Source organism: Excalfactoria chinensis, chromosome 9, assembly GCF_039878825.1.
Source record: "Excalfactoria chinensis isolate bCotChi1 chromosome 9, bCotChi1.hap2, whole genome shotgun sequence".
Classification (NCBI taxonomy): Eukaryota; Metazoa; Chordata; class Aves; order Galliformes; family Phasianidae; genus Excalfactoria; species Excalfactoria chinensis.
In genome coordinates, this window is record NC_092833.1 from 16,802,696 (window position 1) to 16,874,784 (window position 72,089).

A 72,089-nucleotide genomic window follows, 5' to 3' on the forward strand; every position below is an offset into this window, starting at 1 on the left:
ACTGGGAGCTGATAGTGAGGGCAATGAAATGACATCATGTATCTGTCTTGCAAAGAAACACATCAACAATAGCTTGAAGCTTTCATTGGGATTTCTCCTACATTTCCATAAGCACAGCAAGTTAACTTTTTCCTGGGCAGAAATTATGGTTCAAGCTAAATGAAGAGGCTATCTGAATGCTTTCATCAATATATATATATATATATATATTGATGAAAGCATATATATATAGTTTCCCAAGAAAGGGATATGATCAATCTGAAAAAAAAGGAATAAACATACATTATTAGTAACTGCATCTTTAAGGCTATGCAATGCAAATGAGCTAAAGGAAGTTTAAGAGTCTGTCTGATGTCTCGATTAGCATCTCAAGCTTTCATAAATTTTAAAACCAGAAAGGATTTTAAAGCCAGGGAGAATAGGATAACATTTTGCAGTGATCACATTGTCTGTATATCATTCTGATTCTCACAGACTTGACATCCGAATATATGAGACTTCTAAAATATCAGAGCACTGCTGTCCTTTATTCAAACAGTAAATCCACTGAAAGTCAAACATTTGTACATAGAACTTGATAGAACAGTCTTTCATCATCTTTCTTTCTTTTTCTTAATATTTCGGTTTCCATCTGTGAACACTCAGCAAAGTGTTTCTTAGGGTCTTATTTCCCTTTTCATAGACAGAATATCTGCATTCATATTTTATGACTTTTTATTGCAAAAGTGATTCTGTCTTGAATTCATCAAGTGACAGTTTGAAAGTATCAAGTCTATTTTTAAGAAAACAACTGCTTGGATTTAATGAGGAAAACCTTTTTATTAAGTAATTGAAATAGCCTATTAATTTACCCAAAAGGAATCCAGTCTTCATTCAGCTTAGAAGTCTTCACTGTTTACTAACAAAACAGTACATTCTGTTGCCTTTATCATTATAATTGATTGTGATGATGCTTTTTTCTTGTTTTTGAAACTGTAGCTATTCTCTATATATAAAGAACTCAGAAATCTTTTGCTCACGTAGCCAAACTGCATCTCAGTGTTAGATGGACTGGTTTCCTCTCTCTCCCACATTTATCGGTATCCATGATCTAATGGAGCCCACAGTTGCTCTAAATGGAAGCAGCATGAAAGTGAGACACAATGAAGTATAAATTCCTTCTCTTGAATGGACCAATACGTGTCATGTTTGCTCATCAGGTAGATGTATCTATTAAGGACAAAATTCTAACAAAGCAAATGTTTTTTGCTTAGGCAAAATTAAAGCATATCACAGATCCTCTATGCTAAAGAAACAATATTCTTCACAAGCAATGTTTATAAATTTAGCATATGTGTATGCAAAGATAGATATATATTTTTTTTTTAATTTAAAAAGCAAACAAACAAAAACTTATTAAAAAAAAATCAAGTCACTGGACATACAGTATCGGTGTTTTGTGCCAAAATATAAAAACATAATATCATCCATTAATCTGCTTAGTGTGAGAAACTGAGACTCACTTTAAAGTACCTTTACACAGTCAGACCAGTATAAAGGGATCTAAACAGCTGAAAGTAGGGCTTTGATCTCAGTAAGTCCATACTTTCCTAATAAGAAATTGTTCTTTATATAATTAAAAAAAAAAATGAAGAGTGAAGCAAAGAAGAAACCTCCATGTATGTTATGAAAGTCAGAAAGAATCAATATTTCACTCTAGAGATGAACTGAAAGTGATTCATATTGTGCAAAAGCATTAAAAAATGTTTTAATGAGATATCAAAGGAAAAGTCTTCATAAGTTTATGTAATCATAGAATAGCCTGGGTTGAAAAGGACAACAGTGATCATGCAATTCCAACCCCCCTGCCACGGGCCGGGTCACCAACCACCAGATCAGGTTGCCCAGAGACACATCCATCCTGGCAATGAATGCCTCCAGGGATGGGGCATCCAAAACATGTTTAGAAAAGAGGGAAAGGTATTTTAGAAATTGTGTTTCAGACCCAAGCATTAAGGAGAGTTTTTTGAGAAGGATTCTTATTGTGATTCACTATTTAAAAGCCCAGTGTTCCATGATATATGTTTAAAAAGTAGGACTGTTGAAATGGCCAGGTAATCAGTCCCCAAAACTGCATCTAATTCATGAGAATAGAGTGAACCTCTGCCATATGTAATAATCAGAAATAAACAGCACTGTTGATATTTGTGCAGTAAAAATTATCAAGTTCCCAAAAGAACAAGAGAATCTAAAAGTTACAATGCTAAGAAAGTTGTTGCAGCCAAAGTGACAATAAGTAAATCAAATGAAATTTAAGCTGTGAACAAACATTGCTGCACTTGAAACTGGGATAGTTCTGTGCCATATTATAATGAAAAAGGCAATTAGCAGAATCACACTAAGAACCCCCCATTCTCTTTCAGTAGTTCTTGGTATTGCTGCTAGGCAAGTGCTGTATAAAGCTCTTCTGGCTTTAGTGGCTGTGTTCTTGTGGAAGAAGGTTCTTTTTTCTTGCTTCCCCCACTGGAGGGGAAAGTGCAGTTTTTATGAAGCCTTGTCATCTTCCTCCCACATATTTCAAGCTGCTGTTTAGAGTAGTGAATCAATCACAAGCTGTTTCTTCCCATGCATTTCCAAAATACTTTGGAAAATAATAGGTCTGTGTTATATCATAATAATAATCACTTAGGATTTAAGCTCATGAGAATAGTCTAAACAAACAGTGCAAGATTTGGCCTAATTACCCAATTATCTCTCTCCTGTAGTCAGCAAAATCTTTTTCTCTGACTTTAATTGGAATGAAGTTCAACTTGTAAGTCTTGTGGAAGACATGGATTTCACTTTGCAGATAGAATGCATCTGGTTTAGGTTTTCTATTCAATTGAAAGCTGAAGAGATTTCTTCCCTTAAAATTAGTTTTATAGATCAGGAAATTTAGGTTAACTTTTAGTTTTGTAATTTGGTGGTTTTGAATAAATGAAACATGGAAGAAAAATTATGCTGATTTCACGCTCACCTTTCTTGCTCTTATTCATAATATTAAAAACAATTTGCAACTGTTGGCACAATAGAGTAATGGCATCAGTTTTCATTTGTGGAAAAAGCTTCCAATTTTTCTGCATTGTTTAATGTAATTTTAGTTACTGTTTGATTCTCTCCCTTTTGGCTCATGTTTGAATGGCTGAATTTCATAGAGTATTGTGTCCTCGTTACAAGTTAGAGGAATGGTCACCAACAGCATGCCGGTGTATTTCCAGAAGTGGCTGAGTTTGGAAGCAGTTAATAAATTTTATTTCTTTCAGTGACATTAGACTTAGCTTCTAAGACTTCGAACATTTCTCAAAGCAAGGTGGTTTAAAGTCAATATAAATCAAACAATAGTCTGAAATGTTAATATGCTACTTATGTCACTGGTTGCACTTCTGTCAGAAATTCAGTTATCAAAGAACACAGATTTGTTCTTGAGTGCATTTTGGGTGAAATGCATAAACTTGATTCAAGCTGGAAGGTTCCTCTATCAGCATAATTCACATAATTGTAAAATTGAAACAGAAGTTTGGTATTGGAGTTATAAATACTCAAAGTGGATCTATCTCTCTATTGCTTTATTTTGAAAAAAGACAACAGTCAACTGCTGTGGATTTCTACAAATGTATCTCTTACTATCTTACATTGCAGATAAATGGAACGATTCTATTTGGAGCTTATCTTTGTAAGGAAGGCATGCTGTTCCTTCAGTGACATATTGGTCCAAAAAAGAAAAAAAAGGGAAAAATCTGCCACAGCACTTTCAACATCTGTAGGAATGTTTTTCAGCTGTGCAAATCTAGGGGCAAAAAAATCACTGTGCATTCTGAATGAGTAAGTTTTTAGAGATGCATGGTTTTGGAGAGCAATACTGTGGCAAGGCATTGGAAATTCATTGGAATTCCCATCACTCAGATGCCACAGGCTAAGTAGAGTTGAGTAGATAACTTCTCTGTGAGGTATCTGGTTTACTAAAAAGCCTCCAGAGTTCTCTATTTCTGGTCTTGTGACTGAGTTGCTAACTGAATTTGTGCATAGATCTTAGTTTTATTGCAATTGTTTCTCTAGCTATCCAATATAAAAAATAAATACCTACTGTATGGCAATACAGAAGAGGTTAATTCATTAATATTTATGTAGCTTTAAACAATTTTATAGAAGAGACCATAAAAATGCTTATACAGATGAAGCTATAAAAATTAAAAATTATATTTCTGCTAGTTCTAAATTTCTTGGCAGCAGTGACATGCACTTTGTTTTCATTATGGGCTCAGTTCATTTATGTAAAGCCCTAATTTAGAATGGGATAAATGTAAGAATATAATCTCTTGGCCAAATCTCTTTCTGAAGAGTTAAAGCGAAATTTTGCATTGCCTTGCTAGCTATCCAGAATTCACTGTAAAAACCACGAATCTGCAATGTTTGGCAGGCTGAGGACCAAAATCAGCAAGCCTATATTCTAAGAAAGAAAACTGGCAGATGAAATCAATTCTATGCAGACTTTTAGCATCACCAAGATTTTCTACTATTCTGTCTTTAAGTTCTTTTCACATTGTATGCTGAGAACAAATATTTCAGATATATAATGAACACTTTTTTCTTGATATCTAATCCTAAGGACTAGTGCTTATCCACAGGAAAATTACCCATATTGGGTAGTTTGTCACCATTATCTTTAACACTAAAATAATGTTTCATTGTGGATTGTTATTAAATTCTTTACACGAAAGATTCATGAAGGTGATATTCTAAAAGCTTAGTGAAAGAAATATTGAGAGCAAATATGTTTCGATCATCAAATTTGATCATCAATAATGATTTGATCATGGTCAGTTCATGAGCTGTAGTTGTAGTATTTCAGGTAGTCATGAAATACGTTATCCCTTTAAATGATTTGCCTCTCACTACAAATAATGATTTTTCACCTTTTCTAAAATTATGAAGTATATTGCTGAGAAATAATGAGCACATCAGTTATGTACTGAGAGGAGACCCCATAGCTATATGAGTCTCTCTCTCTCATTACTGATTGCAACTATTCAAATGCCCCAAGCATCCACAGAAGCTGCCAAGAGTACTTGAATTAGTCTTTGGTATTGATAAACATTGCAAAACAGCCTCTTGCCTTTCTGAATGTTCACCAGGTGGCACAGCAGATTTGCTCATATTAACATAAAACTTCAGTAATTTACTAATAGTTTGTGGTTAATTCTGTGGTACTCTGCTCACCACTGCCATACAGAGGTAACGGATGATTATGTTATGAAATTTTCCTTTGGTGCTGAGGTTAACATTTAGAAACCCAGTGACTTTTTAAAAATTATTATTGTTTCATCCCTCTTTTGCATTCTGGGCACTGATGTATTTTTTGAAATGTTCTGACCTACAAAATCAGAAGGAGATCTCGAGCTCCAATGAGCAATAGGCTGTGATTCACAGCTTGGTGTTTTGAAATATTGAGTCATCTTTTCCTCTGTTTATTTATTTTGAGAGTCTTTTACATTCAGTAAACTTCCCTATTGCTTGCGTAGACGTATAAACATAAACACACCTTATGTACATGAAAGTTCAGTCAGATCAGTAGAACTGCACTTAAAATAACTAAGCTAGGCTTGTGACAGTTTATGTTTTCAGGAGCAGGCCCATCCTTGTTGCCACACTATTATGGTGCTCTTGCCAGTGGCATTTAGCGCTTTTTAGCAACCGTGTAAACCACCTGCCCTGTTTTGGAGGTGTACTTTAGATGAAAAGGACATTAATTTTTGTGGCAATTCAAAGGAAAGCTGGCAGGCTGCCACCAGGACTTGAATTTGCTTTTCAGAGTAAATTCAAACTAAGAACCTGCAACTCTCATAACATAATTAACTTATTATTATTGCAGTCTTAGAATATTCAGGTGCTTATATTATGCGAACTGCTGAGAATCCAAAGTATCTTGTTACAGAGAATCCAGAAGCAAGATTAAATTAGTTATAAGGTTTTGCACTGAAGTGTTGTTTGACAATCCATTTTGTGTCTAAGGGCTCAGTATAACTCTGGATGACTTTGGTAGTTAGGAAGTCATTATAAATCTCTGAAGAACTTCATCAGGTGCTGTATTTCATGTGATGTAGGTAGATTTATCAGCAAAGCGATAGAACCTATAAAAAAAACCCTGTATGTTAGTAGTCTGTGTTCTCTGAATTATGGAGTAGTGTTTTTTCCATCCTGCCACATAATAGATAGCATTCTGCCCATGTAACATACAAACTTGCATGTTATGAACATATTGTGCATATATAACTGCATATGTATATATCTAAATGTCATTAGCATTCATAGTGTAACACTGATCTTTCCCAGATAAGATATATAACCTACACATTTCACTTATTTATTCTCAAAGCTCCTCTCCTCTCCAGAAGGCGAGTTCATAGGCTCAGGGAAAGTGTCGATCAGTGTTCTATTACTTTAGCTTCTTAATCCCCTCTATATAACATATGCAATGATGGTTACAAATATCGAGGATAGAGGTGACCAGAGCTGGGGATCATTTAGTTTGGCTTTGTATCAGCTGCCATATATCAGCAATACAGTATCTGGAAATTATTATCTGAAATGTTTCAAATGATGGTTTTGTTTTTTTTCCTTGGAAATAAGCATCTGCAACTTTCAGGAGTTCTCTCAGCTTTTGTGTGCGGGATTCTGTCCTGTTTATTGCTTCTGTAATTTAAGCGGCAATTTTGCAGTGAAGAAAGCCTCATATCTTATGATTGTTTTTAATTAATCTCACCAATTTGCTGAGCTAGTTACTATTCCTCCAACTAATGGAGAATCCATAACAGGTAATAGTACAGCATGGCCTAGATTCAATTTTTTTTTTTTTTTTTTTTTTTTTTTTTTTTTGCTACAGGAGCAGCAGGAAAGGATTACAAATGTCACTAGCAAGGGTAACATTTGTTTGGGTGGATGTCAAAATGAAATTTTTATTGACACCACAACTCTGAATTTAATAGTTCTCAGGACATGTTATGTATGTTACTCAGCTCGGCTTACAAGCACATAAACTGCCTTCTGCATCACAGTGGGTGTTTTTCTCTTCGAGGTCTCTTCTGTGTTATTCCTACTGTCTAATAAATATTTATGAACTACCCCAGACTTGTATGTGAATAACCATAACAAAAATGAATAGAAAATAGTAGAAAAAAAGAAAAAGAAACTAAGAACAGCACCCTTTCAGCTAACAACAAATAGTTCTTTAGTTTAACCAATCTGTAAACCAACCTTCCCTCAGGTTGTACTGTACTGTTAAGGTAGTCATTCTCTAATATATCGTGAGCTGAAATGTTAACATGATAGCATAATAGTTTTAAAATGGAAGAGGGTAGATTTAGGCTAGGTATTAGGAAGAAATTAATTACTGTGAGGATGGTGAGGCACTGGAACAGGTTTCTGTGTGAGGTTATGGATGTCCCCTCCCTGGAAGCATTCAAGACCAGGTTGGGTGGGACTTTGAGCAACCTGGTTTAGTGGTTTGCCAACTGTAGCAGAGGTGATCTTAAAGGTCTTTTCCAACCCAAACCATTCTGTGCTTCTATAAGATATACGGCTTAGGAAATGTGCTTAAAACTATTTTCTTCTAAAGAGTTTCAAAAATGCTTAAAGAATAGAATGAATTGCAGCAGAAATGTAAATTGCCCTCTTGCTGGGAGCAGCTATGTGTGAAATGAGTGAGAGCTCTCTTTGCATTCCTGGTTTTCAGATGTTTTGGACAGGGGCGGTGGGGGTTGGTGGGGCTGGGAAATAGTTCAGAAGGCTAAAGTGTGCTGAGCTGGCATTCTGAAGTGATAAATAGCAGCTAACAGTTATGAACAGCTGAGGACGGGCATAGAGCCAGCAGTGTTTGAAGTGGTATTTCTGGATTCTGGATAGCATACAGTGTATTTTGTGTGAGGGAAGGACAAATTGTTCAACACCTGTATACTGCAGAGTGTTTTGTACATCTGCCTGATGTGCCAGACTGGTCATTCTGATTAAAAAACAATAATGGCAAGAACAAAACAACAACAAAACCCGTAACAAACAAACAGTTCATCTCACGTGGTTGGCTTTCCATCTGTTCATTCAGAACAACTCTACATATCTTATTAAATCATTTCTTATTTAAATGCAAATATGACGTAGCAGGAGATGCCAAGAGTTTTTGCTTTTGAACAGTATCAGTCCTTTTTCTAGTCATGTGTACTGGGCACAAAAACACATGAGCTCTAAGGCTACAATTAAACCTTTAAAGACTGACATTCAAATTTAGTAGCCTGCTTCTATTGCTTGATGCTACTCAATACCAGTTTATTATGAGCTTTATATTACCTTCCCTTATGCATAGATGATTTGTTCTTCAAAAGAAGAAAGAATAAAGAGGTTATTTATTGATATCATCTTATTGGAGATTGCAGATAGAAGATTTAATCACTGTTTGATGCTGATTTCTGGATCTGTCTACATTAAGATTGTATCAATGGCTTCAAAGTAGTAAAAGTAAAATAAGTATCAGCTATTAATGATCTTGAATGACCGGTAATAATTTTCTCCATTTAGGGTTTCATAACATAGATGCATGCCACTACACCTAACTTATCCTGAGTGAAAAGCTGGCCACCAGGTGGGAACAGATGTAGCTGAGACCTTACCTGTGGATCCATCCTCAAATCTGAAAAGTTTAGTTGCTGGCTGCGTATTTGTTCTTAGATAAACCAGTGAGGTTCTGTTCTATCCTATACTGTTGTGTGTCTATGAGAAGTACCTGAAAGGCATCTGCTGATAATTCTCTGAAAAAAGATATTTTTTCCTCTATACAGTTTTACACGCTTTCTGAAATTAGATTTCACTTCTCATTTTCTTACTAGCTCTTCAAAGGACTTTTTGAATTAACACCTCAGTCAAGAGTATGTGTTTGAAAGTAAATGTTCCATAGAAATGTGAAAAAAATAATATCTGCTAACCTTGCATAACAAGTGAATTGTCTTAGATCTGGGGGCTTGTATTGTAGCCATTACAGTATAATAGAGAACAGTCTTAGCTGTGGGGAAAAGACATAGACATCTGCAGTCTAAAACAAGTAACAGAATTAAACACAATGGGAACATAGCGAAACTGGTAAAAATTATGCTGCTGTATGCCTCAGTGGAGCTAAATGTTGCATAACATGTTTTTTGTTTTTATTTTCTCAGTGCTTCAGCATTCAAATTAATTAAAGAATCTTCCAGAATGAGCTGTGGTGTTGCTTTGGAAAATATTGATTCAAAGGCTGTTAATAGAAAACTCAGCATACTTCTGCAAAATAAATCTGTAAACTTTTGCCAATTATAGTTGTTATGCTATAAATTAATTTTTTAAGTTCCTTGTTTCTAAAAGCCATTTTAAATTCCCCTAATCATTAATGCTTTTATGCGCAGTTATACTGACACATCACTGACTTATGTTTTATCTTGTTATTAAAGGCTGTGAAGAAAAAGATGGTGAAATTTCACACTAATCTTCAACAGACAATGGAAAGAAGCTAGCTTATATTACTCCAGCCTCAGGAGAAGCCATCGTGACTTTTGTCATGCAACATTACACCTGTGTCTAATGTAAACTTCTCTATTTTTGTTGAAGCTACAGCTTCAACAAAGTTCTGTCTTTAAATTTTGAGGTGAGCTGATTTATTACCGTTAGAAATGTTGTATATTTGCCTAAAGTGGCTGTGGTACAAGCTAAGGTACTTGCACTCAAGCAAGTAGATGATGAATATACTGCTTCAAAATGAGTTTATCATGAACTGTGATAATAAATGTAGTATTTTAGCATCTGATAATTTTGTTTCAATGAAGAAGTAAAGTGTAGCCTTCAAGAGAGGAAGATTCTTTGGTAATTTAGATTGTCACTGAACCTTTCAATTCAGTGAAACAGGGTTGACTTACACCAACTGAACATCTGCTGTCAAATTCTTACTAGCATCTTTACCTCATTCAAGGTGCACATTGGGGAAAAAGTAATGAAAAAATTAAAAGCTCCAATCTGTGGAGTGGATTCACAGATGTCTACTTACACTAGACAATTAATATCTGAGCAAATAGAGACTTGCACTATAAATAATCAAGGGAAAAAAAGATGTTAGTAGATATTTTAGCAAGATTTTTTGAAGCATTAAGTGACTACCCACAAATATTGTGTAAAGAGGCAGTAATAGAGGAAAGGATGCTTGGTCTGAAATATGCTCAGAGAAGCATATGTAAGCATGAATGATTTGCAGAATTAAAGGAATTTATTACCTACTCTAAAAACTGCACTTTCTTGAGGTGTGGGTAAGGGATTTTACAGTACATTTTGAATAGTTGATTTCTTCTGTGATGGGAACACTAAGGACACATCAGAAGCCTGGAGGGGGCAGGAGGAAGTTTTTGTACAATACCATTCCCTGTTTCCACTTGATGATTTGATTGATCTTTATCAAAGCCATTGAGAAGAATGGATGAGGACTAGTACAAAATATCTTAATACTTTGGATTATTGCTAGTTCTTATGATACTATATCAGGTAAATCCTAGTGAAAGAAAAGTCTTTTGAACTTCTGAGTGGTGTCAGCATAAAATATAGACCTCTCAATTCTCCTGAGTGGTAGAACCACTTGAATGACTTTTCCCCTCCATGTCTTTCAATAGCAGTGAATTTAAGATTGGAGAGAGATGCACTTCTGGTCCCATCTCTGTGGCAGCCAATAGCTGCCTGCAATTTGTATCGCTTTTATCTCATTTTATGAAATATTTTTTCAGTGTTTTCTTGATAAAATTGATTGTGACTGCTATTTAGATGTGTTAGAGTTCTATGTCACAGCACTGCAGGCCTGTGTCTATGTAGAGAGATTAGCTTCTCTTTCTGTATTATTCCTACTGCTCTCTCTGCTGTCCTCTGCGCTAAACAAAGAATTTACATCTGAAGTGACTAGAAATTTGTATGCTTTGTATTTAATTACACTGCTTGTTTAGGAATCAGGGCAATGGAGTTATTCAATTAGCACAAGGCTTGCTCCTTCTGAATTGTAATTCCCATTTGATCAACAGTTATTGAATTTGTGATTGCGAGATTTATTGAGTTTCTCTAAGATCTTCCTAAACTCCCTGACACTGATGTGTAATGCTCGGCAAAGCTATGATATATGAAACAGCTTCTCAAAGCTGATGTGCAAGGGTAAGTTAATGTATATCAAAGCAAACATGCATTTTTTATGAATGATTTGTCTGTAATCTGTCATTTGCAAACAGTCCAGCTACAGACCTTATCAGGATTCCCTTTCTATCATAAAAAATTGGCTTGCCATGCTTTTCTTGGGCAACATTTCAGCAAACATCACTATCAAAGATTCAGTTAAATACGGCCTAGATGTGATCTGCTGTTGTTTGTGTTCCACAGCTGTTCATCTTATAGTAGATATTATTAGCTTTTATGGGTACTATTTCTACATAATGCCCACTACTAGATCCTGAAAGTACCGAATAACTCCCTTATTGCAAAGTTTGCTCATAAGGAACTCAACTTACAGAATCTACAAGGATACCACAGAGTTCTTCCCTTGTTATTGAACTAGAATTACAAGTCTTCAGGGGTAGAGAACTAGAGCAAAATGTCTTGGAAGTAGATGTCATTTGAATAAGACTGAAAATTATCTACATGAATGTTTATCATATTCTGTTGTATAATCCTGGAATTGCCCATGAAAAGCATGGCAAGCTAACCTTTTTATGATAGAAAGGGAATCCCAGAGAAGTTCTTAGCTGGATTGTTTTGCAAATGAATCATCTCTGTAAAACAAAGGCTAAATGACCTCTATCTCTCTAAGGTTTCTCTCAGAATGAAGTTGATAAAAAGTCTCTAAGTCTTAAGTGATCTAGCTTAACAATTTTGTGTCTTTAAACACTGGGAAATAGTGACAATTACCTTGCTGTAACTTCACTCTGAAATAGAAAGTGTTTTGGTAGATTTGATGTGGATGAAAACAGAACACTGAGACATCTATTGCTGAGCAGATTACAAGGGTTTTCCTTTTAAAAGATGACATATGATAATTTGTTTGAGCTTTATTATGTGTTTGAGCATTGTTATTTGCCACAAAATAATACGTGTGTCATGTTGTACTGCCTGTACAACTTTTGGCATCTTTTTTTTTTTTTTTTTTTTTTTTTTTTTTTTAGTATCCTAGAAATTTAGGTCAAAATTTCATCTTCAGAAATAAAAGGACTTTTCTGAAAGTTTTCTGTATACTGTTTACCTGCTGCTGACTTTGTATTTTACACCTAAGTCTAAACCTAAATTGGAAGAGCCGAAAATAATAAGTAGACTTGATTTCTTTTCAAATGTTTGCTGCTGTCTCTGATTTACTGTTAACAGTAACCTATCGTTCAAGTTATTGGTGAGTTCTGAAACAAATTCTGAACAATTTATAGACTGCGTAGAAAATTTCAGACAACACAACCTATTTTTAAAAGAAGAAAAATTGAAGTTTTATGAAAATCTCCATACACAAATGCTTACAAATCTTTTTAGCAAGTCTCTAATATTAGAGATATGAAGTTTTACTAAAAGTCTGAATACACATTTGCCTTCTAATGTAAAGCACTCTGATTTAATCCGGGGTATACAGTTATTTGTTTGAAGAAATAGTGCGCTGATTTTAGACCTCAATTTTGTGAAAGTATATTCATTCTAAGGTGGGCATTACATCTCTGAGTCTTTCTGTAGTTTCCACCAGAATTGAAGTCCTTGACTTCATTTGTTGTAAACGTGCTGGAAGATTCTCTGTACTTACATAACGAAGAAAACTGTATGTGGAAAAAAGAGCGAACACCTTTATTTGCAGCAGAAAATGTCAGAAAATGATCAATAGTTGAACAGAATTTCACAGATTATCTTTGGAGTTCATTAATCAGTAAGTTAGCTTTCTTGACAGATGCAGTCATACGAGATACAAAAAGGAAGAAGTTACGTTGGTTGATATTTTACGTCCTTTACACGAGAAAGTGCATGAAAGGTTAGTGAATAACAAATACCACAGTGTTCGCACTGTGCAGTGTCAGGAACTCTGGGCTCATCACAAAATAAGATTTGGTCTTTCATAGTCTTATCCACATCCACCTCACTTTACAAACATTTTCTACAGCAAAGGTTAAGTGCATAGCTGTGAATGGCTCAAGGTCATCCTAGGTTCTGAATCAAGGTTGGCTGAGTTTTCTGATCTTACAAATCTTTTGAAGTAGGATTGTTTGGAATATCCATAGATTCCCTTTGGTGAATTATGATGGCAACGTATTAATGATGTACGTATATACCCAATTAAGTAGGTAAAATAGACTGTTTCAAAAAGAAGCTGTGTTTTCACTCAACAGTTTCTCATAAGACAGCAAATTAGAAATGTGTTTCACACTTGTGCTGATTTCAGTGTCTTGGACTGCACTCCCAGCAACTTACAATGTTTTCTTATCCTGTATAGGCAGTGACCTCCTCCCAGGACTCCACTGTGCACAACTGTCACACAGCTGAACACAGCTGTCCCTGGATTACCTCGCTGCTTTGATCTGCCACTTTAGGTAAGTGCGTAATATGCTTGGTACTCTATCTAATGATATTCACAGTCTCTCAAGGCAAGACAAAATGTATCTTAATTCAGCAGAAACAAAAGTAGGTCATCGTGCTGGTTTTACTTTAATGTCACTTTAACTATATCCCTTCACTAACGCACTTCACATTTCCTTGTAATAAACATCCTTCAAGTATGAACGGTGGCAACTGTTGGAAAGAATTCTTTTCTTCGCTTTGGTCTCATTTTTGTTGGAGTGGAAATTGCTGATGTGCAGATCAGACCATCTCCTTGTTTAAATCATTTGGTGTGCTGATTGCAGATATGCTGAGTGCTACAATGGGCCCTACAATCTCTGTTAATTTGATTATAGCTCAAGCACCAGAAAACTGCACTACAGTGGCGGCTTCTGCTGACAACCCTTAGATACTGCCAGTGAAGAATAATGTAAAAATATTGTGAATGTAGGACAAATAAATGAATAACACAAAGCACGTCACTTGTCCAAGCCTGGATATTTGTAACCAGGAGGCATTTATTTCATATGCAATAGAAACTTCAAAGAAGAATGATGTAATGCAATATAATTTATGATGGCTCTGAAAGATATGTATATATATACACACACACAGACTTATATACAATTGAACCCATATAGTTGTCCTTACGCTAGCACTTTACTGAAGTGAAAAGAAGAATGGGTCTAGAGGTGAGCCCACATTCAAGAGCCGGTGATGACTTTCCTGTTCCTTTCAGAGGCCTTGAATTACACCTCACTAAAGAAACCTTGCTAAGAAAATTTCAAATGTTAATTTTTCAAAAGCAGATACACTAGTAGACAAACAATATGAGGCTATTTAAGGAAATGATGGCCATGTTCCTCTTAACTTTGTCTAGGGCTGTTATTTCTCTATTATTTTAATAATTCTTTACCTTAGTTCTTTTTATTGAAGACTCATTTTTATTTATTTATTTTTGTTTTTACTTCTACAGTGATTACATGACTATGTAAACTTATTGCCATAGTGAATATTGTCTGATATCAAGGGGATGAGAATCAGGTGTTGTGAAACTTAAATGATGTGCCACTCACAGTATACATCAAAAAGCATTTTACAAGAGAATCATGATGATGAGTTCTGGAAGTTTCACTGTGAAATGAAAATAATTCTGTCTTAAACTAGAAATGGTTTTGCCTTATGTGTGTATATGTATGTGTGTGTATATACATATGCAATGTACATATATATTGTCTAGAAAGCCAGATTTTTTAATATCGCTTTTACAGTATTCTGATTGTTCTCCTAAACATGTTCATGCTGTCACACTTCTCCAGTTAAATGATAGTCTAATTAGTGGATGTCACTGTGCCACTTATGTCAATTGACATTCATTAGCTGAGGGAAGGCGAGAGAGATAGAGAAGGCTTTCAGCTCACTGAGGGAATCAGCTAGCATTGTCCATCTCTTATATAGACACATTAGGATAGAACAGAGTGAAAAAGAGGAATTAGTCATCGTACTCAGTTTCAAATATCTTAACTGAAATGTTCAAACTAACTACAGATAGAATATCAAAGCCCAAGGGGACTTGCTTTCCTCCCTCGTGTTTAAGGATAGAAAAGAAAGAAGCTTACATGCTCATCTTGTGAAAGCAAAGACAGGGAGAAATCCCAAGATCTGAGCTCCCTGGGAATCTGGAAAGGGAAAAACTCTTCATTTTTATTCAGGGTTTCAACTTACTGTACCCTTCCAGAAAATAACATATGCAGTATTTGGGAAGGGTTATACTTACCTGTTTCAGTAAACAAACCTTAGTCTCACTTCTCATCATGTATGATTCAGCAAATAAAATAAACCAACTTGCATGGTCTTGCATTGCTATTAGCCACTCATTTAGAAGGAAGGCAAAGAATGGGGAAAAATAAGCCTGCAAACTTCAGTCTTTTAAGTCTGTATTTTTTCTGGTGTTTCTACAGACAGTCTGCTGCCATGTTACTCAGGGTCCATATGATTACAAAGATAAGTAGGGCAGGCTCCATTCTCTTCCTGAGTTAATGATTAGATGTTAAATTTCATTTAAAAGGAAATTATTAACTTCTGATGTTAACAGATATTAGTCCTACATTTGACTATGCATACAGTAAAATTTTCTTTCACTGTATTTGATCTGTTCACATTAGTGCCTTAAAACAATCAATATCACACTGTGTTTAGAATTATCTTTTAAGGGACACAAAGTATTCAGGTGGAAAAAAATCTCAAGAGGCCAGCATGAAACTAATAAGATTTGCTAATAGCTTTTACTTTCTTAATTTAAAGGGAATCCAAAGCGTAGACTCTGAATACCCAGACCCTTAATTGGATATTGATCTAAATAAATATAATCACTTATTGCTATTTGTTAGGACACATTGTATTTATTTATTTTTTCTGTCGAAGTGATACTGCTATTCTAAGTTATATAAAGATGCATTAACAGTACACTTTTAATAGACCTATTAGATTCACTTTGATTTATTCAGCTTTTGAGCGTAGGTTGAGTATTTTATACAATGCCTGAAAAAGGAACACTGAAAGTAATGTAATTATCATCATTTATACTGCTGTTTATTTGTATTTTTTTAATTTGCATGGGGCAATGATTTATGAAGCATTTGTGCTGCATCCAGTTTTAAACATGCCATATGTGTGGCTTAATACAATCTATTCTTCATTTTCATTGCAAGATCCCACTTTCATTGACATTTTTCTGTTACTGCCTATATTTGCTTCTTTATTTCACTACTATGGTGATTCAATACACTATTAGCCCAGAAGATTTTGGTGTAAAATGATGTAGGATTGTGGTAGCTGTTTATAAATAGGCAAACTCTATACAGGCCATATCAGCTATAGAGAAAGGTAGCACCAAAACAGTAGTTTCCTCTTTAGAAAGAAATCTTGTGACTATGTGTCATTTGGGGACATTGTAACAAATACATTCTCGGAGAGGAGAGCAGTGCTACCTTCTGAATTTGTTACAAGTTTTTTCTACAATATATTATTCCATTTGTGATGAGGAATCATCTCAGAAATGTAATTCTGTATTCTTCTGGTTCAATCATTGACTTTATACATATACATATATGTACATCCCTATTTATTAAAATGTATGTGCAAAAATACTAAAGAATATATAGAAAGATACACACAATATGTTTCCTACTTGAATACTAGCTGTAAATCATAAACATGGGAAATAACTAACCTGTTGGCAAAATAAGTAAATAAAAGTGTAGTGCCATGAAGTTTAGAGACAGAACTTGCAAAACAGAACAGGTGAAACAAGACTGTACAGATTAATTGTTGGGCTTTTATATTTAATTGGATTTCTGGTCTTTAGTTGCTATAAAACTAACCTTCTGCAGATGATGTATCTTAAATATGCCAAGGGCATGATACTTCATCATGCCAAGAGGCTTAAGTAATGAATGTCTTTGATAAAATGTTTGGATACCTGAAGTTACATTTATGAATTAGTATTATTAATTAGTATTATTAGTATTATTAATTAGTATTATGAATTAGTTTCTGGAAGATCCCAGCACCCCAAACACCATTGATATCAATGAAAAATCAATGTGCATGTATAATTAGAGAATCAGTTCATATGGTTATTATAGCAGTCTTAAATTGCAGCTAGTAGAAGTCTCTTGCTTTGTTTCATAAAAGAAGAGTAAACTAAATACTCATGTCATTGTTAGGAAGTATTAAATGTGCTCTTTGGTTTAATTCCTTCTAGTGCAGCATTAAAATTTATGAACATCAATGTAAACAGAAAGCTTCCTTTCATCATTCATTAAAAATGACAAAATGCACCCAAACAGCTGAAGAGCTCGTATTACATTAAACATTTTAATGCATATATACATACATATGTTTAGAGATGCCCTCCACAGGTCTTTTTGTTCAGGCCTTGCATGCAAATGCTTTTGCTTTTAGTAAGTACCGAGAGCAGTTGAGTATTGAAATCTTGTTATTAGTAAGCAAAATAAAGCACAGTAAAGGCAAAAGGGAGGATAAGTTCACTAATAATGAACACAAGGCTACTTTAATTTTTAAGGTAATATATATTTATATTGTTATTTCTGTGTTCCTTGTGTGGTTACATATCCCACACTTTATGCTTCAAGGTAGGCTGAACAAACTTGCTGCTTTGGCAGACTTCTATGCTACATATAGGTAAATGTATGGTGGACCTTGTGACCATGACTTAGTGGGGGAGAAAAAAGCTTCTGTATTTCTGGTATGGCCAACTGATACTATTGACTTTAATAGTTATCAGCTGTACTTAGTGTAGGAATAGACATTCTGATCAGCTTTGTAGGAGTTTCATCCAACTTGCAGGAGAACAGGAAGAGTGGCGTTTAAAAGACAGGGTGAGAAACAAAAGTTCCAAAGCCATGCATTATGTTTAGGCATCTCAGCCTCCACCATGACATCCTGTTTATCTCAGAAATATTGTCTGTATTGCACCCTCCACTCATTTATTTTTAATGTAATTAGATTTTATATTGTAGTGGGGGAGGGTTATTGTTTAAAGGCACTGCTGGACCTGTATTACCTTCTACTCAGAAGAGTAATCTGATACAACACATTTATTGTCAAGATTTCTTACCCAGTTACTTTCAGTTTCAGAGCTGCCAACAGTACAGTGCTACAACATCTCAGAAGGAAAAGGCTCCCCTGGGAATATCTGGGCATGATCCCAGATAGTGATGTATGGTATTCATATACTAATGCTGTGCTGCAAGACACTGCAAATAATGGAATTATTCTCAGAATACAAATAGTTTTGACCTCAGAATGTAGAATACAACAAAGAACAGTGCACTGAAATAATTATCTTCTTGTCCTGCATTTGCTGTTTGTTGTCTAGTTTTCTGGTGGGTGGTTCAGATAAAAGGCTCCAAAAGCTCAGGAAGGCAAGAGGACAAAGGATACAGCAAAGGTGAAGGTACAAGTCACTAGCTTATTGAATTTGCAGTGTTGTTGTATTGGAGAGAGCCTTAAAAATATAAGTTACATGTGGATAAATCTTAATTAATCATAGGTTTGCAAAGAGCAGGCGCAGTTGCTGGACAGAATGTGGGAAACAGTGCTGGATCCTGTTGATATGATGCAACAGATGCATTTACATTACGCAAATTCATTTAAAAATAATCCCTAAAAATAGAAAATCTGGTGTTTCTAAACTTCCATTTTGAAAATATACCAGAAGTTCTTTCAGCTGTGATAATAGCTTCCTCTAGTTAAAACAGGGTAAAATACTGCCTGTGTTTAAACAAGGGCTATGAGGAGCTATCTACAGGGCAACTAATTGAAATGCATTGTCACTGTCCTTCCAGGGCATTACTTTCTTAATCTCACCAGTACTGCTTTTACTTACTTATTCCCTAGACATGAGAAGCCATCTAGTCCATGGCTGCATGTGCAGTTGTGTTTAGATTATGGTAAGTGCTTACAACATCTTACCGAAGGGATGGTTGTTAATATTCTTTCATGGCCACTACAGCTTGACATCTGCGTAGAATTTATAAGCAAAAGCCAAATGTAATTAAGATAAGCACTACACCAGTCTTGTTGGTAAACAAGTAACTCACAGCTTCCAAATAACTTGTGCAGAAATTCAGACAAAACCTTGCAGATGGGATAAGAGGAAATAAAAGAGCAATAAATGATTACAACCAGTGAACTTATTTTCTCCATAGGGTGAAGGAGTGGTTAAGGAATTTAGGCTCAGTAATGGGATCATGAAATAAAAACATTTTTTCCATGGTCTAATTCTATTATCTTTTGCTTAGCCGAATGCACCTTCATTTTGGGATCAAGTTTCTTTGGGACCAAATAGGATGATAAAGCTCAGGAGGAATCATTTTTCCCTTGTGCTTTTAGGTATGCCTCTAGCAAGACACAGGTTACCTTGAAATCTTTTTCACAGTGTTAGATCTGTGCCAGGCCGAATTCTAAAGCAGGAATGTGTTCTCTGCTGTCTTAGTACCCTGATTCTTTAGTGCTGCAATTTCTTTTAATTATTTTTTAAATTCATTTTTAGAGGAAAAGAGTCATGGCAAATAAACCGTACTGTGACCTCAAGAAGTCAACAAGCTCTGTTTTGATGTTAGAATGGAGATGAAAATGGAATACATATAAAAGAAGAAACAAATCCGAAGATTACTAAAATTCAACAGTGCTTTGGATGATCACTCTTCAGTGAAGAAAAGGACTTTTCACTCTTGACATAGGGCAATGCCTTTGAAATCGATAATCTAAATGAAGCATAGACTGGGGACATCTACTGTTCTCATCACAGATGCTGCCACATCATGGAGAGTATTGCTAACACAATGGAAGAAGAATTAAGCTGCCCATCTGCACAATGTAGGCTGTTTTGTCTGCTCACGGTTGATTAGTGAGAGAAAATGGACTTGTGCTAATGTTAGGGCACAGTTCTGGAAGACAGAAGACTCACATTTGAGTCCCTCCTCTTGCTGATTAAGGTAAGAGATGTTGTTGTTGTTTCAGTATATTGCATTGTTTCATCCATATGTCAGTGCTACTGCACAATTGTATTTATCAGTTACCCAACTTTGAGTTTGCCCTCGTCAGGCCAAGTAGGAATAACTGAACTCAGTGTGTTCATCTCTATGATGCTTAGTATTTACATTCACACCTTATTAGAAATGTGCCAGAGCTTCCTACAGGAGTCTGATGTGCTTTAGCATTCCACTACTGCAGAACATTATATCATCCTTCACCAAATTCATTTTCCTGACTTTCAGTATGCGTTCTACTCCAAAAAGGGGTGGGGCTCAGGCCTGTTGGTATTTGCAGAACCCCCAGTAAATTAGCTTTAGTTTTGTTAGTGGAAGACAGCAGTCCATATTTCACCAGTTCAGGAATCTTCAGAACCTTCACTGATGTTTTTCCTGCTTCTTTCCAAAAATTGAAAGGCAATGCTGGTGGAGAGTAATCATATTTGTTTCCATGCTTAAAGAGCACATGAAACTATAGACACTTTTACTCACCTGAAGGTGCCCATTTCAGCATACATTTCTGTTCTGTTCACTTTATTTTTCCAGTCAAGTATTTTGATATATTTATTTAATTTCTGATGATATATGGAAGAAAAGCCTGAAGCCTAGTTACTCTGAGATGGAAATGATTTTTTGTTCTCAGTAATTTCAGGGACTAGTAAGAAGAAACATGCCCCTCATGCTGCAGAGGCAGAAAGTAGCAGAAAGGTCATGTTCCATAATGTGTGAGTAAGAAAAACCTCGCTACATCTTGAAGCAAAGTATGTGAATCACTTTACTAATCTTAGCAGTGCAAAAATGAGACTGAGTTGAGCCTCAGACATGAGAAAGACTTGTACCTGCTACCCTTCAGTCTCAAGGGATTTCTCCCTGCTCTCACTTTTCTTCAGCTGCTGCCATTGCTGGTTTGGACAGAGATTGCATTTATTACATTTGCTTCTGTTAGGAACAAGAGGTGGGACTGTTCTTCCTTAAATACAGCTTTTATCTAGTTACTACTGCTAGTTCGTTGCTTTCTGCTTCTAAAACCTCAATTTTACTTGCCTTGGGACATTAAATGAAATATAGTTTTATAAAATTAGAAAAGCGTAAGTTTCTTAAAGTCCCCTTGGCAGAGTTGATCCTAGTTGTTTTAAGATTTTGGTTCAATCTCTACTGAGGTCACTTTTTCTATAATAAAAAATGGAGCATCTGGTTAAGGAGGAAAAAAAAGAAAAAAAGCTTGAGACTGGTAAGGAATGCGTTCTCTGAAATCAATAGCAGACAATTAGCAACAGTTAGCGGTCAGTTTTACATCTGAAAGCATTCCTTTGGACAGAGCCAGAAGCTGTTTGCTTTTGAATGGGAAGGCCCAGCAATGTTTTCTGTCTGAAGACTTGGCTTGGGAGCAATCCTTTCCAGCTTGATGCAAGAAGTTAGGAGGCGGTTCGGTTGTATCCTGCAAATGTAAGATTCAAACTGGAGTCTCTGCTTCCTCTTCTCTCTGCTTATTTAAATTTGCAAGGCCAGGAAGACAGGAACAAAAAAGTTCCTGCTGAGATCCCGAGAACATGTGCTCTCATTGTCGTCGCCAACGGACCATCACACCTTGGACTACCCGCCTTTACCGAAGATCAGCAGCTCCGACGCCAAGACATTGCTGGACCGAGAGGTGAACCGCTTTGCTTTGCTGTGTTTGTGTCTCTGCAGGTCGGTCTGTCTGTCTCCCCTTTTCCCCTTTTTCTGTCTTTTCTCTTTACGTTCTTTTAATCTTTCCCTCTTTGCAGTAGCCATTGCTTAATATTATCTTAGAACTTTTAGCATAGTAACAACTCCTGAATTAAAGTACTCTTACCTATAATGCTTGTTAATTGTTATTAGGGAATTAGCCGATTTTACTTCCAAGCAGTGTATTAATTGTTAGAAAGCTCTCAGTAAATTGATCCGTGTTATTCCTCTGAGTCTTGGCTGACTTCATTGCAGCAGCAACCCCTGCTGAGCACGGGGGAGGTAACTCAGGAGATGGAAAATGATTCACTTTCCTCGAAACCCATTGAGTGGGAAAAGACAGAATTGAAGAAATTAGGATGAAAACGAATGTAATTTTTTGAATGTGAAAATAACTGTCCAAGCTAAAGGCAGGTTTTGCAGCACAAATCAGGTTAAAGCAAGTCTTTTGCAGTTGACTGTTAATCGTTTGGAACTTGTTCTTTAAGTGGTCAAGAATCATTTTCTCTGGATTATGTGATTAAAGAGATCAGAGGGGTTCGTTAGTGCTTCGAATAAGTGCTAGCAAGTTCTGTTACCCTGCATGCGAAAAGAACCAGTCTTCAGTAATCTACCCTTAAAGGAGTTACCTCAGAAGTGCCCGGTCCACCTTACTTAATCACATATTCAAGTCATTTTTATTTATTTATTTATTTATTTTTTTCACTAGCAAGTATAAGGGAAAAGGGAAACACTTTGCTCTCAGCTATGCCGGTGATGACTTCTTGAAATCAGTGGGGTTATTCATCTCTAACGAGGGGTAGAATTTGGGTAGTGAAGAACATGGAACTTCTTGACACTTGGGAGTGTTTTATTTTGCTTCTGTTAATTCCATGGGCATAAAAGACTGGCCTTTTACCTCTTCATTTTTCTAAACCACTCCACTTATGTTTCCTGACTTAGATTCATATTACTGTTTTAACTCGTAGCCATGGAAGGAAATGACTGCTGCAGTAGGAAGCTGGGAATGAATGACCCCTTTTTGGCTGCAGCATCAGAGGGGCCTCCAGTAGACCATGTGCAAAGTGAGCACTCATCTCAGCCTTGGGAGCACTCCAGGGATTCACTTTTTTTTCTCTCTCCAACCTCTGGCTATAGCCTCAAATGCAGCTCTACCATTGTCATGAGTGAAATGAGCATTTTTCTCTATTGCAGTTCTGTTTACAACAGCCAGATTGCTGTTATCACCCTTTCAGCTGGGATTATTCTAATACTGGAAGAACTTCTTAGAATTATGTTCTCCGTGGTAATTCATCTTGGATCACAAAGGGTTTTTTGAAGCTTTTGCAGGAAAAAGAAATGGAAATCACTGCACAGCTTACATCACATTTTTAGAAGATCTTAGAGCTAGCATTACAAAAAGCAATTGATCTTTGATTCCTACATTATATACAATGTTAGGAGATGCATCAGTGTCTGGCTTACATTTAGAGAATGCAAATTCACGAACTGATTCCTTTTACTCTGGCTCTTTCCTTTCGAAGGAGTTCAGGTGATATCTTTTCACTCTTCTTTCTGAGTCCTTCAGGCAGTATTTATTTATTGGCCATTATTTTGATTATAAGCAGAAAAAAATGAAAAGTTAATCAGGTGTTTTTTCACTCTAACAAATAAGCCTGAATAGTCATAGTTCCTTGCAATTTATTGCCCTTGCTGTCACAACCTGATCTTTGCATTGCTAAAATAGTCAAATGAAACAATAAGGAGAGGAAGGCAGAAACCTCCAAAGCCTGAATACAAGAAGAAATCTGACCTTTTTTGGAAGTATATGACAGATATCCTAATCTGGTAGGAAAATTAGGGAAGTTGAGTGTGAATGGAGTGAAGGACATTTCTTAAATCTGTCTTGAGTTCTACCCTTTGAGAAAAGCATTTGGATGGTTTGAAGTTGAAGGAACAGATGAAATTGTGGTTTCCACTCTCACAGGTTATGTGCTGTCTCTACAGACTGTATGTGGAAATCCCACCCACAATATTTGTGCTTCAGAACCTTCCCTTGCAGCATGAGTTCAGCTGGTTTCAATCTACCAATCATTTCTGAAGAGGTTATGAAGAGATATTAAAAGGGGAAAAAGGTGAAGCTAAGAGAGCACTGTAAGATTGAATGGAAAGACTGAATAAAGAATTGAATTATAGTGGCTACAATTAGAAGTACAAACTGTGATCTGCTTTGTTCATGGGACACCAGTCAAAATGCAGCAGCAGAGTTGTCAGTAACAAAGTTCATAATGCAGTTTCTCAGCTGGTTTTCTAGCACAGGGTGTTACAAAGAGAACATTTTGTAAATATATCCTAAGCTTATTAATCTTATGCAAGCTTGATTACATATTTTAATTGCACTATAATCATTATATATTTCTGCTCAGCGTAATTTTATTTTTTAATTAAATTCAAATTTTGGTGTTAGAGAAGAATTCTGATGTCACATTTATAGTTCATTAGATTCATAATTAAAATGTGTAGCCTGAACAGAGAATTAGTGAATATTTAATTTGGAAAAGCTTTTTATTTCATTGATTCTGTGACGGTCTGAGCTGGGTTTCTGCGAATGTATCGTACATTTAACATTTACAAGCCTCACCTCAACAGAAGGATTTCATTCTACTACTGAGTGTTGGTGGATTTAAGAGTAACGCATAACACATTTTAAAGGTCCCTGTACAGATATGCTTCTGTCTCAGTCGCACTGATTTTTAAACCAGCTCTAGACAGAAATAGGGCTGGTTGTCTTTAAGGTGGATGACAGTAAAGGCAGGGATAACCCGGTCTTTCAGGAGTGGAAGATGAAGGAGAGAAGGATGTATTTTGCACTGACAAATGATGGTTATTTTCCATTTCTGTGCCACTTAGTGCAGTTGAGAAGCAGGGAGGGCATGTCATACCATGAAGTATAAGAGGGTGATATGTCTGCCAGGACTCACAATGGACAAAAGTCTATGTTGTATCTGTTCTTTCTTTGTACAAAGAAATATTGTGTAGAATAGCTTGTATTTCTGATACACTTAACAGTGGTATAATCTAGATGTTTGGTGGATGATTTTAAACCTATTTACTTACCATACCCTTTAAAGCCATAACATATTCTTACCAGCTTATGTTGGCTATTGATAGTATGTACATGCATATCTAGTTTGCCTATGCATGTACACATATATAGGGATATATGTATACATATATCTAGGTATATATGTATATACATGATGCAGCTGGCGAAAATATGGCCAACTCAAAATTCTGTTATCTAAAATACAGACTCTTTTTATAGGGACACTCACTAACATAATGTTTATATTGGAGGAAGCCATCAGAATTATTTATCTCTTCTGGAATGGAGAGAGAATATGGATTTCAACATTTCTACATGACATTTTCATTGATGCTTATAAAATACTGTTATTAATAATAACCCCGTTCATGAATTTTTATGCTTTCCTACATGCACGATGAATAAATAATGAATTAATGAGTTAAAATATATGATAATTTTATTTTCAGGCAGAATTCTATTCACTTGAATTAAAAGACAAGCAGTTTTCAAAACAGGGCAGCCTGGTCTGGTGGTTGGCTGCCCTGCCCAGGGCGGGGGGGTTGAAACTAGATAATCATTATAATTATAATCACTAGATGATCCTTTTCAACCCAGGCCATTCTGTGAATCTATGATTCTAACTTCTCTTTTATCATCATCATAGTATCATAGTATCGTGCGAGTTGGAAGGGACCTTAGAGATCATCGAGTCCAACTCCCGGGATTCGAGCCCCCCTGTGTAGCAGAGCAGCATTTCTGCTGCTTCCAACTGAAGTTAACTGTTCTTTGCAGCCTCAAAGTTACAACTCTTATATCCTTTATTTATAAGACTGGTGATAAGGAGAAAGTGAAATGACAACATGGTATCATAGCAAGAAACTGTATCACTATCACTATATGAGTATCACTATATTACTATATCACTTGTATCTCTCTTGCAAGGCTTCTCACATTTCAGCTTGATTTATATACTGAGAAATTAGACTAACCAATCAGTTGTACAGTATGGATGCTTAATGTGGTATAAGTTAAGTACAAGGCATCTATGCTAGTGCTAATGACAGTTTGAGACTTGGTCCATGCAGTGCCCATGTCTTGTCTTTTTCAACTTCTTCCATAAAATATTTCATCTGCCTCTAAGAAATAATGTTTTGGTCCCGAGAACACTGGGAAAGCCATGTTTTAAATATCATTTCTAAAATCCAGTGCAAGTAAATATCTATGACTGCTGTCTTCCAGTTTCATCCACTTCTTGTTTGAACATTGAATTTGATTAGTTTTCTTAATGTTTCCATGTACACTGTTCTCTCTGGTTCTTAATAGTCAACTGGCAGCTTTGAGAAAATGATTAGCAATGAAAGACAAAGACCAGCTTACAGAAATCTGTCCTCAGACTCAGGAAATGTAATTGACGCTATAAATAGAAAATTAAAGTGTGCTGTTGAAGTGGGAAGCAATGGAATCATTTTCAGTGTAGAGGCATTTGTTATTTGTGTAAGACAGGTCCTATTTTTGTTGCACTGAAATTAATGTAATAAAAATGTCACTACCAAGGACTTTAATTAGAGAAAGATTAAATCCCTAAATATTGATTGACATCTATAATGGAAATAATATTGGGACTATAACTTGAAGCACAAACACTGGTATAAGGAAAAATGTATGCTGCTGTTGCTGTCATCAGTTTAAAATCAATGATACTTCTCTGCAGAGCTCTGCCCAGCCTTTCTCATTTTTCTCTGGAAACTCATAAATATTTAATTTAGTTTCTATATTACCTGAGAATTTAAAATATATCAGATCGTATCAAAAGCATTATCTTTATATCAGCTAATGCAAGAGGACTAAGAACAGAAGATGCAGTACCTGGTTTGGCTCTGATTGAAATAATAAATTAAAATTTAAGGTAAGGCTTCAGGGTTTCTCACCTTATTTAGTCTCCATATCTAATAGAAATAAATCCAGAGTGGTCAGCCAGTTCAGTACAGAGAATTCAGTGTGTCGCAGAGAGTCTGGCAGTTGTTTGATTTGTTCTGTTGGCACATCGTGGAGCTGGATGGTAAGCCAGGACCAAACCCTGCATCCACTGTGCTGACAACTTATCTGGCAACTTGAAGGCTTGTCGGCAGCCTTGCTACCAACATTGGTGGCCTCAGTGACCTCGCTCTCTGACAACTGTTCTGCAGTGCTCTGAGAGGGTTGCAGATCATGCTGTCCTTTACTGGAAAATGGAACTAGTTTAATACATTGTGTGTTCTGTCTTATGAATTTGAAGTCTGCAGCAAATGCATTTTTATAAACCTAAAATCCGAAATTTAATCTAGCTACAAACAGGAGAGCGTGAGATAAAAGAGCTATTTTTCTTTTCCTGCAGGTGTTTGAGCTAGTTAGGAACCAAAACACATGCTTCCTACGGTGAGAAAAATCAAAGAGTCTATATGAAAGCAATGAGCACTACCTCTGCAAGTAAAATAAACAAGGTAACTTTTGATAGCTTTTATTTATAGTAAGAAGCTAAAGCTACTCTAGTTGCAATTATGCGGATGCAGTAGCTTTCTAAAGATGAAATAATATCTGGATTACATATTGATCTGTTTATTTTGGTTCATAATGCACTTTCAGCCTTTTTGCTAGTTTAGTGCACTGGATAAAAAAGGGGAAAAATACTGCAAACCGTAGGCTTCCGATCTGGTCAACTTTATAGCTATAACAGTTTTCTTTATAATGCAGTGTCTTCAGTTCTTGAAGATGGTTTCCTAAAATAAGTTCTATTATCCCAAACAGGACCTTTGCTATAGTAGAATTAGCTACTCTGATCCAAAGAAATCACAAGCAGTGACATTCATGGGAACACATTAAAATTCCATTCATCTACTAAGAGTTGAACTTCTTTGTTCTTGGTTCAGTTGTGAGGGCTGGTTCAGCAGGTGGGCTGAGTGGTAGGGAGGAGATTAGATCTGAATGTGCAGTTACTAGAATGTTATGCTTCCTGGTTTCAGGAGAAAAACAGCATTACTCCATATTTCTGCTCTGAGTTCACAGCCTTTGGCAAACATCATAATCATGTACTTCCATGTTTTGCTGGCAGTACCACCTCCCTCGCTTGTCCATAAACCACCACCAATAATTAAGAACTCCAATTTTCTTTCTCATGTTTGTGGCTCCCCCTCAATTTGTCAGGTGTGCACAGACTCAGTACTTGTTCTGTTCCATGGTAAAAGGTATTTGTCTGAAAATTCACCATTTCCAGTCACCTGTGGGTTTCCTGTATATGAAATAGTGGAAGCTGGGCATTCATAAAAATGAGATCTTATGTGAGTGAAAATAGGATAAAGCTATATAGGAGAAATGGCTGAGCTTTTCTGGGACATTCTACCTACAGTTCTGATAGTAGGCAGCTGAAAGAGCAGAAATGCTGATAATATTGACTGAGGCATGAAAAATCCATGGAATTCTGCACTTTCCATTACCTTCTCACTATGCTTGCTGACTCCACAAAATGCTGAATCTTAATTTCACATAAGAATTTCAATAACATCAAAAACATTGTAGAAGTAAATGCGCTCATCTTCTAGAATGATGGACTTGAAAAGAGAACGTTCCTTTTCCTGCTTCTTGCATAGTATTTGCTTTGAATATAATTTAGGTTTACAAAATGACAAATCAATGTGTAATTTATATTCATTATTGGTAAAACAGTGAACGTTCAAATTAGTGAAAGTACTCTTTAGTGTTGCCTGTCATACATGAACATCTTGAGAAATGAGGAAAGAGTCATTAGTTTCTGTGGGAGCAAATCAAATTTAATTTTATTTTTGAAGGAAAGAATAACAGTACTTTTCAAACCTGTGTTGCTTACCATTAGACAGACATATAACTAGCAGATGTGAGTTGTTTAAGACTTGTGCTGAAGTAAAAGCGATATTCTAATTATTATCAGATCACTGCAATTGTGTGGTGACACTATTCTATTGTATTCTCATCAGGCATGACCTTATGTTCTGCAAGGTCTCTCTAAATGTTGACTAAATTGGTCACTTATTGATCATACCTTCATGCTAATGCAGTGTAACATTTCACATGCAATTGAGTTGCTTATTAATTCAGAGGAAAGGTGACAGATTGATTCCCACGGAAACATATGTTAAGTAACCAGAGGCAAAGATAAAATCAAACAAACAAACAAAAAAAACAACCAGAAAAGGTATTGAACTTTATATTTAGAGAAGGCATATCTTTTATTTATATTCCTCTGAACACAAGAGCTTATTATAGCTGCATCAGTACGTAAAGATACATAAAAAAAATAGTATATGATGTGGCTTTAGCTAAGTAGAAGTGGTCACAATATAAAACACAAAAAATGCATAGCTGGATGAAAACATTGTCATGTTTTTATCATCATCATTCTCTAATGACAATGGATGCACTGAACTACGAAACACTAGGATAGCCTCAATTCTACCCCTCTGTCAGCATTAACAGAATGTGACATTGTAGGCTTTCTATTATTTGGTATAGTGAAGGTTTGTCCTATGGGCAAAATGTGTTGAAGATCCTGATGGTAAACAAATAGAAATGGTTTAGTATGCAGTACACAGCGTCTCAGATAAATTGTCTTCTTGTTTATTTGGAAAATGTTTTTGAGTGTTGCTTGAGTGAAATTACTTCAATATCTGTTTTTCAAACATCTAGTTTAATTGAACACTAGAGATATAGGGACCCAAATTCTGATTTATTGTGTTGTTAACTAGAAAGAGATGTATAATCTTATATACCTAGTATATGTGTTTATTTTGAAGTGAATTATTTATTTTATCTTGAGACAAGGTTTTAAGTACCAGCTCGCGAGTACACACAACATAATTATATGCACTTTCAAAACAATATGCCATAAAGCGAAGTTGTTTAAACTATTTCCACACAGTTAGAAACTGTGCTTCCAAACTGATAAATATGTGTGCAGTGTTACTTCACTGGAGTTGGGCTTAGGGACAAAGAAGTCTGGAAAGATGGGATGAGTAACAAGTGCTGAGTTCAGAGACCTACATGGACTACTCAGTTCCTGAACTATGAGACCTGCTGTAGTGTTTCCCAGCTCTGTTGTCCTGATATTACTGCGTCTTCATACTGATGGATGGACATTTTGAAGCTTTGTTCTTCACCATCCTTGAAATGCTCTGACAGTAAGTTTGCTTCATAAGCAATTCACTGTGTCTGCTTCATTCAGCCTTCCTGGTTCCTACCTGATGCCTGTAAACACCTAAAATAATGGGGCACCTAAAATAATGGGGCACCTAAAATAATGGAGTTTCACGCTGTTTTTTTTAATTATTATTATTTTTTATTTTTAATTTTGGTTGAATTTAAAGGTGTTGAATTATATTTGATACAATTACATGTGGAACAATTATAAATGTCCAGCTTTCCTTCCTGATCTTTTTTATTCTTCTTTTTTGACCAAAAATTGTTCAAGATATCATTAAAATTTGCCCCACATAAAAATTTTTTTTATCTTTTTAAACTGTGAATTTAAAAGGGTGAAACAGATGGACTTAATATTTCAATTTGTACAAAAAAAATTGTGATATTAATTCAACTGACTACCTACCAGTAATTAGAGATATAGTTAGCTCCAACTAATTATTTTTTCTCAGAATTAATCAGATTGAAAATTAACTGTGAAATCAAAAGAAAGAATGCATATGTTCATGGTTTTAAAATTAAATTTGGAATCTTACATTGGTTATTTTCTGACCGTTGAATTCACGTCTCTTTTCACTTTGTTGGTCTCAATTTTAAAATGCTTCTACATTTGTTGTAACACGATCCCTCAGATCATGGTTATAAGATGGTCTTAAGATTATTGATGGTCTATGACTGAATCTGAAGTTGGTTGATATTAAGGGTCTAGTCTAATTAGTGCATATATGATTCATGTGAAATTTACAATTGGTTTCACAGTAAGTGTTCACCATCCTCAGAGTGTATATCTTTTTCTCTTGCTCTTCACCATTTGGAAATGAAAATTCACTGTTATGTCTAATATGAACTTTTTAAACTCGAAACTGTGATTGCCTTTTAAATCTGCCTCTGGTCATAATGTTAGTATGTCAGCTGTAATTTGGAGTGTTTAAAGCAAGCTCCATGTGGGGTGCTTAAAAGGACGGAAATAGTAGATGAGCCATTATTACTAGTGAGAAATATGGCAGTCTTATACATTCTTCTTTATTATCAGCTTCAGCTTTACCTGGCCTTGGCCATGTAGGTGCTTTCCCTGCAACTTATCTGGGTTGGAAAATGTGACCGTAAATGACCAACTTGAATAATTTTACCTTGAACACTTTGATTTGAACGTTCTTCTTTCTTAAAGATGAAAGTTTGTCTTTTCTTTTAACAGAACAGAGTAATATTTGGAAAACTGGCCATCTTGGCACATGCAACTCTTGTCCAGATAGCAGGAAGGCAAGTGGCAATGTAAGACCAAAGCGGGTCCATAATTTCAAGCATGTTCTTTCACAACCATACTGAACATCCACTTCCATGCACTAATTCCCTCTTTTCCATTTGTAGCTACCCATCTCTCCTTTTCTTGGTCATACTAGAACAATTTGGAATCACCAAATTAAAGCACGGCAGAGCATTGCTTTACAGTTACAGGTGAAATATTCTACCAGGGAGGACAAATAGGGCAGGAGTTTAGATAAAGAGGTATGCCTGCTTAAGCAAGGAGTCAGCTTTATTATTCATGATTTCATTTTCTGCACTCATGACCTTCAAGTCATTTGCACACAAATTCTTACAGTTCTACATCTCTATCTGGCTCAAGCATAACACTTTTTTTTTTCTCCAGGGATATCACAATTATTTTGTAGGTAGCAGATTGCACAAGTCACCAAATATAAAATAAAAAACAAATGGAAAGGTAATCTTTTCAAATTTGCGTGCTATACAATCAGGTGCCTAAAGGAAAATTTACATATGTTTAGATTGTATAGTACTCATCAGGATCTCAAGGATCTGAATTCCATTCAGTTAAAGCACAACTAGTACAGAAACAAAGGTAAGTGAAAAAGCCAGTTTATGCATTATGAAAGCTGCTGGTGAAGCGCTCGCATATCTGAAAGCCTCTTTAGAAATATGCTTTGGCAATGATTGGACTCAAATGTAAAGATGTGAGATTCCATGGCTGATGTAGCACAGAAATTACAGAAGTGGATTATGATACCTTTTGACTACTAAGATTATTTTACTGATAGATGTATTAAAAAATGAGAGCTTAAGTTATTTGGATGGAATGGAGAACCCTGGAGAAGACTTCTTTTGACAAAAAATGTTAACGTAGTTACATTTTCTGGTGGTTGGAGCCTTCTATGGCTCCTGAAATGCAAGAAGAAAATGAAACCCTTTGATCCTGAATTTTTCATGAAAAAATACCTTTACTTAAAAGATCTTTCACTTGAAACATACCTTTACTTTTACTTATTTCTGCTGGTGTACTAATCTGCTTTTTATTGTGAGTGAAACAGCAGCCATGTATCTGGCAGAAAAAAAGGAAGTGTATTGGGGATGTGTCCATATGTGAAAAATGTTGATGAATGGAGCAATTACTGAGCAAGTGGCTCACCATTATTCAGTACATTCTATGACAATTGAAGTTATGATGCCACTTGAAGTGCTTTATTTTTCTTTATTTGTGAATCATTTTGCATGCCTGAATGCCCAGGGAGGATGCGTGTATTTCTCAGATGCACAGAGCGCACTGAGAGCTGTGGGTGCCATTTTGTCATACAGTCACATGTGGGAATGCACTTCTCTCATTGACCTTCCTTTGGTTGAGCCAGGGAACTGGAATTGAAACAGACAAAGGAAATGTAATATCTGTGGGTTCAATTCTTGAATAAAACAGCTGGGAAACTTTCTGATTCTGTAAGAATCAAACAAGGCCTTTAGCTTTTGCAAACAGTGCAGCATACAGTCCTGTTGAGGTAAAAACAAATGATGTTTCTCCTCTGGTATTAGCAGGATTATATGAAAAATATTTATTTTTTTTGACTGTTATTCTTTTATTAAACAATACATTCTGTTCTCTTTCAATTCTACCCTGTTCAGTATCTACAGAAACCAGGCTGATCAGCATGGTCTTTTTATGCAGTTAATAGCTGCCACTCCCAGTAATGGAAGGAATGTTGGTGCAATCTGTTCTGCTGAAAGGCAGATGAAAGTTATTGATCTCAGATAAGTGCCAAAAATTGTTAGACTCTGGTGAACTGGGAGAGGTGATGCCCGTAGGCAACACAATTGTTTCTATTTGATTGATGTGAAAATTTATGCTGGATATTCATCTGCCTGGGGTAAAAAGACTTGCAGCACTTTGCCGCATCCTCCTCTCAGATAACTCACTTAGTTGCTGAAGTAGCTGTCCCGGTAAATAAAGCTGTCACCATGCTGGTATGCTTTTTGTTTGTGGACAGCACAAACATTAACCTCCTGTATATTAATCGTCATAGCATATATACTGAAATTGCCTTTTGATAGTTGTAGTTAAACTCCTTTATTTCCTTAATTTTATAAATATTTGTGCTGATTCATTAACTGAAAGAAAGAAGTCAGGATTTTAAAAGCACATCATACTCAAATCAGGGCCTGATTATGGTTTTCACACTAAATATACATTTGCATTTGTGCTAACATCCATAAAACTTTAGGGCTTGCAATTGAACCAGCTGATGCGTACGGCAAAGTCTATTTCTATCTGTTTATTTCCTGCAGGTGCACACACATGTACGTGCACACATGTGCGCACACACATATGTACCAGGACTGCTCTAAAAGTAATGCCTCCTATTTTATGATGTTGGCCCATGACAACATCATAATGGTGGTGGTATGGCAGCAGAAGTTGAACCTTCCTGATAATACTCTGTTGCATTGGCAGCAGAAGGGCAATATCTATTAATTTTAAACATATTTTCCTACACTTACAGAAGCTCTTCAGATTGTATGATCATCTAAAAAGATTTAAGCTGTTGTTTTCCACCATTTATAGAACATTTTGGATTGATTTTTATATTACATTCATCTCATGTCTTGCATTCTATTCTTTCTTTCCTAAGCATGAGGTCTTTACAAATGTCTCATTTACCTCTAGCCTATCAAGAGTTAAGAAAACTTCAAAGAAAACAAGTTTTTGTTTTTATTTCTTTTCTGATTGAGATACTATTTGGAGGCAGAGTCCAAATTTAATTATGCAGTTTTACTACTAAAAAACAATTAGGGCAGATTCATGAAGCAATTACATCAGTTGCCCTGTGGCTCCTTTTAGATTTAGTAAATGCTTTCATTTTTTATCTGCTGCTTGAGCTGTAATGAAGCAGATGGATTTCAGTTGCTCTGAACCAGTGGTTAATTTTCAGTTGTTTTTTTTTTTTTTCCCTCTTAGTTTTACTAAACTAAGCAGTGAGGGCTATAAGTAGTTGTGTATATTGCTACTATATCCTTCAAAGGAAATGGATGTTTGGTTATTGCAACTTGTAATTACAAGTTTCCAGGCTATATATAGGCAGCTTCAGTTTAAGTAATATCCATTTAAAATCTTCAGTATTTTATACAAATCTTCTGTTTGTAGTTATTTTCTGCATATTGGATTGATTTGGTCAAATTATTTGCTCAGATTAAGATGGTTGTCAACATCAGTTAAATAGTAAAAGTAGGTTTAGATCTAATTGATATTCCTCCACAAAAAATTTGTGTAAGAGCAATCGTGTTTTTTTTGTCATCCATTTGACTGAGTTCTTTTGAATGGAATATAATCTTAATGACAGCAAAGAAGAAGCCAAATTATAAACAGTGCTGTTTGTATCCCCTTGTCCTTGGCCATAGAAATAGTGATATATGCCAGTGTCCTTCCGAGGTATGTAGCACAAGGGACTGTTTTCTTCCTTGCATTCAGTTGAATGGTTAACAATAAACAGTGTTTTAGGTGGATCTTGGTAGTGTTAGCATGGAATTATTTTTTTGCTGAGCTTCAAGGAGGAATGCAGTTAGCATCAATGCATGTATGGGATACATCTACTATGCACAGTGTTTAAGGATTGTCACTGATGGAGTACTTTCAAGGTTGTTCTTGCTCTGTTAAAATTATATATATACACGTATATATATATATTTGCTTTCTGGAGTTGCTATTAATTAAAAGAGTTGTGGGATGTCCTTTACTAAACACTGGATTCTCCTTTACTGTTTTTTGTTTGTAGACAAACAGAAATGAAAGACAGTAATGGGACTAACATTTTCCTGCCAGCTTGTTACAAAAGTATGTGCAATTTCCATTTCCCAATGTGCTATTTGATGATCAAGCTTTCCTTGTTTGAATTTCATCTTTATGATTATAAATTATCTAGTCCTAGCCAGTCATCTGTATGAGAAAATTATCTTTCATCAAGTATGATTTTATTGCATGTTTTCATACTGTAACAACCTACTATTATATGGGTAATAATAATATGGATAAAGAGATACAGTAACCTCAATTTTAGCCTAGAATTTATCCAAGAAACTATGTATATATATATGTATAATTTTTTTTTTTTTAAAAGAAGCTCCAGCTGTTATGAAAATTACCAACTAAATGTTCTCATAAGCTGAAAGGCAAAATACAAATGAACTTAAAATATAAAAAAAAGTTCATGTATGAATACACAGCCATTGCGTTACTGTTAACATGAACATAAGCCAAAATTTGTGATCTGAATAGCAAAACTGAAATGAAAGTGGTTTTTAAGTGGAGAGATATGCAATGAATAAATTCATTATTCAAGCGCTAAAATGACAATTTAAGTTACAGGTTTTCCAAAGGGTTTTTCCTTGAACTAAAGAGTGTTCTCACGTTTCTCTCTGTGCCAAAAGAAATTTTCTGAGAGAAATGGGATAGCATAGGCTGTGGATTTTGCAATAATTGAACATGAATTTACAGAGAAACAAACATTTTGTGGGCAATCTACTTGCCTAAAAAGAGCAACTATATCCGTGTTCTCTTACTGAGTCAGGTAAAAGCAGAGTTTTCACTTTCTGTGCATTGTGATGAAGTGAATTAAGTGTTATGGACAAAGAATAAAAATGAAATAATATATGGCAAAACAGCTGACATAAAAGGGAGATGGAATATTCTATGCCTGATGTTATAGTCTTCTCTGATTTTATTCCTACTTTGAGAGTGCATCAGGGAGGTGCATACTAATAATACAATGAATATTAAATTCATGTGCTAGCTATGTGTGATCCTTTGAGAGGTCTTTTAAAGGCACTGGAAATGCCTTGTCCTGAGTTTTCCATCCCAGTGAGCAATATGTATGGTGAGGAAAACCTAGCTTAATTGTTGTCATTTATATTTTCTGGTTTCTTTAACTAATTAGCTTCACCTCAAAATCAGGTAATGACTTTGCTTAGGGTAGCAAAGGTGTTAATTCATCAGAGTAGAAAAAGGACACTATTTGTTCATTTGTTCACATTTTATGTGCTTGGATGTTTTTTACACTCAGATTAATGATGATTTTTGGAGACGACAGAATTATCTTGTCCCATATTATCTCTATGAAAATAACACTAATGCTAAATAAAACTGCATGAGAAAAGACCTTAACAATAAGGGAAAGAAAAAGGAATGAAAGAGAAGAGAAAGGGAAGGAAAGGGAATACCTAACAGATAACAATTTACTCATGGATCAGCCATTTTGTTGCTATCGAAGCAGCCATGAAAATGCTGATATGCATTGAACCTGGAAAGTTTATCACTTGATTCTTGACTAATCTCAAAATGAAAAAGGCGCCTCTTGAAGCTTTTCAGAATATTTTATTAATTATTTGAATTTGAACAATCATTCCTAAGTATTTTACATAATCTTCTTTCTTCTGAATTCCCTGATGAAGTAATAATATTTCAGTGGTATTGTGTCCCTACTTATTGAAGTATTCCAATCAAGTATGTGGAATGATACATGAGTGCTCAAGGTTTTGTAGCGCTTCAGATTTTCATTAACACTTTGACTGTCCAATGAGCTGATTTTTAATATATTCTATCTTCATTATATGTCCCACTTCTAATTACTTTTCAGCTCAAAAATGTGACGCTGTGCTCAATTTTTGGATTCATCTACTCCCATCAGAGGTCACTCGTTTGAATTTGCTGTCATTTTATGATGTATGCGTATTGTAGGTTTCTCTCCATCATTTGAACATTGATCATATTTTCCACTCTCTTTACAATAGGTATGCTGATATCAATTAGTCTTGAACTGCATGTTATTTTGTGACCTTTCAAAAGGCCACATTGCATGATTTATTTGCTTCTGCTGTGTGTGTCTTTGGATACTGTTTTGTTGTGGTAGGTTTGGTAATATTTTTTCCCTAAGTGAAAACTCATCAAGAAATATTAGCCTTCTTGCTCCAGTGGAAACTGATAAATGTATTCAACAGATGTTGAGCTTGTTAGTGGTTTGTTTGTTTGTTTAGAGCAGAATGCACCAGATCTTGTTATTCAAACTAAACTAAAACTTCAGTTGAAATAAATAGAAGGCTGTTTCACTTACTGGGATATGGACCAGATCAAAGTAGTCCAACTTCAGTCAGGTGCCACACTGACAGCCAAGTGTCACTGAAGTAAAATGAAATGCATCCAGGCTAATGAAATCCTTGCCTTCTGGTTATGACTGTGACAGCTATATTTCTGAGGTTATTGACGTCAAACTATTTTGAACTGAGCTAAGATGATGAGTAATTTAATGTAGCTTTCCAGACCTCTATCAAAATAGGTAAAGATGAAAATATTGCTTCCTATTTCATTTCTGTGAACTATCCAAAACCTGAAAATTTTACATCATTGTTCATGAGAAAAAAAAAAATTAGACACTAAACCTACTTTATAAATAATTATCCACTTTTCTAATGTCCAAACAGGTAAGTTGTAGGCTCTTTTCTCTCTGGCCAGACAATGAAGAGAGTCCTTCTTGATTTCTGTCACTCATCCTTGCTAATAGCTAGGCCAAATTTGCAACTGGAGAGCTAGTGAATGAGCCCTTGTAGATAATTATGGACTACAGCAATGGGGGAAGATGAACAAAACTATGATTCTGTTAGTTACATTATGGAAAAGTTAGAAATATCATCTTCATAGGCAATTGAAATTTATGTGCACTGTGCCCTCTTAAAATACATCAGGTTACTTCAACTAAGTAGGCTGTTATATGGCAGTTATTCTGCCATATCTACTCACATGTGTACAGCTGAGACAAACATGAGGTAATACAACCTAAAGTTGATGGTTTTAAATTAAAATGAATTACTTCAGCTTTTTGTGAATCATGAACACAGATGGACAAAACGAACTAATCTAACAATGTAGGTTAGTGAGTTTTTCTTGGAATAAATTTCCAAGAAAGCAAAGTTCTAATGGCAGAATCCTAGAGATTTTTCTGCAGAAAGAAATTATGAAGTTTTGGATGCAGTTCACTTTCATTAAGCCCTGCTTTTAACGTTCTCTAGCACTCAAGAGTACTAGTCAGAATTTAGGGCACAGTGTTGAACATGCTGAGCAAAGGGTAAGTCTTTGTATCATAACGTGTATGCAAGAATTTAGTAGTGGAAAATGATATCATCTAAGACACCCAGATTTAAAGAACTCCTGTTTATCTCAGATGTACCTGTCATTAAGTGTCTATTTCCACCTTGGAAAGAAATGACATAGACCTCTATAGCAATATGCATTTGTAGAATGCAACGAAGTGTTTTCTGAGGTTTAAGTTACCTACATGCACTTATCCATTCACAGTCAGCCAATTCAGGGCTTTGCTAATAAGTGGAATGCAGTTTGCAAAAGAAAATGTATTACAGCTGAAATAGATTTTTCAGTGTCTACTTTCTAAATTAAATGAGATTGCAAACAGAAGATTAGAGTAGATGTTTGAAAATGCAGATATTGCTTTAGACTACATCATCTAGAAAGCATTTCTATGAAGCTTTTAAGCGTAAAATATGACCAACACTTGGAAAGACGAATTAACAGATAACAAAATTCAGGACTTTCTGTGACAAACTTCTTAAGCATGTAATAAAAGACACAGTATAATATTCTCATTACAGTACAAGTGCTGATAGAGGATTTATTCTCTAAAAGTGTGCTAGGATTATAATAGTTCCTGTTCCATGCTTTTTTCCCCATGAGTGGAAGTTTTAGTCCAGGGGCTTTGCAGTGTGTTTCTTTGTATTAATAACATATTGTGAATATAGCATATATTTTCCAATTAAATTATTTTTAAACATTTCTAAGAACTAAATTTGTGCTGTAGCCACCTGTTACTCCCATGGTTATGCATGGCTTTCCCAAGTCACATTTGCTAGGTCTTTTTATTTAAATTTTTTACTTATTCAGAAATTTCATAAACAAAATTTGGCAATGAATTCTTTTCCTGATAAGTCCATAAAGCTATCTGGGAGCATAATGAGTACCCCACCTTCCTGGGCATGCGTACTGTGGTAAAAGTTAGAACTCAGTTTTCAATTGTAGTGACTTGCCAACAGCTTAAGAGATGAGAACTGTTAAAGGAAGCTTTTCATGCAGATGCTGTAGAAAACAGAGGTTTCAAACCATCACATCTATTCCCAGAGCAAAAGCAAAACTTTTTCATCTAAAAATAAAACCGAATATGGAAATATTGAGTAACAATAAGGGCTTATCTTCTATTAATCCTCTTTGATCTTTTTTCCTGTGTTTCGATTCCTCAGCAGTAAACTAGGTCTTTTCCTCTTTGTCAGACCTTCACCAACAGTTGGACTTCTACTGAAATTACAGTTGCTACTGAACTTCGGGCGTCTCTGTGGGTAATGAGAGATGTCAATGGAAACAGAGGGAGATAGTGGGACAGGTAAGGGAGATCTCTGTTCTTTCTATCCATTAAAGCTGAGGGCTGTTTTATTTCACCAGAATGCATGGCAAGTTTGCTCTAAATGCTCAAGTTGTACAGGTCACAATTGGATCATAATCTTATATAAATGTGGTTCTTCTGAAAAGGTCATAGTTGTAAAACTGAACACTGTTATGGTCTTGGCTCAAGAGAGGCACCAGTAGTCTGCAAGATAATCTCTGTCGTCACCTCAGCAAATAAGGGACATAAGGCCCTGATCCAAGGACAGGAGCATGTATTAGCTGTGGGGTGTTTCTTCTTCCTCCCAAGTTAACATGTCTTTTCCTCTCTCATTTCTGTTTGACAAGTACAATGTTTAGGAGTTCACAACTTACACACCTTTGCAGGAAGATCTGATCTGCTGATCAGTAACATCATTCTAATATACCAGTGTAATCTGTCCTCAACCTCTAGGTTATCATGAATCACAAGTGTGAGAATATAGTCAGAGACCTTTGTTATCTACAGCAATTTATCTTACAATTTTGGGTCATTTCTTCTTTTAGTGTTTTAGTCCATTTCATTTAACTGCAGCAAACCTTTGCACTTTTGGCAGTGTACCTGGTATATAAGAAAAGATAAGAAAGGGGAAAAAAAAAATTAAAGTTTCCTGACACTTCAATATGGATAAACTTTTAAAACTTCTGAACTACTACTGTCATTTTATAACAAGAAGAGCTGTCATCTTTCTCAGACCAGTGGTACAAACAATACAGCTTTGTGCTTCTATAGTGTTTGACATTTTATGTGCAATAAATATTGACTTCAAGACTCCCTTGACAGAACACGAAAATTCATTTTGTGAATTGTATTGGCAGCCTAAGTAGGTTCATTCTTTTTCACTTGAATTACCTGTTCTAATTTATTAACTCTATCTCCAAGGTTTTAAATATTTACCTCTAAGTTTGAGATATATTTACAGCACAACATGTATTTTGATGTTAGAGAGACACAAGATGAAGGTTACTCTTCAATCAAATTATTCTAAAATGTCCTATAACATCTGTATGAAAAATAGGTATCCTCATAAAATTGTATCCAGCTCATAAAATGGATGGATCATCTTTAAACAGACTCCAAAGTGACATATTCCCATGGTGTTGACTTCATTTTGCCATGAATTTCAATCCCCAGAAGTCTATTCTTTGAGATTGAAGTAAGTTCAGTGAATTTTAGAGATACGTTTCAGTTCATTTTATTGCTGAAATAGAAGCATCATTTAATAAAAAACAACAACAACAACTCAGATTTTGATGACAAACAGGACAAGGCAATCTCCAGAAATATTATTTAATGAGTCATGATTTGATTGAAAACACAGTGAGATACGTATACTACTGCATATGCCAATGGATCATGAGAACTAAGGAATGCTAACTTTTTACTTATAGCCACTAGTAACGTAAATGCAATCATATAAATTGTCTCATACAGTATGCAGCATATTTCCACTTGTGTGGGAGTTTACTGTTTGCTGTACAGTTACCAGGAATCAAAACAAACAATTGTCTGAGCATCAGTGCAGAAATAAAAGCTTACTTTGCCAAAGGCAGCTTGATGTTCAAAATTGAAGTAACTGATCTTAGAGAGAATGGAAAACTTATTTATTTGTTTATTTGCATACTTAGAAGTATAGCACTGCAGTCCTGCCAATATAAATACCTCAAACCTCAGAGTTAAACCAGTGTTTCAGCTCAGACCCAAAAATCAGCAAGTGCTTATAGTTTACAAATAAATGTGGTGCAACTTTTGTAGTTTGGAGTTTGATTCAAAATATCCATCAGTAGAAGTGAAACTGTCTATACCAAAGCCATTGGAATAACGTTGCTACAGGACAAGATCAGTAAGATCAAGAACAGAATTTGCTGCTTTACCTTTGAGTCCTTGATAGCTTGGCAAATATTAGAAGAGAATTTCAGTGATGCCAGTGAAATTTAATCTTTTTCTTTTATCTTACTGTGTTGCTAGGAAACATTTGCAGTATAACTAAAGAGTAATGCCATTTATTACAGAGTTATAAAATATTCCAGTGTTAACTGAGAAGCACAATAGTTTAAAAGCTATCATTAAAGCCAAGAACTGAAAACACTGCTACATTCTGAATTAATTTCAACTTTTACTGACTTTCATCCAGAATTTAATTTTTGTTGCTTTAGCAAAACAGAGAAAATCACTCTGACAGCTATATAATCTCACTGTAAGATCAAAGACCTAGTTTTCACAGGTAAAAAGGCAATCTATTTGGAGGGCAGCCACAATTTTTACTCTACAGCAACGTATAGTGTTATATGTTGATAATGTTCTCTAAATAAAGGGAATGAATGCTAATTTTCATGTTATATATCAAACTGAGAAATAATGGGTTGGCTGAGAGGAAATGAATACTTACATAACATTAGGTTCGCTAACTAAAAAAGTTAATTCATCCTTAAATTTGTAGTAGTGAATATGGGTTAAAGAGAAGATTGTAGGAGAGAATATGTCTTACATAAAGAGATTTATCTCTAATATTGGAAGTATCTTTTTGAAAGCAAAATAGTTATTGGAGAAGTCAGGTTTGTTACAAGCTACTCAACAGTAATTTGAAGAGCTATGCCCTTCCCCAGATTACATGGTACTGAACTGGTTTAAGTGGGACTGTATTAAAGAAAAAGGAATTATATCTAAAGTACATAAATATAAATAATAATAAAAATGTATAATATATAAAAATATATAAATTAGATAACTGATTTCCCAGAAATATCAACTAATCCCAGACCATTCTCTTCTGGCTAGCTTAAATAGCTTTGAAAAAAAGGAAAAATAACATTAATGTGCATACAAAAAGCACTTTACTAAGAAAGTATTTATTTTCTTTTTAGTAAGAGTCTCTATCTTTTAACTATTCAACAATTGTACATATCTCTGTCATTTGCCACACAGTAACTCCCCAAAGGATATATTTACTTGCTGAATAGCCCCACAAGGAATCTGAGTTCACTTATGTTATGTCTGGCCTTATGAAGACAACAATACTCACTTACTGTCTTACTTTTAATTTGTATTATATTTTACTTATAGATGTCATTTTTGATAAGAAGCTTCTAATAGTTGAATTCTCTAAATTCATTACTTTCTCCTACAAATCTGATTTTTTACTTTTTCTTGTTTCTTCCTGGAAAAGCAAGCTCTGTAGATCCAAAGAGCTTGGAACATTTTCTCTTGCTATGTGTCTGAATTTACTAATTCTTCAGCTCTTAGAAATATTTGGACTAGCATGATCATGCTTAAGCCATTGCTTAAAGACATCTCAAATGTATGACTGAAGTCTGAATGATTTCTTACGGATTTAGCATTAGTATACTATATAGTAAGGTAGATGGCATCAACAGCCATTAGAAAACCTAACTGGCAGCCAATTTGAAATACGTAAAATTTTTCTTATATTGATTTTTGAATGCTGCAGTTTGTATGCAGTTGGTGTTGGTTATATTGTGCTTCTCTCTAATCTCCTTTAGAAAGATCACTTAACTTTCCTAACTTGCCTCCACAGTGTACAAATCGATCTAGAAAAACCTGTGAAAGGGAAAGACTGCCTGTTTGTTTCTGTCTACTGCTTCACCTTGGAATGTAAGTTACATTTTGTGTGTGCTGTGTAATGTTGTAACAACAGCTGTAGTGGGTCACGCTGAGATGAGAGTATCTGAATCTGGTTGATAAAGCAGTTTCTCTTATCACTTCATTTTTCTTGAGCATCCCACAGGGGAAATTAAATGCACATGAATCAAATGCAAATAGCAAAAAATACATGTGAGGCATCCTGAGCCATTCTGTTGGTATTCTACAGTAGAATTACTATTTCTCTCATTAGAATGAGAGGTATTCTAGACTCCTTATCATTTTCTCATTTACTAATGGTAGTGCTTTTTAGTAAGCAAGACACCATCAGCTTCCTTTCATCTTGGTAGGAAAGTGCAACAAACCAACTTGTTAGAAATGGAGAACAGATCAAATCTTCCGGAAGCCAAATATATGGAAGGCCTGGAAACACTTTGAAAAGTAAGAAAAATCAAAGCAGAGAGCCATGGTTTCTTTCCTTGTTTAATTCCCATCACAGGATATGAGGGAGTTGAGAATTATAAGAATGTATGTTTGAAAACATATAGAAGATTACTCTGTCATTACAACCTCTGCAATTAGTGTATTGTGCTGTTCCATTTCTTTTAATTTCATTCAGAATAGTTTTTTATGTTCAAGCTTTAAACTTCTTCAGCCAAAATAGAGGTGACTCTAGCTAAGCGAAACATTTGGCAGAACGTTTTACTTATCTACACTTTGGTAGATGACAATACGTAGAAACATCTGGAATGTTTTTTTTTTTTTTTTTTTTTTTTCCATCAGCAAATAACCTCTCAGGAAAATCTGTCAGTATTCAAAAAATCCCTAGAGGTAGTTCAAATACATAATATGAGTAAAAAACCACTGTTTATAGGAAAATAAAAACAGAGGAAAACCATGATCTATGTATAGTTGCTTTGCGACTACTTCACTTGTTAAGTTTCAAATGCCATCATTAAGCCTTTTCAGAGTAAAAGTTAAAACTCACTTCTACTCTCCTAAACTTTGCAATATTCTCCTCTTGAAAGAATGGGAAATATAAGACCGATAAAAGAAAACAAATAATATAGAGTACAATTCACTCATGTGAAAATTGAAAAAGCAGATAGTTTGAAGCATGTATCTATTAAAAATGACATCCAGTAACCACTAAAATATTAAAATTGTTCTGCTGTCTATATTTGGGTTGAGGGGTAATTATTGTAAGAATTGGCTTGCGTGAGCATTGGCCGTAAAGACTTACAAATTAGAATATGGAAGAGTTTTAAACATAACATCTTACATTACTTTCATCACATTTAATAAAATATGATCCTCTTCCATGGTGTTTCATCAGTATGCATAACATAATTACCATCATCATCTAGGCACATCTAGTGAAATGAGAAGTTTTATAACCTGCAGTTGATGAGTGACATTTTTTTGTATCTTCTCTTTTCACTGAGTTTCACAGTTCCCAAGACCCGGGAAAAAATCATTTTAACAATGCCTTAAGAATAAAAAAAAATACACCAGAACTTCATCTGGTGAAAATTGTGGTATGTACATTAAAGTATGCACAACTAAGCCAAATGAGAGTTTTTCTATTGCAGATATGTGTGCACATACTCAATTTTTGGTTAGTGATCAGATGATTGAACTAGATGGTCTCTGAAGATCCCTTCCAGCTATGCTATGCTATGTTATGCTATTCTATGCTATATTATTCACAAAAGACACAGTAGTTTAGATTACAGAATTATCTTTAAGAACTATAGAGAACTGATAATTGTATAATAAGTGAATGTACCAGGGACAATAAAGAATGATTTTAGGTTACCAGCAATACAACTTCACTTATTTGTGATGCTCCATGACAGTTAGCTCCACTTTATACTCCAAAGTGGCTCCTAAACAGTATAATGATCTTCTCTAGTTGGTCTGCCTTGAATAAGTTATTTGGTTAGTTGTTTTAGAATGAAAGATGGCAATGGCTCTTCATTTGAATTCTGATAACCCTAATTTATTTGAATGTAGATGTCTGTTTTATTTGTGTTTATTTCCAACTTGATACAAATATGCTTATTAACTTTTTTTTTTTTTTTGGGGTATTCCCAAGCAAGCTGCAAGTAAAGTGAATTTATCAGAGTGACTGAGACTTGTTTACCTCTGGAAGAGGAGAATAGAAACTGAACCAATACACAGCATCATTTGCTATGTAGAATTCTCACAAAAGTCAGTAGGAGTTTTAAATAAACATGAACAGCAGGGTAGTGTCCTTAGAGGTTATTTCTGTTTCAGATGAATCTTCTTGTGCTGCATTACCACCTGTGCTGTCCCTTGTTTGACAAATTAAAAAGAAACATCACAAATATTTTAATAAATATCACAGAATGCTGCCAGAGTTTTAAAGAATAAGGCAGAGCTACAGATATTTTAAATCTGGAATACTGGAGGGCTTCAAAATATTTCAGTATCTGGGCTTGTTGAACATCATGATCCATTCTCCTAAACCAAAATCAATAAATGAAAAATAAAGTGAAATAAATATCACCAACACCAAAATCTGTACCGTGTTTTCTGGAGAAAGGTTCTGAGAGCAAGCCACATGCTTCAATGTTCATTCTTCCTTGCTCATCTACAGAAAAGTGCTCAAGTTGAGCAAGAAGGGAAAGAAAGTATAATGAGCATAATGTTGTTCAGTGCTACATGTTTTAACTTCCTGCATTTCCTTCTGTAATACTATTAGAATCTGTTTAATAGGGACAATTCAGTGTTCTATTCAGAGATGAAGACACTTGGATCTCAGTCACATTCATACTTTCTAAACATGTTATTCACAAAACAATTCTATATAACTTACTATTATAGCAGAAAAGTAGTTCTGCACTTATCTTTTTTTGTTTGTTTTGTTTTTTCTTTTCTAGCAAGGACATGCCAATTAAATTTTTGTCCTTAAGATGTATATCCATTAGTGGATAACACATTCTCTGCTGCTGAATTATAATTGAAAGTTCAAGTCAAGCAGTAGGAAATGCATGAGAAACTCTTTTCTAACTCTGCCTTGTGCGCTGTCTTGTCTACAGAACATCATTCCTCATATGTTCTCATTCTTATGTCTTGTTACAGGTACGTGTTTTGGGGAATGTGTGTTTGTCCTTCCCATAGAAACGTACCAAATGCTTCTCTAAATTGTTGACATTTGTTTGCTTGGAACAGCTTGTCTTTGTTTAATGTTTTGTTTCCTCTGTTACCTAAACACTGTCCAAGAATTTTTGAAAGTACTGTTTTATGATGGCTTTTCTTTGTGTTGAAACCTTCCCCCCCTTCAGAATAAGACAGCAAGATGTCTCAGTTTCGCACGTTGTTGTGCTCTCAGCTGGCCACCATATTGAGACTGTTCATTTATTGTTTCTTTCTTTTGTTCTAATATAGAAGAAGCTTAAATAACAACATTGTTTACTTTCTGTCTATCCTCAGTTATGTTTTCCTTTGGAAAAATAGAAATCAAGTCAGTGGTACAGCAGAATCAACAGGCTATCCATCATTGTGCATTATTAAAATAGCCATAACGATTGTATCTGATAGTTTGCCCTATTGATTGGGGGAAAAAAATGAGTTTCTAATTTGACAGAATTTCACTTTCCTGTTCGTTTCATTTCACTGAATGGTAGATCCCTCATTTAAGGAAGCTTAAAAACAATACCTGTCATTATTTCCATCATATGGATAGCTATCTAAGGACGGTGAATTCTAGTGATGAACTACTGTTTCATGGATTACCAAACAGCAAACAAGTGGATGATGATTCTCTGCTAACATATTTGAATTTTCACTACGGCCAGTGAATACTGATGCATAATGTAGAGTGCTCAGAAACATTTCCCAGGGCTTGGTATTAAGTTTTCTGTGCCCTTAGGAACGTGTGTGTTTGATGTAAGCACTAGAAGTCTTTGATTATTTTCAAAATAGGAGCTGGAAATATTTTCCAATTATGAAATGTGTCACAGTTTGGAATTCTTTGATTAGAATACATCTTTTGACAATGAACAAGGTGGTGGCTTCTGGCTTGCAGAGGAAGATGATGTTTTGCTGTAAAAAGGTAACCGTGGAGATGTCAGTAGATGTTACTTGTTGAACATGAATATGCAAATTCAGAGTTCAAAAACAAAAGAGATATTGTGCCTTGGGAATATTTCCTTTGTTGTTTCCTTTCCTCTTTTCTTTTGGGGAGACCAAGTTGTTAGGAGACTAGGAATGTTAATTACTATGATAAGCATATAAAAACATTCTGAGTAAGGCCTATTGTATGAGGGGTACTTTCTTGAGTTTATTAGCTGGTGAACATTCTGCTGTTTAACAGAACTTCTATTCAAATGCTGAAGAGATGAGAATTAGGGCTTTTTTGTTTGCTTGTTTGTTTTTATGCTGCTGTTTTAGGAATTTATATATACATATATATATACATATATATAAAACTGCAACATAACCAAGTCTTTAAAAAATTAGGAGTTGAGGCGAAAGCTATCAGTGTGGTGACTGTTCTCAATCCCAGCAGTCTAGGTCTGCCTAGAGGTAGCTAGTGAGAATTTCCCTGACATGTACACTAACTAGCAAACATTTTCCTTTCAATTTTATCTCTCTGCTCACTATACACCTCCAGCTTTATCCTATTTGTCACACAACATTTGCTAGAGATAAATACAGTGCAGGTAGGCCTTGCATTTGCTTTTGATTATACCTTTTAGAACTGACCTTCAGTTCTCCTGTAATCTCATTCCAGGGTCTTATTTGGGCAGAAGTTACCAAACTATACTAAATTATACTGAGCTGTGGCGGTGTGGAGATAACAACAAACTAAATGAGTAAGAGCATCCTGCATCCTTGCAGCTTTCTAACAAAATCTCTCCACCTGGACAAGAGGGATTTGAATTTCTAGTTGTGCAAATCTATTCTGCTGTACTGAGCTGTTGAACTGTAACTGTTCTTTAGTTGACCAAATGTACATACTACAATTTTAATTGCAGGTAAAATTAACTTATTTTTATATACTAGGAAATGTAATATTAAGTTATTTTTTGAAGAATGCATATGTTCTTTCTAGTATCAGAAGAACAGAAGGCAAGATGGCACAGTGTAGCCCATTGAGGCTGCCAGGTCTTTATAGGTAGAAAAATGCAATTATAATAACACTGTAAAGTTTAATTTGAACAGCTGTTTGATATTAAGATGTGATCAGAGCACATTTATGGTTGAAAACATTATTCTAAAGGTGAATTTTTGCAGACTGAAAGGAACTTTAGTACTGTTCATGGCAGAATTTTCTTCAGAAATAAAAGACCTTTGGCCAGTTCTGACTGTTACATTTAAACAGATGTTTCTGAGTTTATACCAGATTCAAAATCCAAAGTTTTCAGTTGGGATTTTGGGTGAATTCTACTGTACAGAGGTATGGGATGAAATCACGAGGTCATTATCATTTAGATCAGAATTTAATGGATACTAATTTGGAATAAAGAGGTTTGTCCCATGCTTTTTACAGTTTAGCCAGAACAGCTTGAGTGTCATCAGAATTTTAATCTCCCACAGATGAAAAGCAAGTCTTTAAGAAGCCAGTATGTGTTGAGCCAGTAAACCAGTCAGCCTGGTTTACTCTGTGCTGGAGAACAGCTTCAGTACAGATTCATTTAAGATGTTCACTTTCAGCATCACTTATTGTCGGGAATTAGCACATTGTATTTTAACAATAAATGTGTGTAAAAATACAAAAGCTCTCATTCAGCCTTGACAGAAGGATTAGATAGGGCAGTGGTCGCAACTGGAGTTTAATAGCTAGCTGGTGGGATTTCTGCTAGGGAAGAAAAAGAGAAATTTCACAGGAAGAGAAAGTATTTTCTCTTACCCTGATTTCCATGAGGCAAAGTAGTCTATAATTAGAAGGCGACGGGTCACTTGATATGAAACTTTTGTTCAGCCTGCTGCAATCTGAAAGGATGCAGGCACTGGCTGAAACAGCTCTTACCATGGTGTCTGCATCTGTCTTGCAAAGTATTTTTCATGTTTAAGTGCCTGACTTCATGATTAGTTGAATGTCAGAGAAACATAAAGAATAATATTTTCTGTGCAAAGACTTTTTGAATTAATTCAATCATTTGCAATCCCTTCATGTGTCAAAGCTAATGAGAAAGGTCTCATTTACTCTAGGCCCAGTATTATTTTATGAAACATTATTTTTCAAAGCAATTGTACCTTTGCATGCTACAATCTACTCCTTATATTGCAAAAATAATTCTCTCCTTTAGGCTGGCTTTATATTAAATTTTGAATTTGTTAGTTAATCACATCAAAGCACCCATGGCATCGATGGGTATAACTCAGTTCCATGCCATTGGTAAATCTGCCCTGCTGATGTGAGTTATGCCAAACTGCTGTGCTCTGCTCTGGAAGCAACATGCATGGCAGAGACAATCTGCAGCTGGTCTGTTTGAATTCACCTCTCCTTTGAGAATAAATAATGGCATTACTTAAGAAGCCATTCATGCATCCGTCAAATTAGCATTATTGAGCAGAAGTGTTATGTCTTATAAGGCATTAATTATTAACAAGCTCTCTGCTGATTCATAGTAAAAGACAAGCCTCTCTGTGAAGCCCCCAATTACAGCAGACAGGCAGGGCAGGAGTCTGAAAAGTATAGATGGCCTAATCATATAGGTTGTCCCCGGCGGCATATTCAAAGGCATCTATGACTTAAAAGCTGAAATTGCAGAGTTTTCAAAGCACCTTAACCTAACTTTTAGAAATCGTGAATTTGTTTTCTAATGAAAGTCTCAATGTATTTAAATTTTGGTAATAAAGTCCTCATTACATCTGTTTTTCCTTCTCATAGCAAACAAAATGACCACCAGTGTGATGCTTGAGCCTCTTGATGCGTCTGCTCCATGTGAATTAACATACTAGATCATTCTTTGGATCTGATACAGAAGGCATTTTCTGAGCACCGATAAGGTAAGCACAAAAACAGTGGGGAAATTGTGCTGCCCTCTTGGTGCATAAAAACCATAATCTGGAGTTTAAACTATTTTTAATATAGTTTTGTATTTGATTTCAAGACCTGCGTTAAACATGCCTTCTTTCTACAATAGGATTTTAGTGGCTTGATCTTGAGTACTCAGCAGTAAATCTCTCTGTCATTCCTGTTGAAATTATGGCGCTTAACATGTGAATGTATTTTTAAAAGAGTCTATTCCAGATTTCCCAAATCAATACTTATAATCAGAGTTATAATTATTATTCTGAATCCAGTGATGCTTTCTTTTGGTTATAATGTGAAACCTGAGATAACTTCAGCTGGAAAACTACAAGAGAGAGAGTCTGAGAAAAAGACTTCACTACTGTGAAATCACGAAATGAAATTGGGTTTGGATTTAACATTCGTAACTGTTTGAGATTTCAAGAGAAAGAGGAACTCATGCATACATGAAGTTTATCAGTGAAAAATTCACCGCCATGCACAATATCAGCTGATTTGCCAAACTTTCTTTAATTTCCTGGCCCTATATGTTCAGGTGATGTTATGCAATGCTAATCAGGACTTTGGATTCTTAAGACAGTTTGTTCAAACACGAGGCATTCTGTTTACCTATCTTGTTAATGAGATTAGATTGCTTCCCTTCATTTTCACCATTAATCAGCCTTGATTTCTTCATGGCCAACTTGCAGCACGGCGGCTTTCAGTGTTGGTAAGCAAAGTAACGAATGAAATAAATAAAATAATCCCTAGGCTGCCGCTCTGTATTATTTCAGTATCCCCTTGGATAAGCCTTCTGTCTCGTTAATAGACTTCGCAGAGCTCCTAGACTCTTTACATTCATTGCCAAGCACTCATCTCTGTTCATCTGGAAGTGCTTGTTTTAGTTATTTTGCCTGATAACATGCATCAGTTGATGATTGTCTTTAGCTTTCAAAGATTACATATTACTTTATACTTACATTTGATTTGCCGGGACATATCAACATTCAGGAGCTTGTGGATTAAATGAAATAGTGTGTGCCTGCTTGCGACTCCAATCCCAGTGAATTAATAACTGAGGGTGAATTATAGCAGTAGAGCCCTGGGAAGGTTGCATAACATTTCACAGACTTTTCCTCACGGCTCCTCAAGCTTTCCAGATAAACTGGGAGATAGATGCTGTTAATTTTTTCCAAATTTTGTAAGCAGATCTCACTGTGCTCGTACTGCAATCCAGAAAGTGGATTTCAAGTCAGCAATGTCTAAGTAAAATGCATCTCTCTAGTTGTGTAACTGGCTAAATGCAGCTGATAGATTGGAAATTCAGATGTATGTTAGAAAAATATCCTGACTAAATAGACAAGGAAGAAAATGGTGCATTCTTCCTACTTTCTTCTAAGAAGATAAGTTAGTTTAAAGCTAGTCTGTAGTTGTAGCTACACTTTCAAGGGAACCTTTGGAAATGTATTAAACTTGCACTTGGGTGAGGTTTGCCTATGGGTATGAATCCAACTGGAACATCTGCCCAGAGAAATGGGCAGACGTGCTGATCCACAGCCACTGAGGAGCACAGCTTAGTGATGGTAAATATTTATGTACTGGGCTTTAATGAGTAATTAATGCCTTCTAGGAAATGTGCTACATTTGAAATGGTAGGAAATGGACCAGTATTTGCTGGAGCAGGGAACTGCATGTACTGTCTGACATTTTGGGTGTTTTTCTATTGCAAAACTGAATTCCATTGGATATTGGTGAATTCAGGAGAGGAAGAGAGAAAAAATATATTCCTCAGACTAGAGTGTTGGCATCTATACAGAGTCTGTATTTCCCCCAGACTTACAGTGCAGACCAAATTTCACTGGCTTGTTCACAGAGCATTACTTGCCTATGGGCTCCTTTTAATGCTAGGGAGTGATGTGTTCACATCATGCTCAATCCTGTAATGCCAGAGACTGTCTGGCCTGCAGAGCATTTGAATTCTAGGATGCACTTTGTGGTCTTAGAGCTCTGCATTTTATTATTATTTTCTTTTTTTTTTTTTTTTTTTTTTTTTTTATGTTTTCTTCCCCAGAACTGAGCTCCTGGGCTTATTCTGACATGAGTTATCACTCAGAGGTCTGTGGGAATGCCTTAGGACCCCGCAGCTCAGGTGTAGCTGGCAGCCCAGCAGATCTCTGCGGGGCTGTCATCACAGTGTTCCTCTTGGCAGCCACATAATCTGTACCACACTGCACAGATTTGTGCCTTTCATGTCACGTTGTCATGTGTCCTCGGAGTGCTACTCATGCAGGAACACAAGTGGCCAGCCAGTGTATGCTGCTGCTACACATGAATCTTTCTTCCAGATTGGGTTTAAAATATTAATCTACAGCTTTGTGATAGGCTTCCTAGGTGATAGCCATGGTTTGCAAGGGCTTATTTGGGATATTTGCTTCCAAAGCCGGCATCTTTAGAGATTGAAGAGAAAAATGTCTTCATTCAGACGCCCTTCTCCCCCCTTTCTCTGTCTTTCCCTCTTTTTCCTTTCTGTCTTTCCATCTTTCTTTCTGTCTTTTCGAGACTGCTGGTAGGTGTGTTAGCAAACAAACCAGAGAGGAAACTTGTCTTCAGCTTGATATTTCCACATAAGTTCCCAGAGTGTTGTGCAATTAACAGAATTTACCTCCTTTATTTATTTATTTATTTTTTTTAAATGATATTATTGTCAAGTAAGGTCAAAACAAATGAATATGGAAATAAATGAGCTCTTTAATTACAGAGAACACCATGACTTTGGTGTGAAATACCTCGGAACATTTGAAGTCATGATGTTCAATTATAAGATAAATGGTTTTGCACTTAAAGTGTCACTCCTAAAGTCAGCACTCACAAATTAGTGAGTTAGGGCATGAACTACCTGAGTGCACCAGCCACATTCCCCTCTGTCCCAAGAAAAAAAATTACCCCTGCAAGGCAAGTTTTGACCTACAGGGCACAATGGGGACAGCAATATTCATTTAGACAATTGCTATAGTGTAGCTGATGAACTGTAAGTTCTAGAGACATTATAAAACAGGCAGCTTCACAGGAAATTTTCTCATTTGCTTTCTGGAAATCTCACCGGGCTGTCTCCTACCACTACGTTTCAAACATCATCGGTGTATAATAACAGATTCAGTGCTTTTAAGAGCAAAGTGGCTCTCCATCACAGGAATGATGCACAAGCAGAGAGCAAAGGCAGATAGTGCAAAGGTTCCCTAGCTCTTAATGCCTCCACTATGGTCCTCTTTGAAGAGAACTCCAGTATATGACGAGCAAGGAGTAGGCTGCAAGGAGAGCTTCAGGACATGTCTGACAGTGCACCCACTGACTGGTCTCATCAGCACTTTCCATTTTCTTGTTAATGCACCAGCACTCTATGAAAATGAATGGAGAACCCATCCAATTTTACTGCTGTTTTCCTTTTTATCAGCAATTCTGTTTGTTTTTGTTGTTGTTGTTTTTTTTTCCTCATATTTTTATTTGTTCCTTCTTGCTATCCTGTCTTGTGCATTTTTAAGCATATACTGTATTTCTTTGCTTTCTGCTTTGTTTTCAGATTCCACAAACAATGCTCTGTAGTTAAAAAAAAACAACACCAATTTGCTGAATACTCTGCTTCAAAAAGATTTCTAGGAAGATCTTCTCAGTGCTTACAGTCCTGTGAGTTTAGCTGAGGTTCAAAGATGTGAAATTCAGGCTTTCTCCAAGCTGTTCTGATTTTCAGTAGACCTGATATACATCCTGTTAAAAAGATATATTGTGGTGGAAAAAAAAGTGAAAGAAACATGAGGTACAGAGCATATCTGACTGAGTTGTCAGTGTGCGAAGGGCTGAGTTTTTTCCAGGTAGCAAAGAGGGTTTTACAGTTGCGTGCAGCCAACATTACAACCAAACCAGTAGTTCTTGCAGTGCTTTTATAATCGTCCTTGTGCTTGCTTTTCACAGCACCACATGGATCCCTGAGGCTTCTGCCAAGAATCAGGGGTCTTGTTTAAGTGTAATGTGTGTTCTCAGTTGAGGTTAGCTTGCAGTGCATCTTATGTAATTATAAGCCAAATATTTTTATTTTTTTATTGTCATTAGAGATGCTTCGGGCCAAGCAGCATGTCCTTGTGAAAATTTAGCAGCTACCAAAGGAATGACTAAAATGCCAGCAGTCAAAAGCCTTAACAAACTAAAGAATACAAAACATTAGTGGCTGCCCTTTCTCATGCGTCTCAGCTACTTTAGCAGATGTAATATTATTAGCTTCTTCTGTTCACACTAAATTAAATATGCAATCAAGTAGGGGTAAGAGGCAGATTTACAGAAGATGAAAATAGCCTGTAAAAGCTTGTTCACAACAGCAATTAGCAACTGCTGAAACCTGAGGCGGGTGAAATGCCTTCTAAACAGGAAGAACTGCAGTTCTAGAACTGAATTTGGAGCAGGTGGTTGGTGGCAATGTCTGGAACAGCTCACAACCGAATGACTGGAAAGGAGCTTTCCTGATATTTCAAGTGGTAGGAATCTGTATTGCGTAAAGGATTTATGACTGGCAGGTTTTAGAAACAGTTGAGTGCAAACTGGTTCGGCATGGCAAGGCTTTCTTGACCCCACAGTTCCAGCTGGCTGCTAACTGTTTAAATCAGTTATGTGACTGCCTGCTCTGGCAATAGCGTTTTGTTTTTGTCTTTCTCTCGGTTTGGCAGACATCTCTGATTCAACCAGACTTTCTTCTGTTGATGGGTTTGCCAACTTAGTTCCAACTAGTTAAACTTGTGCCATCAGTTTTCTTGTGACTGATAAGAATAATGTTTGGTCTACAGAAGTTTGAAATATTTGAAATCTCTGAATTCCAAGTTTTGTTTAGAAATCTTAGGCTGTTGTATGGGTTATCTTTGAGTAAATCTGAAGGAATTCCCAAAATGTGGCATCTTTTCCCCATAGACCAATTAAATAAATAAAATAGAAATAACTCTAGAAAATAAAAACAAAAAATGGTAAGTTATTAAACTGGACTTTTTTTGTGTCCCTTTATTTTGCAGAGAAATTGAAGGAGCAGTAGATTGATGTGATAAATCAGTCCATTTACATTTGGCAGAATAAAATTAGCATTGCCGTTACTTCATAACGGGGCATGGCTGATCCATTACAATTTTGTTAATATTGAATTTTAAACAAAACGATGAATTGCTGATCAATGCAGTTAAAGGAGCAACTTAGAAAAAAAAACACCATTATTTGCTTTTTAAATGTTGTCTTAGTCTTCCAACCTCTCTTCTGGTAGAGAAATGTCTGTGATGACAGAAGTAGAGAAAAACATCAAATTGGACTCACCCTGCCCATAGGCTGGGATGACTGAGAGGCCCCTTGTCCTCTGTATAACTTACTGAACATCCTTCTCACAAATCTGCACTGTGTAGAAGAGAAATGATGATTTAATAATACAGTGATGCTTCATTTTGGTGACCAGCATCTTTTTGTAGAATAAGAGGATAGAGGAGAGAGAGTAGAGAGGATTCTCAACTGCAAGTAAATATTTGTAAAACACTACCTTCCAAACAACTTTATTTCAGCTGTTGTTTGCACAACTCTTGTGATAAAAGTAAAATAAATAAATAATTTTAAAATACATTTCAGCTTGCTAGATTTACAGTGAACTGAAATAGATTTCTAAATCAAACTAAATTTATCAAGAGACAACTTCTCAGAAGTGCACATAATATTTCTTTTCACCTAGGATATTCTCTTTAATATAGGTAGGATAATAATTATTAATCATGTCTCCAATGAATCCCTGGAATGAAACACTTCTCCAAAGCGAACACGATGTGTTCAGTCTCTTGGAAGAAATGAGGAATAGGACTAAACAAGCTTTTAGTTCATGCTGTGCAGTTTCATTAATGTAAGTGGGAGTTTCAGAGATGTTCACTGACAACTGTTGGAGTGTGCTCTTGGGAAATACCAGCACTCCTCAGAGAAGAGATGTGAAAATCCTCTGCTTGAGCAATTTTCCACAAGCACTGGGTTATTCTATAAGCATTCTTCTGAAATGAGTTGAGGCATTCAACACACATGTGAAAGCAGACATGTAGCCATCCTTTGTCAGATATTCTTGAACTTAATCCAGCAAGCAGGCTTACCAGAATAAGGTATTGCTCAGTAGGAGTAGGGATGACAAGATTTGGCTTTAGTATAATGGAAATATTTTTGTCATTGTATCTGCAGTGACATGGGAAAAGTCCATTGCTGCTAAGGAGCACGGCCATTTCACAGTGAAGAACCTTGGCATTTAACCAGTTTGATGTGCTTCCAACCATTTTGTGCAGATATATTTTTCCCTGTAATTTCACTAGTTTTTTTGTTTTTTTGTTTTTTTTCTTCTTCAAACATTTGTCAGTGGATTTTAATGGTTTGCTTTGTGAATTTATGGATCTTCAAAACAGCCAAGTGCTAATTTCTGCACTGTCTATATGCTCTCCTTCAGTTCATGCCTCTCTATGTTTGAATAATCCATATTTGGCTCCTTTAGAATTACAGTCATTTAAGTTTTATGTTGGTATTTCTAGTTAGAAAGATATAGACAACATATATATTTACAATAATTTTGACAAGCTTCTTAGTAGACAGTAGAAAAACAGTGCTTCTGTATTGCTTTGCTATGCTTGTGTGGCTGAGAAAAACAATGCTTCTGTATTGCTTTGCTATGCTTGTGTGGCTGAGATCTTGATTTATGCATTCTTGGGGTCATACAGAAACATTCGCTAAGTGGGAAATTCTCATCACTGCTTTTGTAAATATGTTTTTTTTTAGTCTTTGAAGTACTGAAGGCACCCTGATCCCTACATTTATCTTAGAGATAATGTCCTTTTGGAAAACCAGTTCTGGTGAAGGTGCAGGTGACAGTGAGTTGATAGCGGTCCCAGAATTCGGATTTGCAATTTCTGCATTACTTTGACAGTCTCTCACTTCATAACTTGTCCTATAATAGGACTCTCACTTCATCTTTTCAGTAAGGCTAACGTCAGGCAACTGTTGTATAAAAAAGAGCCATCCCATCCCTTTAGTGAGACAACTTAAGAAGAGTGGATCAAAATGGCCATTAAACCACAACAGATGACCACCCAGCATGTTTCAAGGGAAAATAGTTCGTTCTCTATCAGGAATGGATGGACCAGATAGAACAATATATGAAATATTAATTTCTTAATGTATAAAACAAAAGGATTTACAGATTTGACAGCCTTTTCCTCTAATTGCGAATGGAGAACTAAATGCTTGTTTAATTTGAATTCATTCATTTGCCATAATTTCTACCTTTTCTACAGGAGTATAAAATCTCCGTATAACCAGTTAAAACAGTACCATGCTAACAAATCTATCCCTTTGGGTAGCTCCCCAATAGAGGCTACCTCTCTATTAAATAAGAACTAAATTAATCCTGGAAAGTCAAATATATGCTTCAGTAAGATGAAAATGTGTGTATCAGGAGAGATGTTTCTTTAAACTTTTAGCTATGGCTTCAGAACTTCCCCCCCCTGCTCTCAGAGCCACACTTAGCACTCGCTGTGCTTTTTCACTACAGGAAATCCTGACTTTCAGCATCTCAAATATTGGTCTATTAAAAGGATTCTTTAGTAGAGAGACTTTGGAATTATACAGCCTGGGACTGGGTTATCCTCATTCTGTCAGGAGCTCCTTAGGAGGCTTTTGGGCACACCTTTGTCATCCGGTTTTTGAGCAGTACCAGTTTTGTATTTATTATCTTACTCAGCATGTTTTATTCTATGCTGTCTGCTCAAGTTTTAGGTAGCACATGCTTGGGAAAGCAGGGTGGACTTGCTTTTTTTTCCAGGAAATTGCTGGTTTGCTTTTCTTTGACTTTTTCCAACCATTGCTGTCTGCACACTGAGGTCACACAGGTGTCTAACATTGTGTCAAGGAGGAATTGGCTGACATGATCTGAGAAAAGCATATTATAATTTCACCTCTGTTATGCAACATGAGTGGGAGCCCTGCTGAGGCAGGAGGGTTTGATTGACATTTATTCCTTTAGGCTGAAGGGTCAGATCCACAGGATTCACCTGTTCTATTTTTGGACTTTTGCTATTGGTTCTACAAGAGAAGTGAGAGAGGACATAGAAAATGTGAATTATTGAGAGGATGATATTCTGGGTTTGCAATGTTTTTCTGAGGATCTGAAAGCTATTTTAGGAATGCTTAAGAAGTAATGATATTGTATATGGCAAATGGGCCATTCTCTTTTGTTGAATGTGTTGGCTGAAGGCCTGTTAGATGTGGATGAGACAGGCTAAGGCTTGTAGATAGGGACATGTATTATTCCAGATTGGGGTGATAATTCTTTCAATTGCTAAGCTTTTTTTTCACATTATTAGAGATGTCCAATGTTACTGAACTGCAGTGAATTTATGCTAAGAATTTTATAAACTATCAAGTGAGAATATATGTCATACTGTATGATGTTTTCAAGCAGTGTTTCAGGTGAGTCTCTAAAATAACATCCTATAGTTCAGAAAGTCATCCAAATCAGGGCCCTCGTGATCATTATCAGCAAATTATTTGCATTTCTTTTACTGCACAATCAGGAAAGGGAAGAAAAGGTACAGAAGATGAAAGGAAAAAAGCAGACCTTTTTGGCAAAGCTTCTAAAACAAAGACACAAGTGTATTTATGGTTATAATTTTGCACAGATCAGTAGGTGCTCTAACACCATGCTGCTTGATCACAACATAAATCACACTTTAATTTTAACCTTTGCAATTCATCAATAGTTTCCATATCAAAAATAATTCAGCACTGACACTATTGGTTTACAGGTAAGTGGAACAAGAATGGAGGAGACTTAGTAATGGATTAGTTGGCCTGTCAACAGAGACAGAAAGATTCATGTTGTCTTCTCTATGTTTCTATCACATGCATAGAGCTATAAATAACAGTAACAGCTAATCAGATGTGGAAAAGATATATGCTCATAGTGAAAACCAGTTTTTTGTACTATCTGAGCTTTAAAAATTTAGCCAGTAAAAGTGAGGCCATTTTCAAAAAAGAGAAATATAACTGAAGAGGACTTTCAGAAAGGTCCCGAACTTTGCTTTTTCACAAATTACTGCCTTCTTGAAACCTGGCCAAAATCAGTAGTAGAGTCTCCACACAGTAATTGTACATCACTTTTCTACAACATGTTTTAGGAAAAAAAAAAAAAAAGGCTAAGAGATAGAATATGATGTTTCAAAAAGATTAGTCTCAAGATAGCTGATTACGTTGTAGGAAGATTTCACTTTAGGCTCAGAAAAGCAGTGAGGCTGGTATATGAAATCTGGGCCATAGGAATCTGAGTTCACAGTTTTCTACAGTATTTGATGTGAGCAGTAAAGATTGTAGGAATTCGAGGACAGTCTAAGCCATATCACATATCTAGGTGTCACAGTACCTGATGTGATCTTGGCTAAGATCTACAGGTACAGTGCAGACAATAATACAGCTCAGTACCAGAACTCCTACTTTACAGTAAGTAACGTTTACATCTTTTATGTAAAAGGAGGCCAAAAATAACCCTGTACATTTTGGGTATTGATGGATTACTATAGGTACTGCAGTGACTACAGTGCTCACCACTTCATATTGTTCAGTAGCAAGATTACCCACTCCTACAGTTCTTGCTTTTATAAAAGTTGCTGAAATCATCTCTGCTTCAAAAGACCAGACCATAAATACCAGTGCATTAGATAAAGCCAATGCATCATTTCCTGTCATGTCCTATAGCATTTGCAGGTTTGCCTGGATATAGTTTAGATGGCAATTTCAGGCTTGTAGTGCTAAAGCAGGAGTGTAGTTCTTGCCAAGGCACTGGAAAGAAGGAAGAAGTTGCTGAAAGTACAAGATGGTTTCTATAGGTCTTGTCTTGGTTCCATTATTTCTCTTCAACTTAGAGTTTTTTAACTGTTTCTCTTTGTTCATTGAGTCACTATTGCTATATGAAAAGGTAATATTTTCTTCTTGAGATCCATTGAGAGCACAGTGTTAACATTTTTCTTTCCTAGTATATCAGCTTGCCTCCTAGAAATTAGCTTCTAACTTGTGCCAGCTCCAACAGTTTTAATGAGTTCACACAGGAAATCACCCCAAAGCCCATTGGCAGCAGCAATGAAGGGTGGTCCCCAACAATGTGCCAGCATCCCACACTGCCCTGCATGTGCTGGTGTGCTATGAGAGCCCGCATAGAAGCATTAATGCAACCTCTTTCACTGTTTGCTCTGTGACTTGCATTTTTTAGGATCTTGAATGAACACGTTTATGTTCAAAGCTCTCCTTGGGCTAAGGAAGAATAGGTCTTAACTCCTGCAAGTGGCAAGTTTCTGGTGTTCCAAACCTCCTGACAGAATCCTGCCCATTTTCACTTAGAGCAGTTCTGGTGCACATGTGCTTGAAGGTGAGGGGAGTCTGCATGCAATCAGGACAATCAGTGCAGAGCCCCAAAGCTGAGAAGGAACTCTTAAGACCTGTTTGAAGCTATGCAGGATCTCTCAGTCCTATTAGTTTGCAGGAGGTTTCAGCAACATTGCCAGCTCTCCCCTGTTTCAGTACTCATCATTGCAGTGGTACTGTGTATGTCCTAGGACTGATGTTTCTACAAAGCTCTGCGGCAGCAGTGGAACTTATGTCTTATTTCAGGGGAAGGTGGATCTTTAGGAGTACTTTTATCATCAGCTGCTGTCATAGCAGGGAGCCTTTTTCAGGCTCTTTAAAGGTAGTAAGACTTTTTCTCTGCCTCTCTCTGTCTGCCAGCCACCTTTAGCGTTCTGTCTTCTCAGGTCCTTCCATGCCAGGCAATCACTGCCATTAAGACAAAGTACTCTCTTTCTGTAGGCAGCAGCTTGGAAAAAAAGAAAAAAAAAGAAAAAAAGAAGAAAAAGAAAAAAAGAAAAGAATTGAAGGAGAAAAAAAGAAAAAAAGAAAGATTATTTCTTTGCAAAGGGCAGCTGTCTTTTACAAAGGATAAAAAATGTTGCCAGATGAGCTTAGGAATGTTATTAATCAACCTGTGGAGACATCTTTCTTCTTCTTTCCCTCTGTGGGGAGAATCTTTAGAAGGAACCAAGCAAGACAGAGGAAGAAATACAAATGTCTGCAATCACCAACAGGGAGTTACTTCTCATTATGTCAGTTTTCCTGATTTCAGTGCAAGTTTTAAGAGCAAACTTATGTTTTCGGTTTAAGTTCATGCCAGCTGTGGGCTTTGAGTACTTATGGCTTTGGCTGTTTAAATCTCCTATTTTTTTGAGGGGTTCCACTTAACATCAGGATAACAGTAGTCACATTTAAGTGTCTTGTTTGCTTCTGGCCAGATCCTCCATTGAAGAGCATCTTCACCATCACAGATTTCTAGAAATGGCTGTTTTCAATGAAAAAATTGATATCAGTTTCAACAGTGTGTTCTTCACAAAGACCTACTTAGCTTTTGAGAACTGTAGAGAGATGCATATCAACATACCAAAGTATTTTACAAACTCTGTAAAGTATGGAGCTAACTTAGGCACATACTCAGATTGCTCACCCATATTTCCAAGGCAAAAATTGCTTTTCTTCTCCTGTGTGGTGGTTGTTTGGTCCTATGCATGTCCCCTTAGAAGGCATAGCACTCTGATGCTTTTCAGTGTGAGCAGAAAATGCTCTTACTAGCATGGATGGGATTTTCAATTTCTTTGTACAGTGTTAATGATCACTCCCACTGCTGATAGGGAATAATGGAGGGTGGAAGAGTCTTTCTGCATCTATGAAACAGAAATGTAATTATTCCAAGAAAAAACAGAAGCATTTGTGCACAGAACAGAGTGTTAATTTCTACTAGAGACATTATTGAAATGTCCCTGTGATGCCACTAAAACAAATTGAAAATGTTATGCTTTCTATTTTATTTTCACATTGTTTAAAAATGTAACCAGTATCCTTGAGGACCCTGTTCCTGCATTTTGCTTTCTGTGACTGTATCACACTTGGAAGTGAAGCTGGTGGTCAATACTGCATGGGAAGGGACTCGTTAACATCATTATTATTGAGGGCGATGATTAATAAATGCAATATCAGAACGGATTTCACCACCTGTAGTACTTATCAGTGTTACAGTAGTTCCTGAATCTGCTTTCCTGTATTGTGTATAGATGGTTAATGAAGGAATCATACATTATTTTTAAGCTATATGAGAGGAAATATAGGATCAGGCACACAAATTTACATTGAAATCTATATTTCCCTTTTGTTTTTCCTCCCTAATAAGGGTGACGGAGAATGCAAAGAGCTGGTGCTGCCTTGTGCTTCCTGTGGCCCTGCTGCCCTCAGGCCCTTCTGTGGGGCTGCTCCCTCTGGACCTTGGTAACCAGAAAGCAAAGCAAAATCTAGAAGAAAAGCAAAATCTGCAAGGAATGTATCTGATTTTCAGCCAGATGGCCGCCACTGGACACACAATCCTTGTCTGCCTCATCCTCCCTTCTGATCAGGTAAATTAACCCCTGAGAAGCCGATCTAAACAAACAAACAAATAGGTTTTAAACTGGGAAAGCAAACAGAAGACATGCTGCTGGCATGGGGCGGGAAGAGAGAGGGTTTTTGGAAAGATCTGGGGAGTTGGGAAGGTTGGATGAAGTCCAGGGGTTTGTGATTGAAGGTGGATAAATGCAAGACATTCCTCTCAAGGGGCAGAGAAGAATAACAAGCAGAAATAAAATACAGGAGAGCAGGACTGAGAGCAGCAATGCAGAAAGGAATCTGAGAGAGACAGCAGGTAACAAATTGAATATAAGTGAAATGTGAGGCTATTAGGGGAAAATGCCACAGCTATTTTGGAGTGTGTTCCTCATGAGGAGAGAAAAGCGATCATTCACATTCCCAGAGCCTTTCTGTGATTATAACCAGACTATTGTGTTCATTGGGGGTGAACCACAAGGAATTAATGACACTGATAAACTGGAGGTGTCCAAGTGAGAGGTACCAACACGCTTTCTCTGTTAACGGGGTCCTTGGAAGTTGCTGTGGTTTACCAGTGATCTATGATGGCTAGAAGAGACTGAAAGGGATTCTGCGATGCCAGGGAGACTTTTGAGAGGGAAGATTCATTTAACATCTGGACAGGTGTATGATAAAGGCCTTTTACATTGCTGTGCTGTGGCAGTAATTGACTCTTAAATTTGAGAGGTTATAGAACAACTGTCCTCCTTGCTGATGAAGAAGTATGTGACTGGAAGAATCACCAGAAATTCAAGAAAGAGATGAATATTTGTGCAAATAGGTGGCATTTTCTCTTCTACCCCCAAATTCACACCTTCTGAAAGGTTATGGCTGTCATATTTGGTGAAGTAATGAAAACACCTTTGTGTTCTTCAGAAGTTTGAAACAAATATTTCATTTTCAATGTGCATTATATCTGGCTTTGCTCACACGTATGGGGCCATTCCAGTGAAGGAAGTGGAAGATAATTTACGTGGTTCTCTGACGTGTATCACAGATAGTTCAGACAGCAAGGCACGTACAATCTGTAGAACCTGCACCATTTCCTGACACTTTAGATTATTTTTTAGTGTAATTCATATTTTCAAATCTCAAGGATTTTAAAAGATTTCATGAATAGTTAATTTATGTCAACAAAGAGTTAATTGGTGCAGAGACCGAGTAATGGCTGAGGCAGGTTTAACAGGTGCCCTATAGTCTCTGGCTTAAACTTTCTTTACAAATCGTGGAATCATAGAAAACCCTGAGCTGGAAGGGACTCAGAGGATCACTGAGTCCAATTCCTGGAGCTGTAGAAGTACTTGCTATTTAGTGCAGTAAGGAATACATTAAAAACTTTCTTGCTCTCAGTTATGCAATTAGAAAAGGAGGCTCAAATCCTTTAAATTATGTCATAATAATTTAAAATTGAACTAGAAATGGCCAACTCTTCTTACTTTTTCATGTTACTTCCCTGTATTTTTGAGACTGACCTCCCTGCTGTTTGCTCTTGAGTCTGTGCCTCTCCTCTGAATAATATCCTTCCAAAAGAAAAGAAAAAAATAGCCCTAAGAAAAAGACCAGCACAAGGTGAAGGGCTCTAAATCGTGCGGTCACATTAGAAATGACACATTAGACAAGCCACAATCATTTTCTGATTAAGAAATGTAATTTTTAAAAGACATTGTACTGATAAGAACAGTTAGTGACTCCACTTAGTTCACATATCTCAATATATTTCTGGCTTCAGTTTAATAATTATACTCGAAAATGCAATAACATTCTGTTCTATGATAGATTATACTGTTATGGGTTATAAATTCAATGTTCTCAAGTGGCATTCATTTTTTACATCCCTTTGAAAAGGAAGAGGTTGATGAAGTTATAATACCCAAGGTAGTTTTTTCAGCATTCTTAGTTTTTAGTCCTTGAGGCAAAATGTTTTTAGAATTACCTTTGTAGATACTTCCTAAAATCATCTTTCAGATTTGGTTTTGATTTGAATCATACTTTTATTACTATGAAATAAATAAATGCCTTAATATTGCACATACAACTCTACTCTCCAAAGCATTTCTTGCAGGCTTCAGGAATTTGATAGGGGATGTCTAAAGTTTTACAGATTTTCACTGAAGCTGCATTGTAATATCACATTTTTATTTATTTTTTAGTTCAGGTTGTAGGTGAGACAGCATTTTTTACCAGAGCAGTTAATTTGTTATTCTAAAGAGCTATAATAAGATTAATTATTACAAGACATTAGGGGTATTTGTGAATTATGTGCATATGGGAGAAGGAAGAAAACTTTGTATTTTTTTCTGTTCCCCTGACCAACACTTAACAGCACCATTTGCCCATTTGCCCTTGAAGGCTCAGTCCAAGAGTCCTTTGAATTATTCCCTAGTAATTGTTCCTACTCCAGCTGCCCCAGACAGTTCCCAGACGTGCAACGCAGGGCCTTTGTCCCCAGAAGGGTACAGCAGTACTCAGCTGTTCCTGCTGTTGTTGCTGTGAGAAGAAGATAAGGACAGCAATATCCAAGCAGGGATGCTTAGATCACTCTGTAAAATCTCTGGCAAAAGTAGAATAAGTTTGCCTGAACTGAACTGCAGATTGCTTCCACCACTCTCCAGTGCTTAAAGCATGCTTGGATAGCTTGAAGCTATACAGCAGAGATCTTTCCACCGGTCTTTTGTTATCTCTTTCTCCACAACTTCCATTGGCTTTGATAGACATTAAATCAGCCTCTTGCTTTTCTCCTTTGTGTGCAGATTAGAGTGAAGATGTTGAGCAGGTGCTGATGGAACACTGCAGCTGCTGCTTTCAACACTATCATTGACTTGGTGTCTTCCCAATAGCTTCTTACTCATACATTACCTTTTAAACACCTAATGTTGAATAAAAGTAAATGATGCAGAGCCCTGAGCTGTCCCTATTTTAGGAGAAAGTTTTTCACCCAGAGGGTGGTGATGCACTGGAACAGGTTGCCATAAGGAGGCTGTGGATGCTCCATCCCTGGAGGCATTCAAGGCCAGGCTGGATGTGGCTCTGGACAGCCTGGTCGGGTGATTGGCAACCCTGCACATAGCAGGGGGGTTGAAACTAAATGATCTTTGAGGTCCTTTTCAACCCAGGCCATTCTATGATTTCTATTGGAAGAAATTTCCGGATAGTGTTTGTTCATTGTTCTTCTATTCTGCTTCTGAAAATTAGTTGACGTTTAAAAATCAGTCAGCTATAATCTTACCTCAAATCCCATGTAACAGAATCAGGCGCATGCAGTGTACAACTGTAAAATCATAAAACAATCAGGAATAACAACTTCTGTAGGTAAAAATAGCGTTGCTTTACATGACACTTCACATTAATTGTTTGACGTTTCTGATTGGCCACTTAATATACTTCAGTACGTTCAACCCAAATTTTCCTTGTTAGGAATAGGTGCTGGTATGCACAAAGCAAGCAGGTTATCTCATGAAATACACCCTCTGTAAAAAATAGGAGGGGTGCACATTGAAACCAGGATTTATAGTTTTCCAGCCATCTACAGGGAGTAGAGAACTAGGAGAAGAATGTAAAACCATTAAAGTGAATGGCTGCTGCACTTAAGGGCCCTGTAAACACACATACTTTATAGGTGTTATGAGCTCTATAGAGACCATTACCATCTGAGAGAAGGAAGTTAGCATTTTCTTTTTTTTTTTTTTTTTTTTTTTGAAATTACACAGTTTTTAATTATATATTTTTCTGTAAATTATACAGAAAGATTATATTATAAATTATTATAAATATATAAATATATTATATAAATATATCATATAAATTATACAGAAAGAAAAGTGTTTTCCATCAGTAAGGTTATGTTCTTATTTTTTCCCCAAGATATCAGTAATATTTTTTGTTTCCTTATTTCCTTTAATGCTGAATTACTAATTAAATGCAGTTCTTATAGGAATATTTTTCTCAGCAAGTCAGAGTTACCAGTTTGCTGCAGGAGTTTGTTTCCCCCTCCCCCTCCCCTTCCCCCCCATGGAAGTTCTTTTCATTCTGTACTCCTTTCAAAGCTAATGAACTTGAATTTGAGCACAGTAACCCAAATCATTTACAGTTTTAACTCATAACATTTATGACATGATTAATTGAAGGAAAAAAAGTAGCAGCAATATCCTTACTCTTCACTACGGAGTTTGCACTGAACATATTCCATATGAAACTGCTGAGGTCTCCTGCAGCTATTTTGCATCTGTCCTGATGATGCTGGGTAAATGTCTATGTCTTGGAAATGCTTTATAACAAATTGCATTGTAATTTTGGAAGGATTGCCAGCCACTGTCACAGTCTATAATGATGTGCTGCTCTAAAGACTCCTAGTCAGTGTTCTGAATTGTCATACCACCTTCTAACATGGCACTACTGATGGAATCATCACATTATAGCGTAATGAGGTACCATTCTCATCAAAGTTGTGCTCTTGTGTATCTGCATGTCTGAGAGATGATGAAGGCCTTTAAAGGTTTTTGCTGTTTGTGACCTTGGGAGAGCTGCTTTTTTTTTATTATTATTATTATTTTATTTTTTTTATTTTTTTTAAGAGGGAAATATGTATTAGAAAAGTGTAAAGTAACTGTAAGATTAGCATTTTATTTTAACCTTTTCTCATTCCTCTTCAAAAATTTGGAATAGCTGACAGTCCTTACCTATTTTTTTTTTCAGTTCTGAGGTGCCTTTTAGAAAATGCAAATCTATTTAAAATATACATATGCTTCTGAATAGACCTTGGCCACAGAGCACACTCCCATCCTTTTTACAAGCCTTTCCCTGTATCAAATAATATTCAGCCGCAGGCAGACGCTAAAATATGTGTGAGGCATTGGACTTGTCGTGTCCAATTTGTGCTACAATTGAGAGACAAAAGCTACCTGGGCAGAGCATCCATTAGGCCCGGGTTGTAGATGGGTTCTGCTGGAAGCAGGCTTTAACAGAGCACAAGATTCAACATTCCACATCTCTTTAACTTGAATTTTTACCCCAAGTAATCGACATAAAATCCACATGGCTATTTTTCTTCTATGGCTTGACTGACAGGCTAACATTAAGGTAGGATTGTTATTTATACTATAAGATGAGCTAGACATTACCGGCCATTGGAAAGCAAGGTAGCCTGGAAAATGAAAAGGTAATATTATGGAAACTGAAGCACAATGTGTTATGATATCTGTTAAAAAGAAAATGTGGGAAATGACCGAAATTGTGCTTAGTATGTATTATCAAGAAACAAACCTCATGCACTTTGAGTATTGCTTGCACAAAATAGGCAGTAAAATGAAATATGAAGAACCATAGACCCATCAGCCATCTGTCTAAAGCTTTGCTTTCATCAAAGTAAAAAGCACAATGCATTAATGATGTTTAGTCGACCAAAGGAACTGGTGGGCTTTTATTCAGGTTCTCCCATCACTTTTATGTGATCACTGAAATACTGTTTTCAAAAGTTTGAAAGAGACATATCTTGGCAAGCCCTGGAAATAGCTTTTCTGCTAAGCTGTGCAGTGATTTATATGAATTAGTAGCACTTTGGCTTCACTGTGAAATTAAATGCTCCTGGTCCCTAGATATCGAGGTAACTTTTATTCTTAATTTTCTTCTGATAGGTGTAGTGAGTACATTTAAAAGTGGAACAGTCATTGGAATTTTTCACAGAAATTGCAGTTACAGATTTTTCTCTACTTCTGTTCCTGTTCTTTTTGGTCTTATAATAAATGCTGACTATTTCTCCATCAATTAAGTAGTTACGTCTGCGTTAAGATGAATTATGTCATGCTTATTTAAGCTAATTAGTAGAAAGTGACCGTCTGCAGCCCTGTTTCTCCACACAAGTGATCTAAGAATCTGGTAAGAAGAGAACTTGTAACAGACACATGTTTAATAACAACCCATAGTAAGGTTTATCATGTATGGATATATTTTTTAATAATTTGTATCTCTGTACTGTATTGCAGAGATGTAGTGACTTGCTGCAAGCTTTTGTTTGGGCTTGAATTAGAAGCTATATTGCTGTATTGCTTAGGAGTGTGAAAGCTGAATGTTGTGTTGATGGGAGATACATCAGGGTGTTTTAACATCAGCTTATCTCTGACTCTCACTCATTGGCATATTCATAGCTTTTGTGACTGTACAAGAAAACCACAAGGTGCACTTTTGTCATGTCTATTTGGCACAGACTTAATCTGAGACAAAGCAATTGGAAAGTAGCGTCCTACTTCAAATATTTCCTGGTGCTATTATTTCACTGTCAACATCCAGAAGCAAACTGTGAATCATCATATTGAGCCAAATCCAATGTTTTGCAGTATTCCTATTTTCCAAAATCATGGTAAAAAGAAGAGGGCAGAAACACATAATTATTTGCAGGCATGCTTCTCTTTCTAGGAAGGGCAGCTATAGAGGTTGAGAGCAGAGCTTTCATTTACACCTTGAATAGTGGAAGCAGATTTGGAGTTCATAGATGTTTCTTGTAGGCTTTTGTGTATAATTCTAAAAGCCGGATGATTTTATACCTGCTGTTTTTTTTATTTTTTTATTTTTAATGATCTTTTTATGTAGATTAATATATATGTATATATATCTGAAAAAGAATAACCTTTAACTAAGCCTAACCAAGATTTTAATCTGAAATCAAAATTAGTAATAAAAATTACTAAAATTTGATTATAAAAAGTAGGGCTTCTAGAAAGTGTATGTCAGTGGGGTTTGCCATCTGGGTTCAAGGTAAGATCAGCTTTCCTAACACATTTCTGACAAATGTTTATCAAATATCTGTCACCAAGTGCTACCGCTGGGATCTCTGTGCATTACAAAGGAGAGAACACTCCTCCTGTACTTGGTGTGTATGCTGTGTAGCAAACAGCTGGAATGATTAGCATAGCAACAGACTCACATCTCCACAAACCTCTTGTTAATTCACAGAGCTGATCTTTGTGAGCTATACAAGATGCTTAGAACTGTGGGATGCACTGTAATGCTCCTAAATATAAACTTCTAAATGCATTATGTGCCAGTCAGCACTGTCTACTCAAATAAAGAAGGAAAGCGATGCTGGGTGACTGATGTGACCAGAAGCAAGCTTGGTGACTTCTGTATCTAAAAGCAGAAACTCTTTGCACTTTTACTCAATGAGGGTAGAGACCATCCCAGATTAGATGATTCAATAGTTTTGAAATCATAGGTCTTAGAAGTACACAGTTAATTGGAGAATATTTTGTGGGCAAAAGATGTTGCCACATATATGAAGAAGAATCACTTCTCTGCCCGTTTCTCACACCAGCAGGACTATGGCATTGATAAGTCACTGTGAAACTTCAGGGGAGTAGCTTAGAGATGGATTAAAGCTCCTCTAAAGAGTGCATCACCTTCTGTACTGTATCTTGGAATGCAGCTAGAAATGTTCTCTTTGAAGCTGTCATGAAAATGGCAGGTTTCAAATAATCTGTAATTAGCTCAAATGTCATGGGCCGACAAATGTTTTTTCTACAGTTCTTGAAGCAAAGGGCAGACATCTCCACCCCACGTGAATAAACAGATTTACTCAAGAAAGGAATTCTGTCTATGATTCAGTGATCTGCAACATCGGCTTTAATTACTGTATTCTCTTATGAAAAGGTTTTAATTTTTTCTGCATTTAACAATATCCTCATCATTGAGGGAACACCTTTTTATTTTGTTTTCCTGTAGAAATGAGCGAGTGTATTAGCTGTGATGCATTAGCAAATGCAAACACTTCTGCCATTGACAGAGAAACAACAGAAAAGAACTCCCAACCTGTGAATACCACACCCAGTTATTGAAATGAGTGGAATCAGAATCGTTAGGGTTGGAAAAGACTTCCCAGATCATCTACTCCAACTGAACATATGCTCTACTATCTTGTATGTGCTTGCTGTCAAGGTACCGTGTGGAGTAAGCAGTGACTTTTCCACGTATTATCGATAGCACAGTGAAATCTCTGGCCCTAAGCTCACAGGTTATTGGAATTCCACGAATCTGATTTCATAGGTATGAAATGCTTGTTTCCCATTTGCACACTCCTGAAATAATACAAAACCTGGGGAAATCTGTATGTTCCTAGTGTCTTTGAAATCAAGTCCTTGTGGTTTGTGTGAGCTGATGAGATTCCTGGTAAGAATTCCTTGTGTCAAATGTTACAGAAAAATAGAACTATATGTCCATCTGTCAACAGCTCTCCATGGATATACACTGCTGGAAGATCAGCTGAGGCCTTCCTCTCAAAAAGGAACGTTTCTCCCACCCTAACAGTGAGTTACATTCATTATTCTGAACATTTTTGGACAGACTGAAGGATCAAAGCATAAATTTGCATAAGTACTCATTTATGCTTTCCATTCTGTTCATAGTTTTCTTAGATAAGATTTTGGCTTGCATGCACAGCTATGAAAATTAAAGCCAAGATGGATGTTTGAATTCAAATAGATGCAGTTTGCTTTATGTGCCACGTGACCATTGGTATAGGAATATTTGCAAAATACCAGTGATAACATTCATTTTGCAGTCCTGCAGGATCTGTTTCTCTCTCTCTCTCTCTTTTTAAATTATCATTCTTGTTTGTTTGTTTTTAATGACTGAGAGGTGCTGTTTTTCATCTATCTGAAACCCCATGGTCACTTCAGTGCTGCAGAAGCACTGAACATCCTTTAGTGCCTTAGGTGCAGCACCAACTTGGAGGCTATACCGCTACCTAGTGAGCCATTGCTAATATTTTACCCAGGCTTTGGTAGCTCTGGGGGGCTTCATTGCAGAAATTGTTCTTTTTGTGAGGTGAATTGAGATCACAGCTCTGGGTATCATAAATAACTCCATGTCAGGTAAGAACCCAGCACTCTCCTGACCCATGACTATTTGGACACTGAGGAAGTGTACAATTTATACAGTTTATAACAGTATATGAGCTCTGTTTCTGCAAACAAATATGTATTGAACTCACATTCTGTGTTTGCTCAATTTGCTGAATTTCAGACTAGAGTAAGGAATCTGTTATAAAATTCCTGAAATAGCTGTCTGGTAAATAGCATAATTTG